The 72,089-nt window shown below is 32.8% G+C and overlaps 8 non-coding genes across 8 annotated transcripts; 6 read left to right on the plus strand and 2 right to left on the minus strand.

The window, feature by feature from the left end:
* Positions 1 to 9,429: 9,429 nt before the first annotated feature.
* Positions 9,430 to 9,501, plus strand: TRNAG-UCC (transfer RNA glycine (anticodon UCC)). Its single transcript has one exon. It is a non-coding gene; the product is annotated as a tRNA-Gly (tRNA).
* Positions 9,502 to 12,309: 2,808 nt separating this feature from the next.
* On the plus strand, positions 12,310 to 12,381 carry TRNAG-UCC (transfer RNA glycine (anticodon UCC)). Its single transcript has one exon. It is a non-coding gene; the product is annotated as a tRNA-Gly (tRNA).
* Positions 12,382 to 22,410: 10,029 nt separating this feature from the next.
* On the plus strand, positions 22,411 to 22,482 carry TRNAG-UCC (transfer RNA glycine (anticodon UCC)). The gene has a single exon. It is a non-coding gene; the product is annotated as a tRNA-Gly (tRNA).
* Positions 22,483 to 25,396: 2,914 nt separating this feature from the next.
* TRNAG-UCC (transfer RNA glycine (anticodon UCC)) lies at positions 25,397 to 25,468 on the plus strand. Its single transcript has one exon. It is a non-coding gene; the product is annotated as a tRNA-Gly (tRNA).
* A 2,735-nt stretch (positions 25,469 to 28,203) lies between these two features.
* Positions 28,204 to 28,275, plus strand: TRNAG-UCC (transfer RNA glycine (anticodon UCC)). Its single transcript has one exon. It is a non-coding gene; the product is annotated as a tRNA-Gly (tRNA).
* Positions 28,276 to 28,647: 372 nt separating this feature from the next.
* On the plus strand, positions 28,648 to 28,719 carry TRNAG-UCC (transfer RNA glycine (anticodon UCC)). The gene has a single exon. It is a non-coding gene; the product is annotated as a tRNA-Gly (tRNA).
* A 22,711-nt stretch (positions 28,720 to 51,430) lies between these two features.
* TRNAG-UCC (transfer RNA glycine (anticodon UCC)) lies at positions 51,431 to 51,502 on the minus strand. Its single transcript has one exon. It is a non-coding gene; the product is annotated as a tRNA-Gly (tRNA).
* Positions 51,503 to 59,206: 7,704 nt separating this feature from the next.
* Positions 59,207 to 59,278, minus strand: TRNAG-UCC (transfer RNA glycine (anticodon UCC)). Its single transcript has one exon. It is a non-coding gene; the product is annotated as a tRNA-Gly (tRNA).
* Between the last annotated feature and the right edge of the window lie 12,811 nt (positions 59,279 to 72,089).

Consider the following 72,089-nt stretch of genomic DNA (forward strand, 5'->3'; position numbering starts at 1 on the left):
TGCCGTTCTGTAGAGAATTAGGTTCTTTCAAATTTAATCTGGAAAGTAAATTTCAAATTTAATCTGAAAAACAAACTAAGCGATTTCAAATCAATAAGCACAGTTCCTCTTAAGAATATTTTTCCCCTCCATTCTAGTCAGAAAATATGAATATAATAAACTGAAAAAAAATTAAAAAATAAAAAATAAAAATATATGGCAATACTTAATGTTGCATTTCTAAACGTAAGCTTCTACGCAGCTTTTAAAAATTTTCCGTACAGTGTCTTCGCCAATGTTGTTTATTTCAAATATCATTCGTACACTTAGTCAACCGTCTGCTAGAACAATCTGGCCAATTTGTTTTCCTGTTTACGTCGGTTATTTAAATTGCTGCCTGCCTAGAGCGTTCATCGTCTTCCACTTACTCACGATTTTCAATAAACCTTTTGTGCCGCTCAAACTTTCACGTACGGGGCATTCAGCCTTTCTTATAAGCCTGAGTAAGTATTTATAAACACTTCATTGCTGCTTTGTTCAATTTCACCGATCATTGCACGTTCGCCCGACGTTTAATTTTAACACTCAACATTTTAACGAAAACGACGTGAAATACAAGCAACTTAAACACGGCTGGCGAAACTCTAGGGGTACAAATAGTGTCTAGGTTTGCTTTGCAGGCTCAATCACATCCAAGACCACAGCCGTCCCTGACATTTGAGTCTCGTTGAGCTTAGAGGGAGCTACAGCTAATTTTATACATTTTCAGAGTAATTTCGATGAAGAATTAAAATTATTAACGTATCAAAAAGATGCAAAGCTTTCGGATTAAAAATTTCCGGCGACAGCTTATTATTTAAAATAGATTTAAAAATTGCTTTTTCTAAATTTACTCTTGTTCCAAAATATCGCAAGTAAACAAGCTATGGCTTGAAGAACATGATTTTGCGCTTTCCAAAGAGAAATATTCCTATTCCATAATTAAAAAACGTCGTGAACTGCATGGTATTAAAATTTCCAAGTTCAAAATTACTACCATTGCATATCGGAGAGGAAAAATCCGTCGATGATTACATTTACATGAAAAGAAGAACCCAAACGACTCCCCGAAAAAAGGTATATACTGTTTCTAATGTTTTCAAAGTTAAATCGTTGGTAACAAGAGAAAATCCTTTGACGCAGAAGTCAGTTGCAAATTCCTTAATTGCATCTGTAATTACATACATAAACCAAAATTTAGAATCTAAAAAAGCTAAAAAAGCAGCGTTCATCTGCTTTCGCTGAGGGCTGTCGTTCAAGGCAGAATTATTTGTAGAATCCCGAATGATACTAGGAGATAAATGGAAATACACTGTGACCCTCGATGAAGTTAAATAATAACTGCAACAACAACAAGAAAAAAATCAACAACCACAACAAAAACAACTTGAGAATTTTAATTTTCCAGATTTTAAATTGGGCCAAAAGAGCGTTTTTTTTTAACATTTGGTGTGTTACCTTTATATATTAAGTATCATGTTCTTCGCACCTTTTAAACCATAAAATTCAGTTCAAGAGCAATATCGCAAAATAATATTAAAATCAACGTATCTTTAGAATTTCACGCAGTCTCACGCGCTGGAGATAACAATGATTTTATGTACGACGTTGCCATGGCTCGCTTTGAAATCCTTGAGTTTGTTATCCAAAAATTCGTTAAAGTTTTACAAAGTATGAAATCGATCATAAAGCAAATTCCAAATTTCAAATTTGTCTTCTAAATGCCCATATTCGCAGAAGGATTACGTCATTCAAAATTGGATGGCTCTATGGACCGTTGTTTTGTTACAATACGAGAAACATACACACATTTATGCATATTCTTCATTATTTAATTTCTTTAAATATAATACAAAGTCATAATATTTGGTGGCAACAGTTTGAAAAGTGAAACGGACATTCAGAGTGATTCGACGCAAAATCTCAAAACGAAAGCAATAGTCTCTCAGAGACAAATCCCCTATGGGAAAAAAAGAGGTCTGTTTATTATCAGAAATGAAGAGAAAAAAGTGTACAGACCTGGTTCCAACAATGCAAAGAAAGTTTCAGTAAGATGTTTATGACAGTCGTAGGATTCCCTAGCAATGGAAAATTCAAAATAAGAAAAGTGCAAAAAAGGATAAAATCAACTCACCGTAAAGTTTTAAAGTCTATTTACAAAAGAAATTCCATTTCTTTACCGCGATGACTTTCAAAAGTTGGACATCATTAAGAAAAGAAGCAAGTCATACTTTGGAAAGTACGACTCCAATTCATTGTAAAAATGAAAACTTAATACACATTTTATATTGAATCACACTCGAGTTGGTCTACGGTTTACAACTCTTCAAAAATTATTCAACATTCATTCAATATGTATTTTATATATGGCAATTGAATGAATCGCTTTCTTTCCATTGAAATTTCTTTCTTTTTTTTATTTTTTTTATTTTAAAGTAAGAAGTTTTTTTTTTCACTTATTTTAAAGTAAGAAGAAATAAATCTCTTCTTACTTTTAGAAATGTTTAATCTAGTATAAATAAGAAAATATATATATAAATTAAATGAAAATTAAATAATGAATGGAGTTACTGAAATGAAAATCGTATTTAGCGTTAATCTATACCCAAGCTTGGTTTTATTTCTATACATCAGTTGAAATGTTTCAAACGAAAACGGTTTATGTAGGGTCTATGTTATGTATTTTATTCTTTATGTAGGTAAAGATGAGTCCCGACTCTGAAGCGTCGGTGGTATAACGGTTAACATAGCTGCCTTCCAAGCAGTTGACCCGGGTGCGACTCTCGGCCGACGCACTGGTGCTTTTTTTACTCTGAAACTCCCTTTTTTTGTATGTGTTGTGTTCGTGATAAATAACTTTATTTACATAATGCATTTATGAATCAAAATTAATATTCGGAGAGCAAAACATACCTGGCTGTTTCCGTATGTGATTTTTAAGTTTAAGAACTCTTAATTCTAGTAAAATTAAAATAGTGAACGTCATTCTATTTTATAAGTTTTTAAATAATTGTTATATGATTTTTTTATCACAGCAGTAAATGTTATTCTGCTTGAAATGCAAAACAGTTAAAAATAATAAGATTTTAAAAATTTTATTTCGAGCTTTATATTCCAAATAAAATTTATGTATTGTTTTCGTAAAATATTGACCACTAAAATTCATTTGTGTAGTTCATATCGAAAAATACTCTCAAATTAGCTTTTGTCTTCATAACTCTCTTCATAAAACAACTGTTCTTGAAATCCTTTTAAAAATAAAGGACCTTACATGAGTATTATGCAGTATATTTGCATTATATGGAACACTTAATCATTTAGATTAAACATTGAATTATTTAATAGATTAAATTATTTAGATTAAAAACTGAACTACAGCAGACTTTTAAGGATTCAAAATTAATTTTTGTATCTTTTACAGAAAAAGCTGAAACATTGCTTAAAATATGTAAATGGTTCTTATTCCTTCTAAATTTAAGTGTCAACTAAGTACCTTCTAAATTTAAAACTTTCTTGCAGAAAGTCAGTACACATGCAGAAATTTGATAGAAATCCTTTTATGAAATAAATTTTCGGACAGATTTTGAGAATAGATTTGGGAGAGTTGCTAGGTTAGGAGGAACGCTTTGAGTTTACAGATATACTGATATCAATTTTTTCACCTATGTTTCGTATTTTATTTGATAGTAATGTGTCATTAGAAAAAAAAAGTCTAATGTCTTGTCTAATGTCAAGTCTTGTAACGTGTCATTAGGAAAAAAATTTGGACAGATTTTCATACCTACCTCATATGCTCCCCCCCCAAAAAAAAAAGACATTTTTTGAGAAAATTTCATGGACACTTTGTGTGCAACATCGAAGTAAAGCAATCCCAGAATAATATTTTTTGAAAAGTTTAAAATGATTAAATTGATTTTAAATAATTTAAATGATAATTTTAAATCATCTTATTTTCCTCATTATGGCCCATAATATTTTTTGAAAAGTTTAAAATGATTAAATTGATTTTAAATAATTTAAATGATAGTTTTAAATCATCTATTTTCCTCATTATGGCCCAGAATGTTTAAGTAAAATATAATAATATCAAAAGTTAAATATTAAATAAATTAAATATTAATACAAAAGGCTAAATAAATCAAATGTCAAATTTTTTAAAGCGCAGGACACGGGCTTGAAAAATTTATTTGGTTTTATACATTGGGGAAGAACAATCTGATTATTAAATTTCATTATTTAGGCGACCATGCTTTTATTATTCGTGATATAAAATTATAAACAGATTCTGTGATGAGAATTATTTTATTTTTTACTCCCATGAATCTATATCATAAATTTTATTTTTGCTTTCAGTTCATTAATTGTTTTGTGAGATTTAAATAAAGGCTTTTTTATAAATAAAGGCTAATTTATTTATTATTATATTTATATTTAAATAATAATAAATTTTAATATAATCATTATTTAAATAAAGACCTTTTTTTAATTTTCATATTTTTTGTTTTGATGACGTGTTATTGGCGTAGTTACTCAAATTAAAATTCATTTTTGAATAATGCATAAGCGCTCTTTTATTTTGAATAATTCTATTAATGTTAGAAACAATTTCAGCGATTTTGACAAAAAATTAGAAATTACGCTAAATTCTCATATAAAATTCGATTAAAAGATATATTCCTGTGTATCTGATGGTGCAAAGAGTATAATTCTGTGAGTTATAGGTTGATCATCGCACGAAGGTGTGTCAGAAATATCATTTTAACGTCAAAATTTTAAAAACAATAAAAAAAACTGAAAGCTTTCAGATTTTATATTACGCTCAAAAGTTCTTTTTTAACATTTGGTGTGCTACCTTCATTTATTAAATATCATGTTCTTCGCATTTAAACCATAAAACTGAATTCAACAGCAATATCACGAAATATTTAAAAGCAGTATATCTTTAGAATTGCCGATACATAGTCTCGTGCGCTGAAGATAATTTTGTTTTTCGTACAGTGTTGTCATTGCTCGCTTTGAAATCCTTGAGTTTGTTAATCAGAAATTCGTTAAAGTTTTACAAAATATGAAATCGATAATAAAACAAATTCTAAATTCCAAATTTGGGCTTTGAGATGCTCATATTCGAATGGAGGACTACGTTATTCAAAATTTGATATTTCTAGGTACCGTTGTTGTTTTTTCACAATGCGAAAAACATACATATATTCATTCAGATTCTTCATCATTTAATTTCTTTAAATATAATGTAGGACTCTAAAATTTGGTGCCAATAGTTTGAAAAGTGAAACCCCGTTTTACATTGGATGACGCAAAATGCCAAAAAAAAATTAATAGCCCTTTTGGGCAAATTGTCCATTTGGGCTAAAAATCAAATTTTGAAAAAATTTTTGAATCCATCCACAACAAGTGCATCTGCAAAATGTAAGCTTGATAGTTTTTCGGAGAATTGTTTTGAAATAGATTGCAAAGTTTTGACCTTAGTAACAGATAACATCAGTAAGTTAAATAAAAGCTTGTAAAAACGGAGATAATTAAAAAACTCGCAAAATTAATATTTTTTAAAATCATTCTTCTTTTTAAAAAAGTATGACGAATTTATTTCTCAACCTATAAAAACGTTAAATTTTTATAAAGAATGCGTTTCTACATGTTAGAATTTTATAGTTCCATAAAACAGTAGAATATTATGTGCCATTGTAAAATTAAGAAACATTATCTCCTAAAGTGAAATGCTGAGAAAAATATACATAAACGTATAAAATGGATGAAGTGAACAATGACAGGGTAAATGTCATTGCAAATAAACTTTAAACACTAATCAGATATCAAACTACAGTATATGAAAAGATGCAAATGTATAGAAACGATAAGAATCATATGACATAATGACATCAAAACCTTGAAAGTAAGATGTCTGCAAGCGATACGATGGCCGGATGAAACCGATTCCCCACATCTGCTTGTGATTGCAACATTTTTTAAAAATAAATATAGAAAGTCGCCGAACTGATATTTTTTTATAATTCCTTTTCCAAGCGTGTGCGAAATGCTTGTTTTTTAATTTGTTAAAATTTCATTAGAAGATTTTTTTCCGCTCTATTCGATAATGCAAACAGTAATAATCTGAGATTTTTCTATTTGTTCGTTAAAAGAAAAATCGTTAAACGTTCAATAAGAAAAAAATAAGTCGAGTTTTGAAAAACATTCTCTTCACCACATTGGATTGCTATCAGCAAACAGTGTGCGTATAAAATTTGAACTCGACAGCTTAAGGGAAATTGTTTAAAAACCGATGACAAGTTTTCGACTGTAATGAAAGACCTTGAATGAACTATAAACACGCATAATTTGCGTAATTTATAAAACCTTGCATGAGGACGCTATTATTAAACTTCTTTACACTTAAAATTCATCGCGTCTATAGTACATTAGACTATTCAAGGAAAATATATAATCAAAATACAGTTTCAAATGCTTACGATTAAATTGTATATAAGTAAATATACATTGCAGATTTTCTAAAATATTCAATATGTATCGCACCAGATACTTATAGTAAATTACAGAAGTTACTTTTCAGTTACACGTCATATAAAATCACTTGATTTAAAATAACTTCTGAACATTTAAAACTTGAACGAAAGGAATTATGAGAAGAATTAACTGGAATTATTTGAGGTTGCTTTTAATTTGCATGTGAACTTGTTTTCACTGTCCATTTCCAGATGAAGAAGACACAATGAAGAACCAGTTAAGAGAAGATATCTTCAGTTTTCGAATCGTCGGTGATGTAACGCGTTTAGCATAGCTGCCTTCCAAGAGTGACTACGATTTCATTCCCGTCGTGAGCACCTTTTTTATTCACATTTTCTTTACAATAGAAGCCGCTTAATGTTACTCCGGCTAATGCAATCATTCAGATATTGTTATCAAATTGTTTTGTGGGAAAAATGCCACTATTCCTTTTGAAGTGACTGTCAGGTTACCCTGTGCTGAGTGGGTGCATGTAGCGTATTTGACTTCTTATAATTATTGGATAAGTTTGTGAGGTTACGTACTCCTACTGCATTTTAAACTCAAACACATTTATTACAATTACGAGAAACTCTTTACACATACATATATAATTCATAGATGGCGTAGATAAATATTTAAATGAATTATAGTCCTCGTTGTGTGAGGAGTCTGCTAACGAAGGTCTCTCTATTTGAGAGGTCAAGTGCATGGTAGGTCTCTCTAGTCGAAAGTTCAGGAGCGTTCTGTAGGTCTTACTCCGATGGCAAAAATCTTCAGACTGAATTAGCCATTTTACATCCTCTGACTCGTTATATCTAAAACGATTTCAGAAGAAAAGTTAGATCATTGGTTCGTAACCCCTCCTTAAATCGAGGGGCTTTGGCGTCAGACAGGGTGCAGAACGTTAAAATCTCCTAGCACCAGGCATAAAGCTATGTCTCAACGATGTCCTAAACATGTGGTGTGACACCTTGTAAAGGGTGGAAGCAGTGAATTGCAGCGACCGCACACCCGATTTACTTATCTCTGTGTGGTACGCCGCATCTTAAACGACAACAGAGAGCGACCTTTTGCGGATTGCAAGAGACTCTGATGCATCTTTCGGGAATGGTTTTAGATCTGAAACGATAATTTTGCTTGTTAACATGTCGATTGAAGAAGAAATGAGCTTCATCTGAAAAGACATTTTTTGCCCATAATTATGACAGTTTCAAGTTGCTGAAAAACTCAAGCAGCAAAATCGATGGCCCATTCGTTACCTTTTTGGGGGTTATTACAAACTTACTTGAGTGTAAAACAAAGTATGGGTGACCCTCGACTTTCGCAGAGTTCGCTATTTAACACATTTTTAAAAATGAAATGTTTTCAAGATTTTTGTCGTTGTTGGGAAAATTATTCGCTTCCTTGCAGTTGCTCCCACTTAAGTTGATAAAAATTGTGCTCTTGGATTTGAGACCCAACTTTCATCAAGAAACAGTCTGTGCGAAAACGTCAGCAATAAATGTTAATAAACGTATTCATAATAAATGTACAAATGTACAAAATTTAAAACGTAGTGGTGCAAGCATTTCTTTAAGCCTCCACAAAGTAGAAAGACAAGTGTCGAGTTGGTTAATATCCAAGAAGTAGTTCACATTTCATTTTGTTCCGACAGTAAAGTAATATTCTAAAGATTAAAATTTAAAGCATTATTAATTTTACAGAATGATACAAAACGCCCAAGATGAAATAGTTAGCTTAAAAGAAGGAACTGAACTCTGAACTTGGACGTCAGCAACGAAGATATTAGTGAGGTGATTGAATTTCACTTAATACCTCTCTTAAATGAATACTGAATTGAGCAGCAAGAGTCATAAAATACACACTAGAAATGAGGAAGAAGAAACTGATGTGTGGTATTCAGCTAACCTTGACAAAAGAAAACACATAAAAGCGATTAAACACGCCTCATTACGTTAATTATGTATACTGATAAATAAATAGTATTTTAAAATACAATAGTTAATGGCGTTTTTTACATCCCTCTGCTTTTGAACATTCGACACTAATACAGATTTTCAGGAATACATTATGTGCGAAAGTCGGATGACTGCCTATATTTTTATAAGGATAGTATTCACGCAAGAATGTTTATTATCATAAATTTTTGAATAGTAACCAAACATTCTTGAAACATATATTTTGCCACGAAGAACTGTCAGAGCGCACTAAACACAAATAAAAAATTGTAAAAGTGATAATATTTTAAACATGTTCGCCATTTCGTTTGAAATTCATATCATTCTTATTGGAATATTCTTTATATTAATATTCTTAATTTTATTTATGACCTTTCATGAAATGAGTCTGTTTCTATTGAAACATTTCGTAAGTCGGAATAACATGGAAGGGCAGAATTTCTTTGAAAATTGTTTAATATATATTAAACAAAAAATGACAGAATATTATGGGTTCAATTAATGTGATTATTTTAAGTATAATACACTAGTTTTCGAAAAGAGTTTTCTGTTTTTAAATGTATATCCTAGGCAATAAGACAAGCAATATTTCGAATGGACTTGATCTAAGAAATGCATACCAAACGAGCTCTAAAATTATATGTTAAATGAATCAATTTGTTTCTACTTAATTTTAACACGGAAACCATTTTACTTAAAATTACTTTCGGTTGAATTTAAGTTTCTTATATATATTCATATATATTTGAACATATATTTGAATATATATTAAGTATTTTGAACTGATATGTTAACTGGAAATTATATATTGTTGGTTTCACTTTGCCTGCGAATTTGGTTTCACCGTCAAGCTCCAGATGAGAATGAACTGTTATGACCGGTCAGTGACACAATTTTCATCTTTAAAAAGGTAAAAACGTTGCCAGTTTCCGAAGCGTCGGTGGTATAACGGTTAGCATAGCTGCCTTCCAAGCAGTTGACCCGGGTTCGACTCCTGGCCGACGCAGCCATGTTTTTTTCTCAATTTGTTTAATGAAAATTGTATATGAAAAATAATACAATAATCTTAAAATTTTACTTTTAAATTACTATATTTTTATCTGTTTTCTTATTTCTGTTATATATAATATTTAGTATTTATTATTTATAGTTACGAATTAGAACATAATAATTACGAGCACTAATTAGGATATTTAAAATTACAATAAATAAGCGTTGCTAATTTCTTACGCTAGTGTTACGCTTTCAGATCTTAATAGCTGCGCTCAGTTTAATGTGAGAAATCCAGCTTGCCTACTAATTAATTAAAAAAGCTTTATAGATTTCCACTAATTTTTCTTGTGCTCATATTTCCTAAAATTCTTTATGAGGTATTTTCTCTTTCCTTACTGCGTGTCTTCGTCGTGTAACTGGATTATACGTCCACCTGGCCGTTGGGAGTTCGGGTGTTCGTTTTCTGCGAGGGCACTGCATTTTTTTAAAGTCTCCTGCATCCATAAACCTATTTCTACAAAGCTATTGAATTAGAGTTCCTTTAAGTATTTCACATTTATAAAGATTTGAGAACTTGAATAAATGGTTTTAATTGCTGTTCTGCTTAACAGATGGTGTTTGTGTTGCGTTTTAGATTTTTTGTTCATATAATGGTTTCCTTCTGTCAACCTATATGCATAGTAAATAAAAGTAATGTTTTCGGTTCGAAAATTCGATACTGCGTTTTCAGTGAGTAAGCACGGATTAAGTTCCCCACAACGCATTTTGATTTGAGACGTTTTTACTATGAATGCCTGCCTGTATCTCTCTTTGTGTGTGACAATTTTTTCTCGATAACTCTTACATGAAACGTCCAAATATTTGCATTCTCTGTATTTCAGCTTTCTACGTTCATATAAAATGTTAAACAGATTTTGGGTAAAATTGGACAATCGAAAGTGCAACTTTACATGAAGTCCGTAACAGTTTTGAGGAAAAGGTATATTAAAATATTATCCACAACATTCCGATTTTTAGTACTTTTATACGGATGAGAACAACATATTAGATCTGATATTGGCTTAAACTGACAAAATGGAAGTATTACCTCACTTAAGCTCTGAATGGATTTTCATGAAAAATATGTAACGAGAAAATGTTAACTTTTTTTATTTTTGGTATTTAAAACATGTATACGATTGGGAACAAAATATTACATTTATATAACAACATATTACATATTTTTAAATCTATGCCAAATACAGGGAGATTAAGGTGTTTACGAAAACGAGCTCTCGTTATGAACCAATAAAATATATTAGCCTCAGTCTTTAATTTTGTGTTCATTTCACTCTTGCATCAACAATCAATTTTCAAATAAAAGGATGACATAACCATTAACTATTGTGTCTTTGGTCTCTTGAAAGGAGCCCTTTCTAGGTGCAAACCCACCATGATTGATGGAGTCTAGAAAGTAGTGGAAGAGAAATGGAAATCAATATCCCTGAAAATTTTACGAAAAGCCCTTCTGTCATGAAATCACGATGCAGACTTATAGTCTAGGGAAAAAATCTGTATCAGATCGGAGATTTAAAAAAGTACTCTTTACATTTTTAACATTTTTAATAAAAATTAATTAAAAGTTCTCATTTTTAATTAAAAGTTTTCGAAATCACGATGGAGGTAAATACCCTCTGTAGTTAAATTTCGTTGTTGCTTTGAAGGCTATTTTTTTTCCATCGTTTAATGTTATCATTCGGTTTATGTTATCATAATAACACCTGAACAAATGTGATCATATTAAATGTCGCCTATGGTACATTGTTTTAAGTAATTTTTTTTGACACAATTCCTCGTCGAAAACTGTTCAGATTTTGCGAAACATTATGCAGAAAAACAACCATTAAGGTTCAACGAATCAGATCTTTCCTTTTGATTTTCATATAAAATTTATATGTAAGTTTTATTTAAAATTATTTCTGATCAGTTTCAGTCTTATTGAGAATTTTGAAATATAGTATTACCAGCAGCTACGCGGCCAGCCTTCGTCAGCTTTTTAAAGTACCGGAAAAATGCCAAACATTAAATTTAAAAACGGCGCGGAATTTTACTCTGCAGAACAACTTCATTAAATAAATAAATAAAATAAAAGGAAAAAAATGTATTACATATAACAAAATTACAATGAAATAAACAATATCCCTTAATACAAATATTAATTATCCTAATAAATAAATTAACCAACTTCCCGTTGCAAAATCTTAAGAATTCAAATGATATAAAGGAAGTTAAGAACTTTGTTTCCTAAAAAAATCATGCAAACTTTTATATAATTAAAATTATACATATAATTAAAATTATACATATAATTAAAACATAATATAAAAAATTACAATGAACTAAGCAATAAAGCTCATATTTTCAAGAGAAAACAGTCAGCAATATTCAAAGCAATGAATGAAAAACTGTTGTCAAAACCACATTTCTAAAAGAATGAAATGATTCAAAATGATGCCATAAAATCGAAAAGATGAAATAAAAAAATCTGATTCGAATTTTGAAAAATTCGCTTCAAGGTGCACTGGATCTTGTCTAGATGCACCTATATACCAAATTTCGTAGTCTATTAGCTTACGCGCAGTAGGAACGAAAAACACACACCACACACACACAGACAGACTCTTTCTTTTATTATATCTAGAGATGAACTTACATGCTGTTGGCTTAAAATTACCTGCGAAGTTGTTTTCACCGTAAAGCGGATGATGGAGACGAACCGTTATGACCGGTCAGTGACACAGTTTTGATCTTGAAAAAGGTAAAGATGCGTTTATTTCTTGAAGCGTCGGTGGTATAACGGTTAGCATAGCTGCCTTCCAAGCAGTTGACCCGGGTTCGACTCCCGGCCGACGCAGCTGAACATTTTTGCTCAATTTTTATAATTATGAAATGTCTCATTTGTAGCAAGCTTTTATAGAACTCTATTTTTGATAAATAATTTTATTTGTTTGTAACAACAAAAATACCCTGCATATTTGGTCTTTAAATTTCAGTTATTCTGAATTCTAATAAAATTAGTAAAAGAGTAAATGAGGTTCTATTTTATAATTTTTTTTTCTAAATAATCGTTGCATTAGTTTGCGTTATTGCAGCAGTAAATAAGATGCTATTTAATATGAAACGTAGTTTAAAATAAACAAAACAGTTTAAAATTTTTTCAAAAATTTTATTTGTACCTATATATTCCAAATAAATTGCAAATTGTTTTTGTAAAATATTTTACAAAATTGTTTTTGTAAAATATTACGCAATTCGGCTAAGCTTCACTTGTGCAACTCATATAAAAAGTCCTCTCGGAATACTCGTTGTCTTAATTGTTCTTTTACAAAAACAATTAGTATAAAGATCTTGCGAGAGTATTATACTTGTAATAGCATCGATTATATTAGTAATCGATGCTTATGAGGCGCGTATTATACTTGTAATTGCTTATGAGGAAAATTTGGGATCCAAGTTGAACATACCTTAAGAATTTTAAGTTATTTCTTGTGTGTGCGTGTGCGATTATGGCAAAACCTCGAGGGCTATCTGCCTAAGGGAGGAATGCCTTCATGGAGGACTTTCTAAGAAAAACTGGCTCGTATACACATTACACACGGAGAAAACAATGAAAACGCCCATGCACGCAGCCCGTTCGCGGGATTCGAACCTCGGACCAAATTACCAGTGTTCAGCGAATTTACCGTTCGGCCGCTGGTGGGCCAGTTATTTCTTGTATACTTTTATTTAAATGACGCATTAGAAAATATAACTATCTCGTTAAATTAGCATTTAAATTTAAATCAGCCTATTAAATAATTAAATTTAACAAATTTTGGCAGACAGTTAATACATATATAAGATTTTATCTTTCCATGTAAAAGATTTTACGACGAATCGAGTCTTCAATGCATCGAAATTTTGATTTCTAGCAAAATTCATAGATTGCTTGTGTGAAATAAATGGAATATTGAAAGATCAAAACGATGTTTTTGAAAACTCTAAAACAATGACATACGCCTGAACAGCTTTTAAAATGTAGTCTCTGTTTTATAATAAGCTTAATTGTTTAAGGAAAGTATTACATTTGATATTAAATATTAAAGCATGCGATATAAATTAAATTTTCATTTAAAATGCTTACATCTGAAAACTCTTATTAATTTTCTTTAGATTTAAAAATGTCTTTTATTTGCATCATGCACCAGACTTTTCAAGTAAAATATTATCAATATGCATAAATAAATATATGCTGCATTTCTTCGAAAGTTATTCGTTATCTATTACTCAAATAAGCCAAAGAATAATAGATAAGATTCATTTGTGAAGTTAAAAGATTTAGATTTAAATATAAAAATTTATTTAAAAAATTAAAATTTTAAATAAAAATATGGAGACTTTTTTGTTAAATATGAACTTGCGACAAACAATTTTCTGTACCAAGATATAGGCGCTAACTTAATACTTTTACGAGATCATCAATTCATTGCGACTGCGATAAAATTTTTATAAACATAAAAATTATATCTCTTACGTTAATTATTTCAACAAATAGAAAATAGAATGACGCACATTCGAAATTTTCTATTGACAATACTCATTTTAAAAACAAAAATACTATTCTAAGAACAAATTGATTTTAATGGTGATTTCACAGTTCTGTGAATTATAAATTAAATGAAAGATTTACAAAATATGAAATGTAAAATTCGAAATTCAAAATTTAGGTTGCCTCGTGCACATGTTCTAATGGAGGATTATGTTATTCAGAATTTGATGTCTCTAAGTAACGTAGTTTTTTACAATGCGAATAAAATGCATACATACATGCCGATTCTTCGCTATTTAATTTTATTAAAATAATCTGGGGTAATAATATTTGCTGGCAACAATTTGAAAAATGATTCGTTCATAGAGGACGATGGGAAACCTCATTTTGAGACTAATAGCTCTTTTGGGCTGAAAGATTAATTTTCTATTGTTAAATTGATGAAAATGATCGTATGAAATGGTTTCGTCAATGCGTAGAAAAGTTCCCAGCGGGACACATGATAGTTGCAGGGTTTTGTTACGATGGTCAATTAACCCTAAATAAAAAGTAATAACAGAAAGGTTTAAAATTTTAAATTATGTCCAAAGGAGCGTTTTTTTAACATTTTATCTGTTACCTTTATTTATTAAATATCGCGTTCTTCGCACTTAAAGCATAAAATTCAGTTTAAGAGCAATATCGCAAAATAGTTTTAAATTGAACATATATTTAGAATTTCCGATACAGAGTTTGGCGCGCTGGAAGTAAAAATTTTTTTCTGTACAACGTTGCCATTGCTCGCTTTGAAATCCTTGAGTTTGTTAGTCAAAAATTCGTTAAAGTTTTACAAAATAGGAAATGGATAATAAAACAAATTCCAAATTTCAAATTTGGTCTTACACATGCCCATATTCGCAGTAGGATTACGTCATTCAAAATTCGATAGCTCTATGTAACGTTGTTTTATCACAATGCGAGAAATAGACATACATTTATGCAGATTTTTCATTATTTAATTTCTTCAAATATAATGCAGGACTCTAACATTTGGTGGCAACAGTTTGAAAAGTGAAACGGACATTTATAGTGAACGAACGCAAAATCGCAAAACGAAAGCCATAGTCCTTCAGGGACAAAGCCCCTTTGGACTAAAAATAATATGACGGTACTAAGAAAAATTTTATTGTCGTGGAAAATTCGAGCTAGAGCTGTAGATAAGCTAGAGCTTTGCCAAACAGTAATACATTGCTTTAGAACCGCTGAGTGGCCAATTTAAATTTAAAATTCTGTTAATCAAAATTTCATTAAATTCACAGAGAACATGAAATAATTAAAAAGGCAAATTTGAAAATCCAAAAACCTAGCTTTGAGGCGAACATGCTCGGATGAAAGAATACGTGTTTTCAAAATTAGGCGGTCCTGGATGAGGTCGTGCCGATGTACGCATTTTGTCGATTTTCTTAAAATCAACTTTTCCACCAGCATATTCAAATTTTTAAGCGTTATCAAAACAAAAGAGTCTGTTTGTTCTTTTGTTATGATTTATCTCACTTGTCTGACAATAACATCAGAACAAGCTCGCTAAATTCATCCTGGCAAGAGTGAGTGATTATAGCAAAAAAAACAGAGATGATTATGACGCGCCAAACACAAGATGGGATGATTATAATTGATGACATTAAAATTCAATAAATGAAAACAAGTAAATCCAGAGGATGAAGTCAGATAAACACAAGTTAAAAGCACACATTAAAATTCAAGACACAGTCTTCAAAACAAATTACATTAGGTAATAAAAGCCGGTCTCTTTTAAATAATAAAATAAATTACAATTGACCTCTTTTCCGATTAAACGGTCGAGAGGTAAGTCACAGCTATTAAAATATTTCTGGCGAAGACTATTAAAACATGGACACTCAATTAAAATATGACGAACAGATAAACAAACATTACAATTAAAACAAACAGGCTCATTTTCAGCTTTGAGAAAATAGTTATGCGTGACTCTAGTGTGACTAATTCTGAGGCGAGTCAAAAGAACGTCCTCTTTATGATTTCCAACAAATCCCAATGCTCAATTCTAGGCTTGACGTTTCTCAACTTGTTGTGATGCTGAACATCCCAAATTTGCTGCCATTTTTTTCGGACCTTTCCCTTGATGACACAGCAGATGTCTCTAAAAGGGATAAGGCGACTGAACGGTGAAATAGCAGATTAGGCTGCGATGTCTGCAAGCTCATTTCCCTTTATTCCAGCATGTCCAGGAACCCAGCAGTACAGGACTTCATATCCTCGAATCGTTAAATTTATATGAATTTTGAGAACATCCACTACCACAGGATTCTGAGTGTTGGGAAAAGCTTCCAAGGATTTAAGAGCACTATACGAGTCTGTATAAACTATGAACTTTTTGTGGCAGAGCTTTGAGATGTACAAAAGACCATAATATATTGCATTTAATTCAGATGTTATGACTGAGCAAGCATGGAGCAGGCATCTGCCCTCAATGTAATCTTCAAATACAAAAGCCATCCCGACATGATCATTTGACTTTGATCCATCTGTGTATATCGGATAATAACTGCTATACCTGTGCCTGTGCTCAGGGAAGAGTTGTCTGTAAACGATCTCGTTAGTGCTCGCCTTCACGTGATGTTTGAAAACATCAAGGAGCTGAATACGTGAATTTTCCCAAGGTGGAATTTCAAAATTCTGTACTGCTTGTGGGTGCATATCAGAGAGGGAAAGTTCCTCAATGACCGGGCGAACTCTTAAAGGAAAAGTAGGAACACAGGATGGACGTGTTTCAAATAATGTGTTACACTCATTATCAAGTAAGCACAGTTTATTGGGATGTTCAGGTTGGGATAAAATATTAAAATATTGCAAAAGGGACAATTGCTCACGCCGCAGATAAAGTGATGGTTCGTTGGAGTCAACATATAAGCTCTGGACAGGAGAAGTCCTGAAAGCTCCTGAACAAATCCTCAAACCTTGATGGTGAACAGGATCCAGCTTTAACAAAACAGATGACCGAGCAAATCCATAAATAACTGAGCCATAGTCCAGTTTAGAGCGTATAAGCGCTCTGTAAATGCGAAGCATGGAGCAACGCTCTGCACCCCAGGAGGTGTTCGCCAACACTTTTTAAAATATTTAGTGTTTTTAGACACTTCTTTCTCAGGTTTAAAACATGAGAAAGGAAAGTCAATTTTCGGTCGAACGTCACTCCTAAAAATTTTACTTCAGGCGTAACTGGAATAATTGTACCATTCAGATATAACTCAGGTTCAGGATGGAGACCACGCTTCCTACAAAAGTGCACGCACACAGTTTTCTGTTTCGAAAATGTAAATCCCTGTTTGTTTGACCATTCTTCGATCTTATTCAGAGCCATCTGCAGTTGCCTCTCTACGTATCTCATGTCTGCCCCTCGACAGCTAATCTGCAGATCATCAACATATAGAGATCCCAAGATGGTGGGAGACAGTTCTTTTAATATAGAGTTTATTTTTAAACTAAACAGGGTTACACTAAGCACACAGCCTTGAGGCACACCCTCTTCCTGTTCAAAAACATCTTACAAAACAGAGCCAATTCTTACTTGAAAAGTTCTAGCGTTCAAGAACTTCTGAATGAAAATTGGTAGGTTGCCGCGCAAGCCACTCTCGTGAAGATCGCGAAGTATACCGTATCTCCATGCCTTATCATAAGCTTTCTCAATGTCAAAGAATATTGACAAGGTGACTTCTTTTGACAAAAGCTTTTCGAATAGATGTCTCTAAAAGAAGCATATTACCTACGGTCGTTCTTCCCTTTCGAAAACCGCTTTGATAAGGCGATATAATATTATTCTTTTCCAAGAAGTAGACTAGGCGGCTGTTTATCATCTTTTCAAACTGTTTGCATAGGCAACTGGTAAGGGCAATTGGCCGATAGTTGGAGGGATTCCTTGGATCTTTCCCTGGCTTAGCAATAGGAATGACAACAGCTCTCCTCCATGCACTTGGAAAGGTACGCTCCTTCCACACTCTATTGTAAAGAGTGAGAAGGGCAGTCAGTAACTTATAGGACAGATGCTTTAGCATTTCGTAATTCACGCAATCAAGACCCGGAGAAGACCTATGTGTCTGCAATAAAGCACTCCTTAATTCAAGCATAGTAAAGTCTTTATTGTAAGGCTCAGATTTGGAAGAGTTGAATGCGATGGGATTTATTTCAGAGTGCTGCTTCATAGAGAGAAATGCAGGTGAATAGTTTCTGCTGGAAGAAACGGCAGCAAATGCCTCACCAATAGTATTCGCAATTTCTTCTATAGAGTTAATCACTCGGCCATCTTTTTCCAAAAAGGAAAGTGGTCTTTACATATGCCGCATGCTTTTCGAACTCTTTCCCAAACCCACTTACTAGGCGTGGAGGATGTTATTGACGACACATAGGAAATCCAAGAATTCCTTTGGCTCTGCCTCCTTACTTTTCGTGCATTTGCTTTGGCTCTTTTAAATGCTATGAGGTTTTGCAGAGTAGGATATCTACGAAAAATACCCCATGCTTTTTTCTGTTTTTTCAGTGCTTCATGACAGTCGCGATTCCACCAAGGTTTCGAATATTTTAGTAGTCTTCCTGATGTTCTAGGAATGGAAAGCATAGCTGCCTGAGTAATGGTATTAGTAACAGCTTCAACAGCGTCATCGATATGCCCATCTTCTACCATTTCATCTGTGAGCTCTGCAATGGAAGAGAAGATTTCCCAGTCTGCCGTATCGAGTGTGAATCGAGGGGATCTCGACATGGGGTTTGCTCCTCTTCGTGCAAAAGATATAAAAATGGGATAGTGATCACTGTTGTAAAGAACATTTCCCACACTAAAAGTGCAAAATGGCAACAGAGATGGTGAACAGATGGCAAGGTCGAGAGCATGGAATGTCTTTGAAGGCTCATGGAAGTAAGTATCCTGCCCATTATTCAGGAGACAAAGGCTATGATCTTCAATCAATCGCTCAATTTGTCTTCCTCGGCAATTTGTATCTTTACTACCCCAGAGCGGACTATGGCCGTTAAAATCACCTATTATGATGAAAGGCTCAGGTAGCTGCTCTATAAGGCCATTTAAATCTTGCTCATCAATATGCTCATTTGGAGGCAAATACAGAGAAAGGACTGTAACAACAATATCAAAATTTGTTTGAGTAGCGACAACTTGGAGGGATGTCGTTAAAGAAAGCACATTTGAGGGATAATCCAGTGAGGTGAGGAGACCTACACCTCCATTGGCACGCTCACATGCAAGGTTATCTTTCCTGACGAAAGAAAACCTCCGAAGTTTTGCCTGTTGTTCTGGTTTTAGATTTGTTTCCTGTATTGCGAAGCATACAGAATGATAAGCATTAATTATGTCTTTGATGTCGAGCAAATTTCGGTGGAAACCGCGACAGTTCCATGAGACGAGGGGGGCCATTATGCTTGGTTTTTGTTCTTTCTGTGCTCTTGTTTGGTTTTTCGTGGAAGTAGATTCCTGGGAACTTCTAGACCCTCCTCTACTTCCATAGTGTCTCAATCCGCAGATTCAGAAATCATTTTGGGTTTACTTTGAATGACTGTTTCTTTTGTATTAAATGAGTTGAATTTTCCGTTTTCTTGTTGGATGTGGTCGGTTGGGTTTTATTTGGTACACTCTGCGTGCCTATTGATGTTTGTGTGGCAATGCTACGTGATGTTTTAACGGCACTGGCATATGATTTGTTTTGTTGGAGCTGTGTGCTTTGAACTAGTTTTCTGGCTTCAGCATACGAAATGTTCCTGGTTACTTTTGCAGTCTGCACTTCTTTTTCGGATTTCCATTTTGGGCACAGGCGTGAAAATGCTGGGTGCTGACCCTTGCAGTTTATACACGAAGGCGCAGCGGTACAATTTTCAGAATCGTGGCCAATCTGTGAGCATCGGGCGCATGTGAGGCTGCCACGACAAGACATCTTAGAATGGCCGAAACGCTGGCATTGGAAACATCGCATAGGGTTAGGAATATAAGGTCTTACAGGACAATTTAAGTATCCGGCCTTAATATTCTTAGGCAGAACAGGCGTGTTGAAGGTAAGGATCACGTGTTTCGTGTCAATCAACTTACCTTCCTTTCGCATCTTGATCCGCCTAGCACCACAGACATTTTGGTCAGCTAACTCGGAGACGAACTCTTCTTCTGAAACACACAGAAGGTCGATCTCCGAGATCACACCTCTACAAGAATTGAGTGTTTTGTGCGCTGACACAGTTATAGATATTTCTCCAAATTTGGTTTGTCGGGAAAGAGAAGCAGACTGGGTGGTCGACATGGTATCAATAAGCAGGTCTCCTGATCGGAGACGCTTTATGTTCCTTGGCTCACCTATGCATGAATGTATATATTTGCTTACGAGAAAAGGAGACATCTTTTGCAGTTCACCAGAAGGACTAGAGAAAACAAGTAAGAGCGGACAATCAGTAGATTCTTTGGCATTTGCATCGGTTCGGATCTTCTTCGTACTGGATTTGTCAATAATTTCAGTATCTTTGTCATTTTCATCGGTACGGATCTTCTTGTTAATTGATTTGTCAACAATTTCAATATCTTGGTTGGTGTCTTTTGAGTCAGGTTTTTTTTAGAATAAAAAGAGAAGCCATAATTGAAAGAGAAAAAATTCGGGTCTGACGGCCCCGCCCACAACGGAGCCCAACAAGAGAACACAGTTTGTGTTAGGGTTAGCCGGACCTATACGCAAACTGAAGCCCCACAGTCGGCTTTCCCGAAAGCAGGTACTCCCGAGAGCTTGACCCCAAGCCACTGACACAAGGACTAGTGACCAGCCGATTGACTAAGGTGCCTCCCGTTTATCTGAAGCAGAGGCCAAAATAGTGTGTTGGGGACAGTACCTCGCCCTTCAACTACCAGGACCCTCCTTTCCAGCGACACGGGTCTCCACACACGGCAAACACGTGGGCAGTTTTCTCGCCACTCGAAAACTAGAGACAAGGTCTGTTCCAGTCTCTCGTGGCGAGCCCCAAACTCCGTAGAGAGAAACCACAAGGGAGAAAGGAAGGGAAAAACTACCAGCCAAGGGGAGAGGAGACGGAAAAGAGGATAGATCACTGGGGCTCCAGGATCGTGACACCCGTCTCATCAAGAAGATGATCCCCTGAAGGGCTAGGGTACCTCGGGATTGCCACACCCGTACTCACAAAAGTGAGCCCCCTGAGGGGTCATCCTGGCAAGGACAGCAAGATCGCGTGTTGTTGGCAAGAGCCTTGAGCACCATACAGGTGAAGTCCGACTTCGCTTAGTTCCGCTCCCAGTTTTGACGGAGGGCACTCCGGGGGAACGGATCCGAGGGTCTCCCACCTCTTTCCTCCTACCGTCAACCTCTCGAAACGACTTTCGGCTAGCCATATATTTTGGGCGCTCCATCTGAGAAGATAATTTTTTGACTCAAATTAATGTTTCTGAAGCGTGTCAAATGTCATGAGGAATCATCAGAGCATACTAAACACAAATAAAAATTAGAATCGGTGATAGCGCTTTAAACATGTAGCCATTTCGTTTTAAAATTATATCTTTCTTATTAGAATATATTTTACTAGGATTTTATGGCCGAACAAGCACTGAGACCATTTGACTCAAATTGTTTTACCATTCTTAAATTTCATATGAAAACTACTTTCCTTGAAATTACGTCTGAATAATTTTAGTCCTGAAAATGTACCAAAGGAATGAATTTGTTTTCACTGTGAAATTGACATTTCAGTGTTAAACCACTACAGAGGCATTCAGCTGATCGATGTTTACGTTTGCATGTAATATTTTCGAAAATGAGAGTAATCGAAAACATTCAAAGAGAGATCATCGGACAGTCAAAAAATGTTAGCTTTTTGTGTGTACTCGACAAAACATCAACTCTGAGCAGTTAACAAAGCTTATTTCTCCCTTGCGCTCAATGAGAAGTAACATCAGTATTAAGAAAGCAAAAAAAAAATAAATAAATAAATAAATAAATAAATAAATAAATAAATAAAAAATAATAAAAAAAATATTGAGATAGATCATTTCGTACTGAAAACTAAGGTTGAACGTTTTACGGAAGAAAGACACATTGGTTGATTATTTTAATTTAAAGAGTTATTTGATTCGTTAAAGAATTCAGCCTTACTGGTAAAAAATGTTTCATTTAAAATTACCCCGAAGTAAGTTAAGTCTTACCAAGCAGTCCGAAATATAATATAATAATTTTTAAGTCGCATGTGAATTTGCTTTTATAGCCATGCTCGGGTGAGGATGAACTGTTGCGTGCGGTCAGTGACACAGTTTTGATCTTAGAAAAGGTAAAGATGTGCTGTGCCCTCGAAGCGTCGGTGGTATAACGGTTAGCATAGCTGCCTTCCAAGCAGTTGACCCGGGTTCGACTCCCGGCCGACGCAGTAGTATTTTTTTGCCTTAAAGAAATAAAATTTCTTTGTTATAGCAAACTTTTTTTAAACTCTTTTCGATAAATAATTTTATTTGTCTCTAGCATTTATGAGTGGAAACTAAAGTATTCCCAATTTTTGATCCTTAAATTTCAGTCACTTAAGTCACTTTTTTAATTCTAATAAAATTAAAAAGGTAAATGTCATTCTTTTCATAATTTTTTGAAAAATCGTTATGTCATTTTCTCTTATTACAGCGCTACATATGATCTGATTTAATATACGAGGTAGTTCAACATAATGAAGAGATTTCAAAAATTTTAGGAAAAGTACTTTTTTAAAAATCAGTTTTATATGAAAAAAAAGAAATTAATGTTGTTTTAAAATTGTAATTTTCTTTTGGGATTTTATTTGCCTCTCATTTACATACATGACCCAATAAATATTTATAATTACGATACAAAAGTAGTCTCACTTTTTCTTACCCATCTTTGTATTCCATATATTAACACTACTACAAATCTATATTACTTAAATCTGAGCGCTTTTATCTGTCTGTCTGTTTATTCGTAACATCATCTCCTCTGGAACGGTGGAAAGTTGCGTTTGGAGAAAGGTACTCCCGGATTTCAAAAATTCGTAAGAAGCTATTTCGACCATTCTGATCTTCGTGCGACTTTAATCAGCCCAGATATTAATTAAAAACTCTGAAAACGATAAATTTTGCCCTCATTTTTCCGAGTGGCAACAGTCGCGAGTGCCGGAGATAAAAATGCTTTATTTCGAAAAGTGTTGCCACTTCTCGCTTTCAAATCGTAGAGTTTGTTAATCAAAAAGTAGTAAGTTTTACAAAATATGAAATATAATTAGCATTGTTAAATATTAAACATATTATTATTATATGAGGCCATATTGAGGTCGAAGGAAGGACGCGATTGCATGTGACGTCACTATACGTCGAAAATATTTCGAATAAACAGCTGCTGTTGACAACTTTTTTGTTTCAGGTTGGGATAAATAAAGGTTATATTATTACCAAGTTAATTCTTTTCTTGATATTGAAAACAAAATGCTGTTATATTTCATTAAATTTAAATCATGACGTCACACGTCTAACCTGCAGTGTCCAAATATTTTGCCTCCTGGTTTGACAACAAAAAATTATTTGAGACTTGGTTGTTGCTTGGAAAGAATGAACTGATTTATTCATACTGAAATGTTTTTATACATTTTCTTTTCAGTCGTACACAGAAATTATAAATTTTGTTCTGGCCGCAGCCCGCTAGTATTACTTATCACGTGCCCTACTGGTCTTTCTTTAGGGGAGAAATAAGCCATATTCCATCTTTCGTTTCACGCATCTCACAATTTAAAATTTAATAAACTTTCAGTTTTTATTTTGAAGAGAAGATATAGTATCATGGCTAAAATATACGAAACTTTAATCAGTGCTACTGAAAGATATGTACATTTAAACACAAATCAACAATCAACAACTGTTTTATTTATTTTAAACAATCTAATTCAGCATTTTATCTCTTTAGTAAAAAGAAGTAATTCTTTCTGATTTCTCAAATTTCTCATCGGACTCTGATTCTACTTTTTTATGACAAATACGAAAAATACTATGTTGCACAAGAAATAAGAAATTAAATATAATTAAATTAAGTAATTTTATATAATTAACTTTTATTTAAAAGGCATATGATAATTAGTGCATTAAAAAGACGCACTAAATAATTCTTTTACAGAATTCCTGTACAATTTTATATCGCAAATAATGATAGCGTGGGGAATGATAAATTAAAAAAGATAATGCCTACTACATGTAACGATGCAATTAAATTAACAGAAAATTTTAAAAGATAATGAGTTATAGATTTGGGAATGCAATTAAATTTGTAGATTTCTTAGGGCAGTGATTTCAAAAGCAGTTTTAAAATGGAATTATAAATTTTACTATTTTTATTTTGGAAAAACGTTAACATGCTATTTTTATATATTTAAACCTGTGAATTTTAACATTCTAATAATGCGATCCATAGGGTGTTGTAAGCGTTATGATTACGATCTGCGTTCTGATAATTGTTTTGATGTTAGTTTTAAGATATTATCAGATGTGCTAGTTTTAGAGAAAGAATTGCTTACTCTAGTTATTATTCTAGTGTTAGCAGTGACATCAGCACCGAGAAAGGTGAAGAGAAGAAAATGGCGGTATAAAAAGATAGGCGAAGTGGCGAAATTAAAAATATTTATGTGGTATGGACACATAGCTGCTGCTGGCGGTGTTTCAAAAATAATAGTTAGGATCTTCTTTACTTACTGAAAATAAATACTTGAAAAAACAACTTCAATAATACATTTTATTTCATATTTTCTTATTTGTCTTTCTGTTATTATTATTTCCATTCTAAACTGCTAAAGAATTAATGTAACTTTGACAGTAGTTTAAATTACAAGAAATATTATAGACATAAAAGAGATTCTATTTAAAAATATGCATGTCTACTTAAAAAAATTAAAATAAATTGAAGCTTTATTTTAAACTATTACATACCACTCAGCTGATCAATGTTTACTTTTACATGTAATATTTTCGAAAATGTCAGTAATCAAAAACATTCAGAGAGAGATCATTTAGCAGTCAAAACATTTTAGCTCTTGTGTGCTCAACAAAACGTTAACTTTGAACAGTCAAAAAAGATTAGTTCTCTCTGTATGTTCGACGAGAATTAACATCAGTATTGACACCATTAATTTATTTAAAATTACCTCAGAGAAAGTTCAGTCTTACCAAGAATACTGAAATATACATTCGCATGAGAAGTTGCTTTTTCTGTCGAGCTCGGAGGAGGATGAACTCCTGCGAGCGGTCAGTGACATAGTTTTGATCTTGAAAAAGGTAAAGATGAGACTGTCTCTCGAAGCGTCGGTGGTATAACGGTTAGCATAGCTGCCTTCCAAGCAGTTGACCCGGGTTCGACTCCCGGCCGACGCAGTTGTATATTTTTGCTCAATTTTGATAAATACTATGAATAAAATGTTCTTAGCTAAGCTTGATTTTTAATATATAATTTTATTTTCCAATAGCACTTATGAGTAGAAATTTATATTCGAAGACAACAAATATCCTCCACTTTTCAATTTTATAATTCAATGACTTGAGAATTCTGAATTCCTGTAAAATTAAAATGATAAATGTGTATTTTTACAATTTTAAAAAAATCGTTATATCCTTTTCTTTTATGACAGCAGTAAATATGACTCTATTTAATATACAAAGTACTAACGTTTAATTGCATGTATTTACGTAATTACACATTTAACGCCGTGTGTGTTAATATTTGAGTAATTCAAAATAATCAAAAGCTATCAAAATATTTTTTTAAATGAGTTTTAAATAAAAAAATTAAAAATTGTACATTGACGAAATGTAAGTTATACAAGCATAAAAATCATGCCAGTAATGAGAAAAATTAAAATAAGGAATCTGATCCGCCCCAAACCGTTGTTTAAAGTTTTTTTCACTCCCTCGCTGAGCTAGCACTCTACCAGTCAGTGGCTAAACTCCTTCCTACTAATCCATTTCTTTTTGCCATTTTAACTTTATTATTAAGCATTGCTTTCTTCGCATTTACGCCATGAACAATTCAACAGAAAAATTACAAAAATTTCAAAAGCAGCATAACAGCATCTGTTAAGAATTCCCGATACAGCGTCCGATGTTGACATGAAAAAATATTTTTCTATATTTTTCATTCTTTTGCCAGTTCATCATATTAGTGTTCAATTTTCTTACTAAGATGGATTACATTTTTTTTTTCTCTTTTTATTATGAAAGTTTTGCAGGCTCATTTTATTTATTAAATAAAGTCATAATTCGTAAAGTATTAATTTTCATGTGCCCTGCTGGTCTTTAGGGGAAATTATATTCACATTACTTTGAGAACTTCTAACCGTCTCAGAATGCAATACACAAGATTTATAGAGTGCTATTAATTTTTTTCGCGAAAATTATCCTCAATCCAGGAATTAGAATACAGAGGTTTCCCGATTATCCCGCCTAGCAGGGAAAGATGGTCAGGGATAACTGAAAATACATATAAAACAAAGTATGAGTTTTCATACATATTATGGGCGTTTATTTCTTTGAAAAGAATCATTAATTTTACTCCGCGTTTTGAGAGCATTTATATAGTTGTCGATTTTTTTTGCGGATTTTTCGTTCACCATTGTATTCGAATCACCTTTGATCGAAGAAGTCCAATAGAGTTTCCGAAGTCCTTGCTGTCTGAGGCTGATGTGATTATCAGTATCTTCTTCGCTTGTATTTTCAGTATCATTCTCTTCCTCTTCTGTTTTTGTGATGTTTGAAACGATATTCGCATCTCTCAAACATTGAAAGCCCGGCTCTGTAGAATCGCCATTGAACCATTCCTAATATTTTCTCGATTCACATTTTCGAAGTGTTTTACATTTTCAACTTTTTGTCCTCACCTTCTTCACAAATAGATAAATATTCGATTTCTATATTAGGAATAATCTTTTTCCAAAATAGAACTAGCTTGGTCGAAAATAAAGTTTGCCACTCCGTATATGGCATCCAAAACAATCAACTTTCTCTGGAACTCATTAAATCATTATCTTCCTCAACAAAAGTTATGAGAACATATCTGATAAACATTCAGGATAAAGAAGAAAATTTTTATTTCCATATTCTATCAAATAGTTTTTCTTTCAATCGACAGGATTCTAGAATTGGGATTTAGGAAATGCAACGGAAACAATTCTTGGGAATCGCGATTTGCCATTTTTTTAAAATCGATCTCAAAAATTCTCCTGTTGGGATTTTATATATATAAACTGTTCAAAATGTTAAGATAAATGTTCAAAATGTTAGATAAATCTTCGATTTCTACATTAGGAATTATATTTCTTCACGATTGAACCAGTGTTATTGGTTTTAATTTCGACGAATCGCTTACTACTTCGTATTATGGCATTCAAACAGTGAACGTTTTCCAGAACTCCATTAAATCATCATCTTCCTCAGCAAGAATTATGAAAACATATTTGATAAACACTCAGGTTTAAGAACGAAATTTTATGCCAGTTTAAATTACAAAAATCTTTACAAACTTAGAAATATTATATTTAAAAATATGCATGTCTGCTTAAAAAATAAGACTAAAATGACACTTCTATTTTAATCCACTACAGACACTTTCAATTTCGCTGATCATTGTTTACGTTTCATGCTAAACTATCGAAATAGAGAGTAATCGAAAACAATTAGAGCAGTAAAAAAATTTTAGCTCCTTGTATGTGCCCGACAAAACATAAACTTTGAGCAGTTAAAAAAGGTTAGTTGTCAATGTGCCCTCGACAACGCTCGGCGGAAAAAAAAAAAAAAAAAAATCCCAAACAGATCATTGGGTATTAAAAACTACGGTTGAACGTTGTATAGACCACAGACACGTTGGTTGATCATTTTAATTTTAAGCATTATTTGATTCATTTAAGAATCGAGCTTTACTAGTAAAAATTGTTTCATTTAAAATTGCCTCGGAGTGAGTTCAATCTTAGCAATAATTTTGAAATATGCATTGCCACGCGCTGTATCGCATGTGAACTTCCTTTCACTGTCGAGCTCTGGATGAGGATGAACTGTTGCGAGCGGTCAATGACACAATTTTGATCTTGAAAAAGGTATAGATGTTCTCTGCTTGCGAAGCGTCGGTGGTATAACGGTTAGCATAGCTGCCTTCCAAGCAGTTGACCCGGGTTCGACTCCCGGCCGACGCAAGGCTACGTTTTTGCTTGGTTTATATAAATAAAATGTTCTTACCTGCAGTTAAGCTTGGTTTTTGATAAATAATTTTATCTTACTAATTTTAATTATAATATTTCAAATAATGTAATTATAATATTTTAAAAATATGTTTGCTGATGTTTTATATTCTGCTACACGCTGGAAAGAAAAAAAAAGAGACAGAGAGAGAGAAAACTAAACTTTAGTATAAATTTAACTTTAATTATACTAAAAATTAAAACCGTATATATTTGCTTGCAGAGCCGTGTCTAAACCTTTTTTCACCGGTGTACCCGGCGTAGAGTAGACCGATCAGTGACACAGTTTTGATCTTGAAAAAGGTAAAGATGCATTTATCTCTCGAAGCGTCGGTGGTATAACGGTTAGCATAGCTGCCTTCCAAGCAGTTGACCCGGGTTCGACTCCCGGCCGACGCAATGGTGCATTTTTGTTCAATTTAAATAAATAAAATGTTCTTACCTGCAGCTAAGTTTGGTTTTTGATAGATAATTTAATTTTGCTACAGCATTATGAGTCCAAATTTATATTCGGAGACAATTAATATCCTCAGCTTTTGAATTTTATAATTCAGTGATTTAAGAATTCTGAATTCTAGTAAAATTAAAATGATAAAAATAATTGTGTTACATAATTTTTTTTTTAAATCTCTCTATCATTTTTCTTATTATAGCAGTAAATATGATTCTATTTAATATACAACGTAATTCAAAATAATGAAGAGACTAAAATATTTTTTAAAAAATGAGTTTTAAATGGAAAAAAAATTAAAGGAAATCTTTAAAAAATTTCAGATTTTATATTACACACAAATGGGCATTTTTTAACGTTTTGTGTGTTACCTTTATTTATTAAATGGCATGTTCTTTGGACTTAAACCATATAAAATTCAATTAAACTGCAAAATCACAAAATATTTAAAAGCAGCATATTTTCAGAATTTCCGATAGATAGTCTTGCAAGCTGAAGCTAAAAACGTTTTTTTGGGTTGTACAATGTTGCCAATGCTCGCTTAGAAATCACTGAGTTTTTTAATGGAAAATTTATTAAAGTTTTACCGAATGTGCAAAGGATAATAAAAGAATTCGAAATTCAAAAATTAAAATTAGGGCTTTTAGGTGCCCATGTTCAAGTGGAGGATTACGTTATTCAGAATTTGATGGCTCTAGCTACCGTCATTTTTTTACAATGCGAGAAACAAACATACATTCATGCACATTCTTCTTTATTTAATTTCTTTAAAAATACTACAGAGCAATAATATTTGGAGGCAACATTTTGAAAAATGATTTAGCATTTTACAGTCATTCAACGTAAAATCCCGTTTCCAGACTAAAAGCCCTTCTGAGCCAACGCTCTTTTGGGCTAAAAAAAGACTTCAGTCTATGAGATACTTAATTTTGAAACTAAACCAGAAAATTTCTTTCCATTTAAATTGAACGTCATTAAAATTTGATCTGAAGTGTATTATATGCAGTTCATAACCATTTCAGTCCTAAATATAAGATGAATGTACTATACATCATAAAATGCATTTAAATGAAACTTGCATATTGTTCGTTTAGTTACGCCTGAATATGTTTTCACCTTGGATCCCGCAATGTGGATGAACAGTTACGTACGGTTAGTGGTGCGGTTTTTATCTTCATAGTTATAAAGATTTCCTTGGAAGAAGCATCGGTGGTATAACGGTTAGAGTAGCTGGATTCCAATTAGTTGACCCAGATCCGGCTCCTTTTTTTTTCTTTCCTTTGTGAATGCATTTGTGGATAAAATTAACTAGTTATTGCAATGAAAAAGAGTTAAAGGGTATTTTATATTCCAGCTATATGTGACTCGGTATTCGTAGTTTTCAAAGAAAAGATAATATAGGTAACAGAGAATAGTATTTGAATCACTATCTCTATTATCAGATTTTTGAAAATTTGAACCAAATAGTAGGTCCTGATTATAGGATTCATTTGCCATAGAATAATAAATGTTAAAATTTGGTTTAAAATTTAATCTACTATTTCAGATTAAATATCGAAAGCCTATAAGATATTTTTGGAGTTTCATAAAAGAATCGATAGTAATTAGAAAATAGATGTTTGATTAGTATTGCAAGACTTCATGTACTTTTTATACTATCTTGTATTTTTCATTGATTACTTTCGAAGTATATATATATATATATATATATATATATAGTTAAGAAGATCGCTTTTAATATGCTTTGTTAATTTTAATGGACATGAATGTTTATGTAGAATTTTCAGGTAAATCTACTCAATCAAGTTATAAGGAAATACACAAAACAATTACATCTGAAATCTTTAATTCAGTGAAAAATGCATGAAACATTTTACCGTCCTTTCATCTTTCGTTTCATGCATCTCACAATTTAAAATTTAATAAAATCTCAGTTTCTATTTTGAAATGAATATGTAGCATCAAAGACTCAAATGTGTAAAGCTATAATCAGTTCTACTGAAATACCCGTCCATTAATAACACAATTCAACAATTTATTGTATTTATTATTTTAAATAATCTAACTCTGTATCAAGTCAGTACAGTAATACGTTTGATTGCTGTAATTTCTGACTAGACCCTGATTCAAGTGTTTTACGTCTAATAAGTAAAATACTATGTTGCACGAGATATTAAAAAAAGATTAAATATAATTAAGAATTTTTTTATTTTAAGCTTTTATTTAAAAAGCATACTAATTAATGCAATAAAAAGAGCAAAATAATTTATCATATAGTTTAATGGGAATAACAGATTAAATAATTCTTTTACAATTTTATAACGCGAATAATAAAAGCATGGAGCTCCCATGATAAATTAAAAAATATAATGGCTTATATATTTGGCAAAGTTATTAAATTTATAGATATCTCTAGTTAAGTGTCTGGCGTTATTATTAGCGATATAAAATTATAAATGAATTCTGTAAATATAATTATTAAATCTATTATTCATACTAAACTATATGATAAATTACATTTCTCTTTTAGAGCATTATTATCATATACATAGTAAATAAAAACTTTATTTAACAAATATATTTTTAATTGCATTTTACTTTCTTTTTTTAAATTCTCAGTTACACTTTATCAGTAAGGAAATTCTTTTATTATTAAAAAGCAAGCAACAAATTAAAAGAGAATTATGAAATTTCGGAAATTAGGATACAATAACGATGTTATAATAAGCATTGTGCTTGAAGCTAAAATGGAAAAACGAGAATCTTTCATTCGTCGTTAAGTGCGACAAGATGGCAAACGCAAAAGCTATTTTTCCGAACCTAAACTTTTTTTTCGTCTGCTTCAGATTTTTTAAAAAATGCAGAAATTGCTCAATTTTTTAAATTGCACATATTTTTATTAAATGCAGAAAATTGCTCAATTAATATTTTTTTATATATCTTAATTAAAAAGAGAGCCAAAATGTTTATCTTATAATTTGTGAAACTGTCAAAACATTTATCCGATAAATTTTCGGATATTGAATTTTAATATCATAAACCTCAAATAATCTAAAAATCTAGCAGTTTCCAACAATTCGCAGAACATTAAGAAATTAAGTTACAATTTTCACACGAATTTTATTAAAAAGATTTTTTCTGCTCTATTGGATGATGCAAACGGCAAATTTCTGATGTGTTTAGTTTGTTCGAACGAAGATAACGAAGATATGTAAAAACCGTTTAAACATTAAATTAAAAAACGAAATTGAATTTTGAAAAAAAAATCTCATTGCATTGTCATCGAGAAACAATAAGTGTATAAAATCTGAATTCGATAGCTCATCAGGAGATATGCTAAAAGTTGAAGACAAAATTCCACCTACAATGAAACACCCTAAGTAAACTAAATAAAAGCTTTTAATTGTAAAACTTTTGAGTAAAATAAAAGAATTATCTCTGGGATAGGAACTGTTCAATAATTTCAAAGAATTATACTGAAAATCAAGAACTAAAGTTCAATGAGTCCGTTCATCTCGCTTAATTTCATACGCTACAGTAGAAAAGGTGGAATGTGTGTGCCCTGGACGTTTTCAGCTAGTTAGGGTTCCCGTTTACAAATGTTTCCACGCTTTACTTTTATATTCCCTGTACTGTTTATATCTGGGAAGTAAATTAATGAAAGCAAATAAAGGATTTCCTCTGGATAGCATCATATGAAGAAACTGTTATTGCTTGGAATTGTAAAAGGTGTTACAAATTTTTGTTTAACATTTTTCTGTTCTGACATTTTCATTCACAACGTGTACACTAACTGTTAACAGGCAAAAATTGTCATTCTGAAGTACCGAAATATAAATATAACTTCGACAGCAGTTTAAATTACAAAAATATTACAAACATAAAATGGTTGTATTTAAAAATTTAAAAATTATATATAAAATAATAAATAATAAAAAATTCTGATGTACTTAAGAAAGTGAAATAAATCGACATTTCAATTTCAAACTAATACAAGTGCATTCAGCTGATCAAAGTTTACGTTTACAAGTAATATTTTCGAAAATAGGAATAATCAAAAACAATCGGAGAGAGATCATTGAGTAATGAAAAACAAAAATTAGCTCATTGTGTTTGCCCTACAAAATGTCAACTTTGAACAGTCAAAAAAATTGAGTTCTCTCTATGTGGTCAACACGAATTATCATTTAATATTACCACATAAAAAAAAATTATTCGAGACACATTATTGGGTATTAAAAACTAGGATTGAACATTTTACGGATCACAGTCACCTTGGTTGGGCATTTTAATTTTAAGCATTATTTGATTCGCTAGAGAATCGAGCATTACTAGTAAAAACTGTTTCATTTAAAATGACCACGGAGTAAGTTCAATCTTAGCAATAATTTTGAAATGTACATAGATACGTTCTGTGATTTTAAATCTCATGTGAACTTGGTTTCACTGTCGAGCTCTGGTGAGGATGAATTGTTGCGAGCGGTCAGTGACATAGATTTGATCTTGAAAAAGGTAAAGATGTGCTTATCTGTTGAAGCGTCGGTGGTATAACGGTTAGCATAGCTGCATTCCAAGCAGTTGACTCGGGTTCGACTCCCGGCCGACGCAGTTGTTTTTTTTTTTTTTTTTCTGCTCAATTTTAAATAAATAAAATGTTCTTATCTGTAGTTAAGCTTGGTTTTTGATAAATAATTTTATTTTCCTATAAAATTCATGAGTCCAAATTTGTATTAGGAGACAAGAAATTCCGCAGCTTTTGAACTTTATAATTCAGTGACTTGAGAATTTTAAATTCTAGTAAAATTTAAAAGATAAATGTAACTGTGTTTTGCATTTTTTTTTAAATCGCTAGGTTATTTTTCTCTTAAAACAGCAGTAAATATGATTCTGTTTTATACAGAAAGTAGTTCAAAATAACCAAATGAATCTCAAAATAATGAGTTTTAAATGGAGAAGAAATTACATAATGCTGTCCTAGAATTTCACTTATGATTTTATTTGCCTGTCATTCATATAGGTGATTAAATAAATGTTTATAATTACGCAGAAAAAAAGGATTTCTAATTTTTTCTTACACTTCTTTGTATTCCATATATTAAGAATAATAAAAATATAAATTATCACATTCTGGCCTTTAGAGGAAATTATTTTCAATTAAATTGAGAAAACTTCCAATTGCCTGTGAATGAACGCTACATTAAAGGCTCATAGACTTCCATTAAATCTCGTGTTTAAACTATCCACGACGAGGGTTTTAAAATAGTTTCCCATTTATTAAAATTTATGAAATTTAAATTGCGTCCGCATCGTTTCGGAATTATTTATTAACATCATCTCATATTTTTGGTATATTGTTCATTTCCTCCAACACAGTCTGCTTTGTATATGACGTAAAATTGTTGAGCTTTCAATCTTTTTTTATATCCTAGCCGCTTGCTCGGACAGCCGCCCAAACTAGTTATTCTAAAAGAGAAAATATAAATATTGATTATAATAAATTTTTATCTAATGTCATTTCACAGGTCCAGTAAACATTAATTAATAATATCAGGGATGAACAACTGCGCTTAGGGCAATAAAATGGATACTGATAATTTTATATTGCTTAGTTTGTTAATCAGTAACAGATTGATAAAATTCAAAAGAAAAATTAAAGGTCTTATGCTTCTCTGAATGGCAATACATGAATGCATGGAAAATAAAAGTGTTTTATTTCGAGCAATGGCTCATAAACTGTTGAATTCTTCTATTTTGTTTTCTTTGAGAACATACAGACTTCCCGTGCACCACATATGTACAACACGGGGCTTACAGAAGTAAGTTAACTAAAACATTAAAAATTACATGCATAAATAAAGCGAACAAAAGCAGAGAACAGCAGTCTGGACTTCACGAAAAGAGATAAGTTCACTGGCCAAGTCCCTCCGAACATTTTCAAATCGTTCTGTAAGCGTAATCTAGGGCCATCAAATGTAGGACATGAGAAAATCAAATGTTCCACATCCTGAGGAACTCTTATTGAACATTCACATAAATTGTTTGATCGCAGATTAAAACGAAACAGGTAACTTCCAAATTTACCGTGACCAGATAAAAACTGAGACACTTAAAAATTTAACGAGAGGAAAGACTCGGAATTCAGTCTATGGTAAATAGAAGGAAGAAACTTTTTGGTGACTTCAGCATTACAAGATGAAATGTATTCCTCATTCCACATAGCTAAAAGCTTTTTATAATGAAAGAACTTCCAATAACTCTTTGGAATGCTAATGTTGATATCAATGGATAAATTTAAGGCATCTTTAGCTAAGAAATCAGCTCTTTCATTTCCGTAGAAACCATGATGAGCACGCACATAAGCAAAGCAGATATCAATACCTCTAATTCTAAGTGAACTAACAGTTACTAGGGTTTCGATAACTAATTTGTCGCAGCTGGTAATACTGTTCAAAAATTGAAGAGAAGAAATAGAATCAGAACAAATAAGATACTTTGAGGATGCTGTCCCATTATCCTGGATCCATTTGACGGCAATAAATGCACAGAAGTTCTGCTTGAAAAACAGTGCATTCATTCCGTATACGGTGTCTAAAAAAACAAACCTCGGAATGGCCTTCAAAAAGAACAAATTCAAGGCCAACCTTGTTGTTCATCTTGCTGCCATCTGTAAAGAAAACCATATGAAAACTTATTTCAGCAGTCTCTTTATAATCTCAAAAATTTATGGGTTCTAAAGTAGCGGGATGAGGAAGATCAGTGAAGGAGACAATTCCATTAATATAGTCTTCCAAAGCATCAGTTGCCAATGACTCGAAAATAATATTCTTATATGCAATTTCAAAATCAATAGGCGGAACTCCTGCAAGAACAAAAGTAGCCTCATAGCTTAAGGTCCTATAACCCTCCGTTGAATCTTTCTTAAATTTCTTTTGTTAACCTTCTTGTCAAGAACATGTCCCCAATAACGACAGCCGTACGAAATGAAAGGTACAATGCACTGCTTATACATGAGTTTCTTAATTTTTCGTCAAGAATGACACCAAGATACTTAACATTTTATACAAATTCCAACGGAGAATTATATCAAAGGAGCAATATTTTGTTCATCAAACGTACTGGGAACAAGCATAGCCTTACGTTTTGAAGGATTGAAAGTGAGTTTTTGAGAAATCGCCCAACTGAAGACAAAATATAGAACTTCTTGTGCTCTCAAAAAATATTATTCCAAATCCTTCCTTGGAAAATTAATAGTAAGTCGTCTGCAAAAGCAATTTTTAAACAACCGTCGAGATGGCATTGATGATTATGTTCCAAAGAGTAGGTCCGGATACAGAGCCTTGAGGACAGCCTTTTTCTAGAGAATAAACCTTAGCTTCGTTCCCAAGCTGAAGCTCAGCGGTCCTCTCGTTCAAGAAGCTTTTAAGAAGGTTATAGATATTATGTGGTATACCGGCATCTTTTAAAATTTTTAAGATAGATGGCCACCAAGCATTATCAAAAGCTCCTTTGAAATCCAGGAAAATAAGAAGTGTAGTATACTTCATTTTCTTTGCACACTGCAAGATATTACAAAGGCGAATAATGGTATCTTCAGCGGACTTCCGAGGAGTAAATCCGAACTGAGAATCATTATAAAAGCATTTCTGTCTCATATACCATTTATTCGGTTAATGAAGAGAGTTTCAAGACATTTTCCCAAAGTAGGCAAAAGACTAATGCATCTAATATTATCAAGATAAGGGGTTCTTGTATCTAAAGTTTTAGGAATTAAAACAACCCGAGCCCTCTTCCTGCTGGAAAAGCTGCTAATTGTAAACAAAGGTTGAAACGTCTGTGTAGAAATGTGCTATCCACCGCATGAAAGTGCTGTACAATTTCATTAGAAAGAGAGTCAAGCCCAGGTGATTTGTTCTTCTTGAGATTTTTAATAACACTCTTAACTTCTGAAGTAGAGAACGGACAGTCCATAAATAAATATGAAAAAAATCTTACAATTCGCTGAATGGCAATGCATGGTTTTGAATCTTTTAATAAAAAATTCATTAAATTCACATAAATACGAAATAAAGGAAACGCATAGTAAATAAAATAAGAAAATGCGTAAAACGTAACATTATTGGGCATTACCTGATATGTTTTATAAATTTAATAATATATACACAGCGTGTCAACATCTATAATTATGTGAAATAAATAAAAAAGAAATTCGAAATTGAAAATTCCAACTTTGATATGCACTTGTTCAGGTGAATTACTATGTGTCTTTAAAATTAAGCTGTTCTCGGTGCCGCCATTTTTCCTCAATGTACAGAACGTACATACTTCCATATATACATACACACATACGTACATATCGGTAGCTTCGAAACTGCGAAATTACAAAAAATGACTACCTTGAAATGTTGTACATACTGAAAACGTTTTTTCTTCTTTCTTGCATTGTCATTCATCCTTTACAATGATCTCCTTTGTAAATGTTTTACGACTGCAGTTTTTGTTGCACGCGTATCGTTCCAACGCAATTTATTGTATTTTTTCCTTCTCAATACGCTGATCAATTTGTCCGAGTAAAATGTGATCACTGGACTATTTCGAATATTTTTTTACTGTAATAATAACCGTGAGAGTAGCTGTATTGCTTTAACTCAACACAACCTCAAGGGCATACTTTCAAATAACAATATCTGAAATTTCATTTCGATTGTTTGAACGAATATGCAGCTAGGGGGTTCATATTACCCGAGAAGGTTTTCTATGACCACTCTATATTATTCAAAGACATAAAGACAAATTTGATTAATTTTTATTCGTATTTGTCAAAAGATAAATCCGCTCAGTTAGGAAATTTTGCACTCAGAATAATCGCTTTGTATGTGATGCATTTGTATGGAAACAACTTTTTTCACAACTGAAAATTAATAAGAAAACAACCCGATTAATTAATGAGCATCTACAGCTCGTGATTCCTCTCCACAGATGCAAACTTTATCACTTTCTAAGAGAAGCGGACTCGTATTCACGTTACAATCAAACCCAGGTCGGACTATCAGTGTTCAGCGACTTTACCGGTCGGCTCCTGGCGAGCCCTCGGAATATGCAAATAAAATACAAGAAACGTTTAGTGTTAAATACACTAAGCACTAAATATCAATTAATTTCTAAAGCAGGTTCTTCAAGTAATTCCTCAGAATTAATTCAACATATTCTGATTGAAAGGTAATCATAACTTTATGAGAAATTTACTTTATAGTTAAACGATTCAGTGTATTTCAATATAATTTTATTTGAAATACTTTATATACATTTTCTATTTTTCTACCTAGTTCACTTCATAACGTAAATGTACGATGCATTATGAAGTGCACTGAAATGGAACTTTCATGTTAATTCTTTTTCTTTAAAGTTACACTTAAATATGGTGTATTGGTGTATTTAATTATGACAAAGCACACTAGAGCTATCTGCCTAAAGGGAGAGATGCCTTCGTGGAGGACTTTCTAAGGGAAACTGGCTCGTATACACGTTACACATGGAAAAAACCACGAAAACACCCATGCAGCCAGCCCATTCGCGGGATTCGAGCCTTGGAACGAACTACCAGTGTTCAGCGACTTTACGCTCGGCCGCTGGTGGGCCACTTAAATATGTTTTCACCGTCAATGTCCAAATGAAGATGAACTGTTACGAACAATCAGTGACAAAATTTTCATCTCCATAACTAAGGAAACGTGCTATCGGTTCGTCGCGTCGGTGGTATAACGGTTAGCGCAGTTGCCTACACAGGAGTTGACGTGGGTTCGACTCCAGGCCGACACAGCCGTCTTTTTCATTGTTTGGTTTTTGAAGAAATTTGTTAAGTTATATCAGTGAAAAACATCGCATCTTAACTTGAAGGTTTAGTAAATGATTTCGATGCTTCAGCCATACATGACTTGAGATTTATAATACTGAAAGTAAAAATACAAGTCCATAAATCAATTATCTGTATTGACGGATAGTTGGGAATGTGAATGAAATGGTTAAATTGTTTGTCTTTACTTCATGCAAAAAATGCTACATAAATACCCTGAATTCAGCATTTTGGATCAAAGTTGTAAAGTTTTTATTAATCCAATATTTAATCAATATAATTTATTCACACGATAGTTAATGAATATAATTTATTAACGTTTAAAGTTTTTTTTAATAATGTTAAACTTTTATCTCTTCTTTTCCTCGTTTCATTCACACGCTCCTGAAATACGTCAATGTCTGATTGAAATAAAATTAGAAGATTGAAGTTAATGTTTCATCTTTTGTTTGCACGTGTCGCATAAACGTCAGTTGTTGCTATAATCATAATAACTATTCTCTTTTTTTATCTTCAACTGAGAAGCAAAATGTGCATAAAACTTCTTGGTGTTGTTGCAAGTAGCCAGAATCTCCAGAAACAACAAAAAAATTTAACTTTTGGCTCAGTTTATCAACAGATTCCATTCTTTTAAGTGCACGTGACAGTGAGTGCGCAGAAATGTGAAGATGTGCTTTTGTGATGTGATCATAGCATAAAGTACATTTAAATTCATTTGGCCTTCCTCTGAACATTTTCTAATAATGTTTAGCTTTAAACCTAGATTTTAGTATTAAAGAACTGACTGGAATTTCAAAATAATTAATTTATAATGCTACATTTTAAAACGAGACCTTAAAAATTAACAGTATGGAATCCTTAGGTTTATTTCGGAGTAGAAAACACGAAAATCAACGAAGCCTTCGCCTGGATTCGAACTTTCTGATTGCCAGCCAGATGAACATCCAGTTATACCACGAAGGGACGCAGAAAGGAAGGAGGAAATTCCTTGCAACAAGAAACTGAACCCCTTTTAGGCACTAACGTTACGTATCCAGTATTATACCGTTCGCAGTTATTCTCTTAGAAATGACTAATATTTTGAAATTTTTCGCAACAATTGTCTTTTTAATGTCTCCGCTAAAGATATACAATGAGGTTTAAGATATAGGCTTCTTGGGAAGGGAGAGCTAAGAAATGGATCTATTTCATTCAATCTATTATGCGAGAAAAGGAATGATTAACGTATTCTACAAAATTACATTCTCGCCAAGGATTTTGCGATCGAATTTTTCTATATCTTAGATTCCGAATAGTAAAAATGCTCCATGTTTTAACTCGTGTTGCTATTAAATGAAGCAAAAAACTTCACCATTCTTAATTTCATAATTGCGACATTACTGAGTGAATTATTGATAGTAGATTGGGTAATAACACAAGATCAACCTGTCCATCTCTTCAGTTCATGATTTATTCAATACTTCGTTTCATTTTAGTCTTTTGAAAAAACTACTCCGGCCATTCACTTATAGTGGTTGAAGACGCTAACTGCCGTACAGTAAGGCCCGCGTTCGAATCCCGGAGAAGGCATGATTGCTTGTAAATGTATAGAGTCTGTGTGGCATAGAGACATTCAAAATATACGGCCAGCTGAAAATCCTCTCGAGTAGTTTGGTAAAGGGGAAGAGGGATGGAAGATCCTCGGATCCGTCTTCTGTGATGCAGTTGTTGAAAACTGGGGTGGAAATGAGCTAAGTCCTACTGTCGCCTAGATGATGCTCAAGGCACATGCCAACGACAGACGCAATCTTGCAAGTTTTGCCACAATAAAATTCGTGTTCTTGCTGTGATTAGATCATATAAATGAGATTAGCCATAACAGCAAAGAAACTGTAGCTGACAAACATTAGAACATTTCGATCCATTATGAGAATATAGATGTCTCATTCGATGACAAATTATGTTATGAAATATAATAATGTCAAAATGGCGTAAACAAATTTTAATTCATAAAAGCATAAATATGTCGCCAGAAATGAGTTAAATGTTCTAGAAGTGTATTTTTTATTCACTGAAAATCTTCGAATTCAGACTGGTTAGATTGTTTCTCTGTTTCGTAAGAAGACGGGATTGTCTTGTTGCCCGTTTATGTCCTATCATTATCTTAATTCTGCTTGCAATTCTGATCGGCTATGAACATCTTCGTTCATGTTCCTTATTTAATGGTTTTAATGGTATTACTAAAAAATATCGACAACTTGGAAAAATGTGGTTTTAATGCCGATAGTCTAGAAGATATTTAGTGTTAATTGCCAGCATTTGTAAATAAATGACGATGCCAGCATTTGAAAATAAATAAAGAATTCCATTTCATCCATCAGCATTAAACATTTTCTGCCATTTCAACAACAGATGCAGAAATTTAAAAAGGAATTCTACTGAATGCCTCTTTGTGTTCATTGAAACATTCATACATTTTGCTAGTTAGTAAGCTTGATTAATACGTAAACCTAATACGAATGAGGAACGAGACAGAAAGCTTTTCCCTAGTACCGCGCTATCATTGAGTCTCTTTAATGATGGAGCGGGGCAAATGGGCTAAGTTTTGATAATGGATTCTAGCACGCTTCCTGGCGTGACCGCTCTTGGAAGGATTTCCGAAAGGATAGAGACGGGTTGGCAGCTGCTGTTATCGAACGCTAAGCACGTGAAGGGATCCCGGAGCTTACTTTTGGGAGTTAAAACCTGGAAGTGAAACTCGATGTGGAATATGTTTTGTTGGTATTACACGAGGCTTAAAATTCGTGTAATACGGTGCTTGAGGAACTGACGAGAGTTTCTTTGCGTGTTGAAATTCAAAAGGAAAGATACCAGCTGAGATACTGGCACAGGTAATTTGTCATCACAGCCTGTTCAAGGTTAGGAAACTTCAGTTTTGAATATGTTAATTTATTCCATTCATCAAATGTTATTGTTACGTGCGTACGTGTTCGAAATGGATAGAATGTTCACAGAACCGATGATAACTTGACGAAATTTATTTTTCTATAAACACTTTACAGTTCTGGAACTTTCCACACAAAAGTACTCAGTGAGCTTGTAACAGCTTTAAATAATATTAAAATCTTGTAGTTTAAATAATTTAAATAGATGAACATTAAGGTATTTGTGAATGGTAATATTTAAAACCAGACTCGAGTGCCTCGTTCGACTCTCGCACGAAGAATGTAATTTATTTTTAAATGTTAGAATATGTTTTTTCTTTTTGTTTGTATGTCGCCATTTTTTTAGTGTTAAATAAAAGTTATTGCTGTGTTCCATCATTGGAGTTTACTTCCAATTGCCAAAGAAGCATCACAAGCTTATCAAGAATACTATTTTTTCTTATCTGTTTAGCAAGCATGTAGGTGTCTTAAGCAGAACAGTGAGTTTTACTTAAACTGTGTCCTACGCTACTGTAGAAGAGATGACAAAGATAAGAAGGGTTTAATTACCCTTTATTCTGCACAATTTACAAGTGCTCCCGCACTTCGGGATGCATAGACCAGCACTTGTGGTCTGAACGTAAGAAAATAAGAACTGCAAATTAACTAAATTTAAGTAAGAGCTAAACTCAAATACTTTACACAGACTAGTAACACTAAGATTGGCCTTTTAGATTTTTACGTATGTAGTACGCAGAATGCGGGAAAACTACAATACGTCTTCAATAACAACAGGACTAAATTTCTGGCTTGAAAGTCGGACAGCAATTGACTGAAGCGCGCGTGAAGTAAAGTGGCGAGAAGTCTCATTCTCTCTCTCTTCTTGACTAAAAGCCGCAACTTAAGAGTTTGCAAGCACAATTTGCATAATAAAACTAACGTGTTTATTCTGGCCGGAAGTGAAAAATAAGAGAGGACAGTAAAGTTTTAAAATAAAATAAACGTTAGTAAAACTTAAGATCCTTATAAGCTCTTCTCAGTATGACAAAGCAAAATCAGCGAACTACTAACAATGTTGAATCCAAGGGAATGCAAAGAGCATCAAATGCTTAAGCTCACTCGGCGATTTCTCAATATTCTCAATATTTAAAGCTAAACTGAAAACTTATGCTTTCTCCGGTTTCATAGGGTTTTCTCCCGTCTATCGAGAAATTTACAGTACCTTCGATTTCTCACCAAACTTGGCGACTAATTTTTGTCACCAAAACCATAGCCAGTTTGGAGCTCTTTCACCACATTGGTGAAATAGCCATTTACCTCAATGTTTAATGGACTTACCCCTTTCGTTATGTTTTTCCAACTATGTTTGGCGCTGCGAGGCCTTTCATGTTTCATTATTTAAGAGATACTGTAATTTACATATAATTTTATTAAAATATTTACATAGATACAAAATTCGTACCAGTATCAAAGATTCAAAATCACGAAAAGTAATTGGCTTCAGTTTGTTAAGCGTAAATCTTTTTAATTTTCAGCAGGGATGAAAAGATGGCAGAATATGCCAGGACCTGAACCGTCAGAGCATTCTACTTACCTAGAACAAATTTAGATTGCTAGGTTACGTTACGGATACAACAAAGCAACTATGTGCAAGCAACATGTATGTGCTTATTAATTTAGAATTGTATGCAAATTCAGGCAAAATAAGTGCTTTATTAAATTCAGTTTTTTCATTCATTTAATTGATTTATTCATTTAATTGTTTCAGAGAAGATATAGATTATAAATCTTTCACGACGTAAGTGAGAAAATTTTCTTACAAGCGTTGTTTTGTTGTTGTGTGTTGGTTCAAAATTGAAATTAGATATTACATGGAAATGAACTATAATCCTTTCATTGTAGCCAGTATGCTCCAGATCGTACTGGTGCCCTCAATTTCACAGTTTTTATCATTGCAGTTTACCTCTTTCAGAGCGGCAGACTACTCCAATACTCCTAATCGGCGTGACTCTTGGCGGCCTCTCTTAACTCTCAGTTCTTCACTGCGAGCTCTGCCGTTCACTTTCTCACTGCTTCTTCACTATCATATATGAAAAATATCTCATGACGTCATTGCTTGAGACGCAGCAATAAGTAACTGCTATAGAAAGCTTCATATTCTCAAGTTCTAACTTTTTTTCAGTCGAGTTCGTCTAAACCGAATGGAACAATTTCTCTTCGTATTATTATATCTTTGTATTTATTCGGTTGAATTTTAGACTACGTAACAGCAGTAACTTTTCTAAATCTTAAGTTATAAAAATATTTAAAATAAATAGCAGCTGTATTTCTATATGAGATCACTACGCCGAGTTTTTATAGTATATTGTTTTCGAGATATGCAGATACTCCTTGGTTTATGAACATTCCCTGCAGATCACCTCGTTTTTCGTTTTTATGATAGACCGACTTTGTTCAACATTTTTGGAGCTAATGAAAAAAAGTTCAATAAAAAGAAAAAAAAAAAAAAAAAAAAAAAGAAAATCTCGTGAAAAAACACCCAGACCACATACCTTTCTTGCGCACAGCTTCTTAAATTATACATACTTTTTTGATGCCCTTCATTTAAACTTATTTCCTCGAATTATTCAAAATTAATTAATCGATTCCTCGAGGCAAGTTTAAAATGACATCAAAAACTGCATATTTTGAGATTAAACAACCACGTCCGTTTTTGTCGTACGGGAGTTAAACTTTTTATAATTTTATTTTTACATGACGTGCATAAAACTCTTCTAAATATAAGTATAGAAACCGGGAGACCTTATTAAAAGTTAGTTTTCGTTATTTGCCCAAAATGAAGTATTTTTAAAATTTTGACATTCGCCAAGACATGAATATTTTAGCGCATTGTATATATATATAATGTAAGAAAGGCATACTAATTAAACTTAAAAGGACCTGTGAGGTCATCTTTTGCTATTTTTCTTAATTAGTATTTCATACATATCATGTTTTTACATTTTGCATCACAATTGGATCTTTACTTTGTGTTTCTACTTTTTTTGCAAAGGAACGAAGTATCACTTTAGCTCATAGGCTATAACTTGAAGAATTTGCTTTTTAATTATGCATATAAATATATATATATATATATATATATATATAATCATAAGAATGAATATATATCATGTACTTTTGGTACTGCCGATTGCAGTAAAAAGGGGAGGTGCACAACTAGATGATATTAACAATCCCATATGCAAAATTTAAACTTTCTTCGGCTAATCGTTTATGCGAATACGTACGCACGTACGCCATGAAAAAATCAATTTTAAGTCCATTTTACAATTCGCTTTGGAAAAAAGAGTCCATTATTCTGTCGTCATGCAAAAAAATAATCAAAATGGTATCGGAAGTGCTCAAAATGGATATTTCATTTGAAATATTATGCTAGAGAGTTTTCACAATTACAGTAATTCCTTTATTTTGCGCAAGGAATTAAAAATAAGCCGCCTGCGAATATATTTATTAATTGATTTTTTAAATAAATGCCTAATTAAATCATAATATACATTTTTGATAACACGTATGCGTGTAATAAATTCCTTCTTTCAATTATAAGTCATCATTACTTTTTCTTCTAAAAAATTCGCCAAAATGCCCGATGGTGTTGCGCTAATACGTAAGTACCAGATGTGTTATTCTAAGTATAGTGCTATACTTCAAAATTTACACATTAGCTTTTAACAGTAGATCAAGTAGGCACAGAATCTGTAAACGCAATGACTTGATCTATACGAAGGCCGGTAAGATATTATCAGATAACTCCCCGCTCGGGAATTTCCACACAAAGTCAGCGATATGTGGGACTGGCGGAAAAGGTAAAAAAAACTTACGAACACAATTCGGTATCACTCTGTTGCAAGTATCCTAAAAATAGGAGTTTAGCAAAATTCCTTCCTTCCTGATTACGCGCTTTTGCTAATTATAAATTTTGTCTATGCTCTGCTTATTTCGAAAGCAAAACGGTATCGATTCTAAGTTAAGTCGTTGCTATGTGTATGTTCTACGCCGTGCCAATGTTATGCTGGTGTCGACTCTGCGCAGTGCCGATCTGTACCTGTGACGATTCTATGCAGATGACAAATGTGCATCAATCCTTTTGTTTATTATTACAACAATATCATATTCGATTCAGTTGTATACCCGTATTAATTCTACGCCGCATGGACGTTTGATTCTATGAATGTAAGCACGCAGGTTGTTTCCTACTTTCGTGTATCTGTCGGCTCATATTAAGGCCATTGTCTCTGTGACTTCGTCTTTAAGTCTTCCATCCGTCTTTCCAAGTTTGAAACTGCATTACTCATGTGTTATTTTCTGTCTGTACGGAATGCTCATTGACCACATCCTATTTGTTTTAGCGTTAGTTTAGATTTTATGAATTGTTTGGCATGATCTTGTTTATTTATTTACTCTTAAGACTGCTTCTTCAGTGGTAACCGCTTCTTGAATTTGCGCCATTTTGACTTACGAAAGGTTTCATAAGAATGTTCTGTCTACTTTTATTGTTAAAATGAAATTCAAGCTATTTGAAAATTATCTTGTGAATCAGTGTGACTGTCTTACATTTCCCAAACTATAGTCTGTTACTTTAAGATAGATAGTTCAAGATCTTTTCGAACCTCCCTTATTCACGTCATGCATGATTGTTTTATCTTTCTGTGGCAACGACAATTTTTTTTTCAAGGTTTTGAATCCTGTCGATGACGATTTCTTCCAGCAGCGATGTCTTGAACCCTTGTTTGGGTGACATCAATTTTAATTAATCTTCCTTCAGTGTTTTTAATTATTTAATATGTCGTTACTTAATCTCTCACTATTTTTAATTATTTAATCTATTCTTATTTTTAATTGAGTATCTCATAATTTAATCTGCCATTATTTTAAATTGATTCTCTTATTTATAGGCAAAACCGAATGTGATTCCTCACTTTTAAAAAACAAAAATACACGCTTTTATGAAAATGGGAAAGAATATCTTAAAAAAAACCAATTCCATTATTGTGGACTGTAGAAAAGAATGGTTTAAAAGCATTTTTGCTGTTTGAAGTATAGCGAGGTGTGTTAGATTCATTCTTTAAATATTACATAATTTTTCCTACAGAATTATCGTCAATCCTAGCTTGAATTACAAATCTATTTTAATAGCTGTAGCTTTATGTTGCATTCTTTGTACTAAAACAACTACGTAAATTTCGTACATACGCTTTCATGTTAATTCTATTTAATATACAATAACAGCAGCATTTGGTGTACCAAATACCAAATGCCAGATAGATATTCCATACTTCGAGATTTAAAAAAGTTACTGCGTAGAAAAGAATTCTCGTGCGAAAGGAATAATTTATAACCCGCAGAGTAGCGCACGAGGAAAAATGGAGGTTTTTCAATCTCACCTGTTGTTACCATGGTTACGGACCACCACCAGTTACGGGTTTGTAGATGCGTTTAGTTGCCACGTGATATCGACATGCAAATCATTTTACTGCCACGTGGCTTACTTCGAGTTGAGGAAGGGTTGGGATATTTTTTTTTTTTATTATTATTGCTCTTTATAGCCGCAAATATGTTTGTTCAAGGGTGGCAGTAAAAAGCGTGGAGTTTCGGATAAATCATTTCGCATTGTCACAGAGAGTGGTTTTACCACATGCAACAACAATAAAGTGCCTTTTTATATTATTTTTTTTTATTATTATTATTGTGTAAAAAACGTGCAACTGCTGCGAAAAACATGACAGACGGAAAACAACTTTCAAGAGTAAAAGCTTTTTTGATAATTCCTAGTGATATATTTTTGGGAATTATCTCCAAAAGTATATATACAAGCGTAGTAGCATAAAGGAAATAACCCAGATTTTAACGTTTATTCTTTTTCGGATCTGTTATTCTGTAACATTCGAAAGTGGAGCCTAGAAAACAATTTACAAATCTTAGAAATATCAAAGGGATTACAAATCAAGAAATCTCTTTGCACTCGAGAAGTGACTTTCGGTCATCACTTGATTTGATGCGGTGACTCTCGATTACCACTCGATTTGAAGCGATGTTTCTAGCGATAACAATGTTTATTTAGGTTTGGTTTGGGCAATATCACTTCATGTGTGTCTTCAATAATACATGTGTGTAAAGTAACTGTCAATCTTTAATCTTAAATACTTTTTTGATTTATTGTTATACATGCATGGGCACGTATTGTTATATGCCTATATTTCAACGCAAGTTCGAACTCGACAGTATTGGCAATAGTAATATTATTTTTAAAGTTACCTCGGACAGTAAGCTTGGAATACCATGAAGGAATCTGTTTAAGTGAAGATGAGTTCGAAGTTTCGTTGAGTAAGAACTAAATTACGTCTGTGCAAAGACTACTTGACGATCGAGAGGAAGATAGCAGTGATGAAGATAGCAATGAAAAAAGAGGTGTAAGAAGGCAAAACATTATGGTAATACATGGTGAATGTAAAAGCGACAGTGATTCCGCAGGAGACAGAAAAAATTTAAAATGGACAGAGTACACAGAATCCGAAGAAATGCCGCAAAAAATACAGTTTACATCCTGCGAAAGAGCCACAGGACCGCAAGTATCTTCAGACATGTTGCTGTTGTTGTCTTGTCCGTGTTACAAAAGAACAATGGCTGCCAGAGCCTACTCCAAAGAGAGGTTGGACTACTATCACCTTTAGACATAAAATAATCATTAAGTTCTGTGAAATCGTTTTAAGTAAGAAATTCACCAAATTTGCAGAAAGTTGCCTCAAGTTGCTGGTTCGCCCACGCAGGTCTCGAGTATAAAGGGTTAATGTAGATCAGAGGTAGGCCACTTGCTTAATTCGGTCCGTTATGATATCCTTTAAAAAGGCATTTTCATCTCTTCTCTACCTAAGTCGGTTTAATCGTGATTGGGGGTCAGCCTAGACGTCATCGCGGTATTGTCCGGGTTAAAATGGAATTTGCTGCGAATTAAATAATAAATGAATATTTTTTAAGAAATGTAAAGAAACAGATAATAATTAATAAATTAAATTAATGATAAAGAGCTAAATAATAAATCAAAATACATGAGCCCATCTTATTTGAAACACCGTCTGGAATTAAGCTGAGGCTAAATCCAGACGCTCTCGGCAGCTGAGCGGCAGAATACGTGTTCGAGAGGTGAAGAGGTCTGGCATTCTAGTACCATTGAAAGCCAAGGTTTTAAAGAGGTGCTCCACTAAATAAGGACCTTTATCAGGTAGGGGGGCTGATTGTATATTGATTTTACATCTAGGGGACGCGTTCTGCGCCAACTAGAAGAGGTGATATAAAAGGCATATATTGGCCTAGATTACATTCTCTTTTCTATAACGCTCTAAGGAGAAATATTACGATACCATGCCTAGGTTAAAGTTATCTAAAGCTAGACTTCTCGTTGCGACCCTGTCTTGTAGATGACGTCTTCGAAAATCTTCACTATTTTTTAGAACATTTCTAAGTTAACTTCCACAGAAGACCAAAATCATCAGAAGCCATAAGTGGTCATTTTAGACAGAGGTTTATAGCTTAAGATGGAACGTATTTACATTCTGGATTCGAGTAATAGCCAAACCTTTTCACAAGCATTCAGAGAATACAGCGTGGCAACAAAAGGCTGAATAGCGCTTATGGGAAATAACAATTAATGTCCAGATACCATATTTCAGTATTTTAAGGCTTTTTTTTTTTTTACTTCCTTCTACGAAGTAAAGGCAGTATTGTAATCGAGAAAAATTTCAGGAATAACATTTAAAAAAATATCTATTTTTACCGCTCCTCGAATCTATTCGGAAGACTTTTTTGTGTGACGTCTATATTTTACGGAAAGAATAGCGAACTGTTTCTTCGAAATCTTATTGCAAAATGGATTTAAAATAGTTCCAAAGGGGATTTCTTCATAACGTTTGCACGTACATACGCACGTATAGTATAAGTATACCATGCAGTTCGAAAACTATTAGCCATAGAAGGTTGAAATTTGTATATGGGACTGCTATAACATCTAGTTATGCATCTCCCTTTCTTATAGCAATCGGCAACAACAAAAGAATATATATATAATCACTCCCTTTACCCAGCTTATAAGTTCTGACCCGGCTTTTATTTTTGCAATCCATTGTTGTACTCATACACTTCCACTTACAGATGTGTTTAAAAACGAAAATATTCATGTTTTAGCAATGTCAAATTAAAAAAAAAATGTAATTTAAAAATTTTGAATAAACAAAGAAATCTAACTTTAAATGTAGTATTCCATTGCCTATATTTAGAATTAGAAAAGTTTTATACAGGTTATGAAAAATGAAATCTACGACGTTTAACTCCTGCACACCAAAAATTGACCTGGGTACTTAATTTCAAAATTTGCAGTTTTTAATATCTTTTTCAACTTGCCGCTAGGCATCATTTAATTAAGTTAGATGGAATAAATTTAAATGAAATGCAGAAAAACATGTATATAATTTAATAGGCCGTTAGAGGAAGTCACGTGGTGCCCACATCAGATTATTTTTCTACATATTAAATAAATTACTAAATAATTATTAAAATTACAGTTAATAAAATATTAGTAATAGCAACTGCGTTTTGGGGGCTTTTACTACATAACCATTCCAACGGATAAGACTGCTGAATACATGTATTTAAAGCCAGATTCGAAACCAATTTTCCACAGAAATTCCTTCGCGAAGGCATCTGAAATGAATGCAATTTATGCAAATAGCTTTCGTATGCTTTTTCATATTCAACCAAACGAACAACAGAACCGCTACAAGTGAAGCATTGCTTCAAATGAGTCACACGTGAATTCGAAAAATACGTTAGTAATGAAGACAGATGAGAAGCAAGCCAAAGTAAAACGCAAAATTAGTACAGAAATACCATTGTGTTTGGTTTGGATTTTAAGCAAGACTCTATCAATTTCGAAGGCAAAACAGGTCCCTCTTTATCAGATATCTTTGCTCCTGTACCTGTTTCCCCTCGAAATCATAGAGACTTGATTAAACTCTACGCCGGGTACACAAGGGTATTTCCTTGCTAATTTTGCGTTAATAATGATTTTAAAGTGGTCAGTTATTATTACTACTGGAAATAAGCTTCAGAAAACTTAAGATAAAAAACAATATTTTTTTTTTTTTAAATCAAGCAAATCTAACCTTGCCTTGATTTAAAAAAACTTTCAAATACGGTTGTTTTTTCTACAGAACATGAACTGAGTAGAAGCATTTTTTGTCGATTTAGTTCGCTAAAGAGAAAATATTAAATTTCAAGAAAACTTGAAAATGAATACAAAGAGTTTAATACCATTTCAGTGTTATTGCCTACTTATGAAAAACGAACATTTTAACATTTTCATTTTAAGATTGTAAATAACTGGATGTGTTAGGTTTCTGAGTTTATAAAGCAGCGATTAAAAAGTATTTTAAGAATTATTGTATAATTATGCAGCAATAATTATGATAGTTGAATTAAATACAGTTGCTTTTTGTTTAATACATATATAGCTAGTTTAATTCTATATAGGGACGCAAATTTACCTTTTTGCCTCCGATGAAAAAAACTTTAGACACGGCTCTGCAAGCAAATAGATACGGTATTAATTTTTAGTATAATTAAAGTTAAATTTATACTAAAGTTTCGCTTTCTCTCTCTCTCTGTCTCTCTTTTTTTTTTTTTCTTCCCAGCGTGTAGCAGAATATAAAACATCAGCAAAAATATTTTTAAAATATTATAATTACATTATTTGAAATATTATAATTAAAATTAGTAAGATAAAATTATTTATCAAAAACCAAGCTTAACTGCAGGTAAGAACATTTTATTTATATAAACCAAGCAAAAATGTAGCCTTGCGTCGGCCGGGAGTCGAACCCGGGTCAACTGCTTGGAAGGCAGCTATGCTAACCGTTATACCACCGACGCTTCGCGAGAACAGCACATCTTTAACTTTTTCAAGATCAAAACTATGTCACTGACCGCTCGGAACAGTTCATCTTCATCGGAGCTCGGCAGTGAAAGCAAGTTCACATGCGATTTAAAATCACGGCAAGTTGGCTATGTATATTTCAGTATTCTTGGTAAGACTGAACTTACTTCGAGGTAATTTTAAATGAAATGGTTTTTAATAGTAAAGCTTGGTTCTTAAATGAATCAAACAATGCTTAAAGTTAAAATGGCCAATCAAACGTAACCAGTGTTCCATAAAATGTTCAACCGTAGTTTTTATACCCAATAATCTGTCTCTAATAATTTTAACTTCCGCATTTTTTCCTATCTGCCTTTCTAAATCATATTAACCAAGATGCTGATGCCACTGCTAACGTTAAAATTAATAACTAAAGTAAAAATTAAAGATAACTAATGTAAGCAGCACGTGCCCATAAAACTCAATGATCTAATACTTTCTTAAATCTAAGCTCGCAGAATGCAGATAACGATAAGGCATATAGCAGCCTAAATATTTTATTGCTGGAATCTTAAAATTCAAAAATTTAAATATATAAATATATCATGTTACCTTTTTCCAAAATAAAAGTATTTAATTAAGGGTTTCGTCTTAAAATTGCTTCATAAATCACTGCCATTCACAGCTTCGAAACAAAGAATTATTCATTTAAACTTTTTGATATTTTCCAGTGCTTTGAGATATGCAATAGGGATTTTTGTGGGTTAACGTGTGCACGTTGTGAATGAAAATGCCAGAATAGAAAAATGTTAAATAAAAATTTGTAACCCTTTTTACGACTCCAAGCAATAATAATTTTTACGTGTGATGATATTTGGGGGAAATTATTTGTGTGCTTTCATCAAATTACTTCCAGATAAACAGTTCAGCGAATATAAAAAGAAAAAAATGGAAACATTTAGCAGTCTGTAATCCCGAGCCCTGATCAGCTGAATGCGTCCAGGGCACACACATTCGCCTTCTCTACTGTAAGACACAAAAAGTAATCGAGATGAACTGGCTCACTGAACTTTAGTGCTTAACTTTCTGAATAATTCTTTACGATTGCTGAAGTTTTTGGAAAAAATAACAGTGTTTTAAATAATTACTTAAATATAAGAGTCATCATTCGGAGTTGCTTAACATAAAAATTAACACACTGTAGGCAAAATTCGTATTCCAATTCGATTAGTGATTTTCCAGTGAATCACTAGTTTACTTAATACCATGTAGAGAATCTAAATTCTTTTATTTTATTCAAATGTTTTACAATTATAAGATTTTATTTAGATTATTTATGGTGTTCTATTGCAGGTGGAATTTTGTCTTCAATTTTTAACCTACTTCCTGATGAGCTATCGAATTCACATTTTGCACACGTATTGTTTCTCGATGACAATGAAATGGGGTAAAACAATTTTTTTCCAAAATTCGATTAGTTTTTCTTTTTAATGTAATGTTTAAATGATTTTTAGTACATATTTTTGTTTAGCGTAACGGAAATGTAGTGTCTGCACCATCCAATAGAGCTGAAAAAAATATTTTCAATGAAATTTGTATAAAAATTGTAACTGCACCATCCAATAGAGCTGAAAACAATCTATTCAATGAAATTTGTATGAAAATTGTAACTTAATTTCTAAAGATTTCTCGAATTTTTCAAAACTGCTAGATTTTTAGATTATTTGAGGTTTATGATATTAAAATTCAACATCCGAAAATTTATCGGATAAAAGTTTTCAAAGTTTCACAAATTATAAAACAAACGTTTCCGGTCTTTTTTCAAATAAGATAAATAAAAAATATTAATTGAGCAATTTTCTGCCTTTTTACTTCCTTGTACGAAGTAAAAAGGAATTATTGTAATCGCGAAAAGCTTCAGGCAGTATATCTAAACGAAAATATCCACTTTGACCGCTTTCGAATGCAATTTAACGATGTTTTTGCGTGATATCTGTACGTAAGGGCAGAATAAAAAACTCTTTTCCTCCAAAAAAAATTTAAAAAAAGATTTAAAATGAATTCTAAAGAGAATTTTTCGTGGCGTCTGTACGAACGTACATACGTACGTACGTATCTCGCATAACTCAAAAACGAGTAGCTTCAGAACGTTGAAATTTTGTATATAAGACTACTATAACATGTAGATGTGCCAAATGTATATAAATATATTTATAAATATATCCACTCTGTTACCCGGCTCAGTGATCTCAGTTTCTTTACTGTTATATGTTTTTAAATTGTACATTTTTTGCTTTAAAAATGATTGAATTATGTTGTTTTTATCTTCCGGTTAAGGGTTTTATGCCTTTAGTAAATCTGTATGCAATATTTTTAGAATTATCAACAATTTTAAAATTGTTTAAGAGCCGCTAAGCCTAATTTCATGGCGGCCATTGCTCTTGTTAACATTTGAAACAGCTGAGTAGCGGATTTGTTCCCAATCTAGAAAACTTAGCTTCGCAACAAAAAAATAACGCCTTCATTTATTATTTAAATCCTTTCTGGAATTTTTTCGAGGAAATAAGCGTTTGAGATTTACTTCGTACTTTGCAATATAGATATTTTGATTTTTTATGTATTTTTGCCTTCTCGCAAAGTGAGAACTGAATTAATTAAATGAGAAATACTCAATCGTCTGTGAAAAGCTGTTTCTTTTTTGTTTTGTTTGCTTAATTTCTTTTATACATAGTTCTAGCTTTATTATAGTATTTGAATAGAACATGTTTCAACGATTAGATAATTCTTTAAATGATATACATTTTGTGCATTCTGAGTTATAATATAAAGGAAATATAATACTGTTAAGTAATCCTAGCGCCAGAGTGTCACTATGGTAAACAAAGTGAATTTTAAAGAATGCATGTATTCTATTGTGGTTTATGCACTGTCGGCGAAGTAGGTTAGAAAAAATGCGTATAATTTACTATTCTGTACAAGGAAGTCATGTGGTGTACACATCAGATGTTTTAAAAAATGTGTTTCAGTCTGAAGCAGACTAAAAAAAAAGTTTCAGTTTGGAAAAATAGCTTTTGTGTTTGTCATCTTGTCGCACTTAATATTGAATTAGAGATTTCAGTTTTTTTTTTTTTTTTTTTTTTTTTTTTTTTCAAGTACAATGCTTGTCGTAGCATTCATTGTTATTGCATCCTATTTCCGAAATTTCATAATTCTCTTTTAATTTGTTGCTTGCCTTTCAATAATGACAAAATCTCTTTATTGATAAAGCGTAACTGAGAATAAAAAAAAAGTAAAGTACAATTAAAAAATATATTTATTAAATAAAGTTTTTATTTAAAATGGATATGATAACAATGCTTTAAAAGGAGAAATGTAATTTGTTATGTAGTTTGGTAGGAATAATAGATTAAATAATTATATTTACAATTTTATATCGCGAATCATAACGCGGAATACTTAAATAGAGAAATTTGTAAATTTAATAATTTACCAAATATATAAGTCATTATCTTTTCTAATTTATCATGGGGCTCCGCGCTTTTATTATTCACGATAAAGAATTATTTAATTTGTTATTCCCATTAAACTATATGATAAATTATTTTGCTCTTTTTAGTGTATTTCTCACATGTTTTTACTTCCTTGTACGAAGTAAAAAGGAAGTATTGTAATCGCGAAAAGTTTCAGGCAACATATTTCAACGAAAATATCCATTTTGACCGGTAAAGCAATTTAACGATGTTTTTGCGTGATATCTGTACGTAAGGACAGAATAAAAGACTCTTTTAATCCAAAAAATTATAAAACTGCTTTAAAATTAATTCTGAAGAGAATTTAGCGTGGCGTCTGTACGTACATATGTATCTCTCATAACTCAAAAACGAGTAGCCTCAGAAAGTTGAAATTTTGTATATAGGACTGCTATAACATGTAGATATGCACCTCGTATTTTGGTTGCAATCGGCCGCACTAAACGTATATAAATATATTTATATATATATATATATATCCAGTCTGTTACCCGGCTCAGTAATCACAGTTTCTTTACTCTTATATGTTTGTAAATAGTATATTTTTTGCTTTCAAAATGATTGAATTATGCTGTTCTTATTTTTCGGTTAAGGTTTTTAATGCCTTTAGTAAATCTGTATGCAATATTTTTAGAATTATCAGCAATTTAAAAGCTGTTTAAGTGCGGTTAAGTTTTAAATAACATGGCGGGCATATTTGTTTACATTTGAAACAACAGAATAGTAGATTTGTTGCCAATCTAGAGAGACTAAGCTTCGCAACAATAAAGATAACGCCTTCATTTATTATTGCGAATTAAATCATGCTTAATCCTTTCTGGAATTTTTTCGAGGAAATAAGTGTTTAAGATTTACTTCGTAATTTTTAATGCAGATATTTTGAGTTTTTATGTATTTTTGCCTTGTCGCGAAGTGAGAACTGAAGTAATTGAATGAGAAATACTAAATCGTCTGTGAAAAACTGTTTCTTTTCTGTTTTGTTTGCTTAATTTCTTTCATACATCGTTTTAGCTTTATTATAGTATTTGAATAGAACATGTGGCAACGCTAATTCTTCAAATGATATAAATTTTGTGCATTCAGAGTGTCGTTATAGTAAACAAATATAGTGAATTTTAAAGAGTGCATTTATTCTATTGTGGTTTATGCGCTGTGGACGAAGTAGATTTAATTTAATCCAATCAATTTAAATGAAATTCAAGAAAAAAATGCGTATAATTTAATATTCCGTACAAGGAAGTCATGTGGTGTACACATCAGATTTTTTTAAATAAAAGCTTTATGTAAACAATTTTTTTAATTATATTTAATTTTTTTATATCTTGCAACATAATATTTTACTTATTAGTCGTAAAACACTTGAATAAGGGTCTATTAATAAATTACAGCAATCAAAAGTATTACTGCATTGACTTGATACAGAGTTAGATTATTTAAAATAAGTAAAGAAATAGAATAAATTGTTGATTTGTTTTATTAATGGACAGGTATTTCAGTAGCACTGATTATAGCATTTCGCATTTGAGAGGCTGATGCTATATCTTCGTTTCAAAATAAAAACTTCAAGTTTATTAAATTTTAAATCATGAGATGCATGAAATGAAAGATGAAAGACGGTAAAATGTTTCATGAATTTCGCACTCAATTAAAAAACTTCAGATGTAAATATTTTGTGTATTTCCTCATAATTCATTGAGTTGATTTACCTAAAAATCCTACATAAACATTCATGTCCATTAAAATTAACAAAGCATATTAACAGCAAACCTCTTAAAAATATGTATATTCCGAAAGTAATCAATGAAAAATACAAGATAGTATAAAAAGTACATGAAGTCTTGCAATGCTAAATTAAACATATACTATTTTCTAATTACTATCGATTGTTTTATGAAACTCCAAAAATATCCTTTAGGCTTTCGATATTTAATCTGAAATAGTAAAGTTTAGAGCAAATTTTCATTTTTATTATTCTATGGCAAATGAATCCTATAATTAGGATCTACTATTTGGTTCACACTTTCAAAACTCTGACAACAGAGACACTTGATTCAAACGCTTATATCTTTTCTTTGAGAATTATGAATCCCGAATCACATGTAGTTGTAACATAAAATATCCTTTAACTCTTTTTCATTGCAATAACTACACTGCAGGCCGTTAAACTTGCAACTCCAGGAAGGAATGGTCTGATGAACGTCAAAATCACATGAAAGAAAGAAGAAGTTGAGACATACCAAATGGGACCAGTATTTCAGCGCATTTTAGACGAAGCAGGCGGGAGAAACGACTTTTCTTTTATGAAACACTACATAAAAGAAAAGTTGTATAGTGGATGTCTCATTCGAAAAGGGATTTGTAAGATGGGAGTATGCACAGAATATCGTGTTATGCCTCGAATAAGAAAATGGAATGCTTACCAGCAAATTTCAAAATTCAATCGAGACAGGATGGTTACTTATCGAAAGTGTAGGCTATCATATCATACGTGTCTGGAGTGTCCGAGGAGACAACACGTCGCCTGCTTGCATTCGATATCAGCATAGGGGCCCTGTACCTGGTGTGATGGTTGGGAAGCTATTGGGTATACGACACGCACATCTCTAGTTCGGATCGATGGTAATTTGAAAGCAAATGGGTACATTTCTGACATCTTACGTCCAGTGATTGTGCCCTATCTTCGAGATCTCCAAATGCCATATTTCAACAAGATAATGCAAGGCCACATGTTTCACTTCGTGTTTTGACCTTTCCCGATACACAGGATATTCGATTGCTGCCCTGGCCTGCACGGTCTCCAGATCTGTCACCACTGAAAACATTTAGTCATGGATTGCTGAGAAACTGGCCCACTACCCCTCCGCAGCTAATATGGTTGATCAAGTGTGGCATAGGCTTGAAGCAGCGTGAGATAAGTTGTCCATTTCTGTCATGCAAACCCAGTTTGACTCCATGCCGAATGGGGTAAGGGCCGTATTAGCTGCTAGGGTTGGCAGCTGTTTCTACCAATTTCGCTACCCTGTAAACCTCCAAAAAGCTTACAAATTTAAACATTTTGTCTTCATGTCATACTGTTTACGTACAATAAATATCTTTTTTTATATTTGCTTTCTTTCATGGTATTACAATTTTAATGGCCAATAGTGTAGTTAATTTTATTATACGATATTATATGATGTATTCACCTTATATTTAGGGCTGAATTTGTTAAGTACGTGAACTGCATATTTGCACTTCAGATCAAATTTTAATAGTGTGCAATTTGAGAGGAAAGAAACTTGCTGGTTTAATTTCAAAATTAAAGAAATTAAATAAAGGAGAATGTGCATGAATGTAGGTTTGTTTCTCGCATTGCAAAAAATGATGGTGCCTAGAGCGATCAAATTTTCAGTAACGTAGTCCTCCACCCGAACATGGGCACCTGGAAGCCCCAACCATGATTTTCGAATTTATTTTATTATCTATGTTACATTCGGTAAAACTTTAACGAATTTTTGATTAACAAACTCAATGATTTCTAAACGAGCAATGGCAACATTGTACCGAAAAAAACGTTCTTATCCCCAGCTTGCGAGACCATCTGTTCGAAATTCTAAAGATATCCTGTTTTAAAATATTTTATGATTTTGCTGTTGAATTTAATTTTATGTGTTTAGCTACAAAGAACATGTTATTTAACAAATGAAGGTAACACACAAAACGTTAAAAAACCGCCCATTTTTATGTAATATAAATTCTGTAATTCTTTAAAGATTTAATTCCAGCACTTTTATTTATTTATTTATTTATTTATTTTTATTTATTTATTTATTTATTTATTTATTTATTTTTTCCATTTAAAACTCATTTTCTAAAAAGTATTTTGAATATTTTGAAATCTTTTGATTATTTTGAATTATGTTGTATATTAAATAGAATCATATTTACTCCTGTAATAAGAAAAAAATGATGCTGCGATTCGATATTTTAAAAACATTATGTAACAGAATTGCATTTATTATTTTAATTTTACTAGAATTTAGAATTCTCAAGTCATCGAATTATTAAATTCAATTGTTGAGGATATTTATTGTCTCCGAATATAAAGTTGGACTCAGAAATGCTAGTAGAAAATTAAATTATTTATCAAAAAGAAGTTAAGCTGCAGGTAAGAGCATTTTATTTATTTAAAATTGAGCAAAAACGTACACCTGCGTCGGCCGGGAGTCGAACCCGGGTCAACTGCTTGGAAGGCAGCTATGCTAACCGTTATACCACCGACGCTTCGAGAGAAAAGCGCATCTTTACCTTTTTCAAGATCGAAACTGTGTCACTGACCGCTCGCAGCAGTTCATCCTTATCCGAGCTCGACAGTGAAAGCAAGGTCACATGAGATTAAATATCACAGAATGCGTCTATGTGCATTTCAAAATAAAACTGAATTTACTCCGAAGTAATTTTAAATGAAATAGTTTTTACTAGCAAGGCTCGGTTTTTAAACGAATCAAATAAGGCTCAAAATTAAAATGACCAATTGGCGTGTCTGTGATCTGTACAACGTTCAACATTAGTTTTTAATACCCATTGATCTATCTCGAATAATTTTTTTGCCGTGTTAATACTGATGCTGATTGTTGTCGACCGCACAGAGAGATCTAAACTTTTTTAACTGTTCAGAGTTGACTTTTGTCGAGCACACAATTTTTTGACTGCTGAATGATCTCTCTCCGATTGTTTTTGATTACTCTCATTTTCAAAAATATTGCATGTAAACGTGAACATGGATCAGATGAGTTCCTGTGCATTTGATTTTCTGACGTGCATATTATTAAATATAATCTTTTTTTATGGTTTTTTTTAATTTAGTTCTTTTGCGGTTTAGAATGGCAATAATTATAACCGAGAGACAAATAAGAAAATTTAAAATAATGTGTATTATTGAAGTATTTTGTTCCAGTTTTATTTATTTATTTATTTATTTTTTCAGTAAATAAGAAAGTTCGGAATTATTTACGAATTCGTACGTTTATGGTTTGAAATACTATACTAATAAGTTATTTTTACTTTAAGACGCTTGCTCCAATCATTTAAATTAGCAGTCAAATCTACCAAAAATTATTACTATTTAAACCGTTTGGCAGCGTCAAATTATGGCGCAGATTTTGCTATCGACATCCAAAACATTTAATTTCATTAAGTAGGTTATAAAATTTTTTCAACATTTGCCCTCGACTGAGCCACCTTACCTCTGTATAGTATACAATATCTCCATATTCGGCATCCACCCATTTGAGAAATTCATGTAATTGGTAATATTTCAGCCCTTGGTCCTTTATAAAATTCACAGTCTTGACGGCAATTTACTTAACATGATCCATTTTTAAAACTTCTTTGCAAGTGTTTTAAATCTTCTTTGGATGGGGGCAGTCTAAATATACGGGAAGCTGAAAATCCTCTTGAGAGGTTGATGGTAGGAGACTTTCAGACCCGCCCCCTCCCGAGGTGCTGTTTATCAAATCTGTTAGCGGAAGTGAGCAACTTCGTACTGCCACCTGTATGGTGCTCAAGGTTGTTGCCAACGACAGACGAAATTTTGCAATCCTTGCCACGATGAATTTCATGGGCTTGTTCTGATATTACTGTCAGACAAGTGAGACAAGTCATAACAAACACGAAGCAACATATAAGTGTAATACGATATGTTTTTATATACATAAATGTTACATGAGTAAATTCTGATAAATAGGGTCTCATCCATGGGTCACTAGTCACAAGTCACGTGAAAGCTTCGACCATTGAGTAGATGCATAAAGATATGTTTTCCTTTCATATGCTTTATGTAAATTTAATGCTTGACAAATATTAATAATCTTATCTGTAACGTTCTACTACATAAAACTCTTCAAGTATGCTTACTTTTGTTAGGTTTATATTTTAATCGAGATCTTATTTCTTATGTGGAATCTTTCCGACATTTCTACTGTTTCGATTACTTCGGAAAATGCACTTAAAAGAGTTTAAATACTATGCGAGAGTCTAAGATTCAAGAAAGAAAGTTGGCAGTCTCAACCTGCGTGTTCAGTTTCCTTTGTTGTTGCTTGCTTTCATCGCTGCGCTCAAAGCTTAAATTGCGCTGGAGCCGTAAAAAAGAAGTCTCCGGCACTTCTTTTATGCAATTACGGAACAACAATTTCAGTAGAAATTTGATCTCAAAAATTTTATTTTTAGCAACAATAAAATTATATTACAAATCTCTTATTAAATTTTAAGTTAACTCTTTACATTGTTTTCATTTTCATTTTAATTATTTATTTAATTAATTATTTTAATAAATAATAATCAATTAATTATTAATAAATTGATTGTAATTAATAATAATAATTAGATAATAATTAATAAATGTTAATTAAATAATTATTTATTAATTTGATAACAATGACTATTTAATTTTTAAATTATTAATGATTTTAATAGTCATTTTATTTATTTGTTTACTCTTGTTCCTCTTTCCTGAAGGTCTTCTAAGGCTCCGTCCGGCAATTCTAATTTTAGAAACTAAGCCCTGGCTGCTCTACAAGCTGGTGAGTTTGCTTCGTTGAAATTAATGTTGAAAATAGCAGCAAAGAGGAGCCAAGCGCCTGGGCTTTAAATTTAATCTTTAAATTGCAGATAATTTGGTTTCTAGTCCGAATGTGGTGGAGCTAAGTGGAGAAGAAGTGGAGCTAATTTTGCTATCATTTTAGTTTCCTGCGACAATACTTATTTCCGAGCATTTTAGTACCTAAATCAAGGAATGAAGTTTTTTTCAATACTGTGACAAAGTATTTTCAAATCGTAAAATCCAATTTTATAAAAACAATTTTATACTTGTATCATATGCTTTTGGTATGACCCCGATACGGGAAGCTATGTCAATACTTAGTACCAACAGATCCTTTACAAACAAAGATGAAATTTATACTTGGTATTTCACCTCTACGCATTTCATTCTATGAAATACCAGAATGTGCAAATACAGCTGCTTCTAATACAAACAGTATTGTGCAAATGATTTACACTTCTTGCTTCGTAAATCTTTCAGACGTACATCTGAATATTTCCACGCATCCCGTTTTATTGCGTATTTCTCATATTTGATATTATATATTTATCTGTTTCTTCAAAATACTTCAAAATAATTTGAAACGATAATCTGAATAAAGTAGTTATCAGAATATACTGTTACGTTATTTTCTTCCTTCCCGTTCTCACGGGGTTCGTAGATTTGGAGTGAATAACGACGACATTTGACGAAGTATCGAAACACAGTTTATTTACCAATATTAATCAGATAGCTCCAAAATCACTTTTACAGTCGTCGAACTGTTATAAACACGCTGACACGTTCAACGACGCAGCCTTTACACTAACAATAACAGTGGAGACAGCTTCACTGCAAAGCACCAGAGTACAGCTCCCAACTCTGCTTGGTCGTTCTCGAAACTCCGCGTACTCTCGAGACTCTCCACCCGTTGCACTCGGCGATGTAGCTCTCGACTCAGCACAGTCTAAGACAAAACTCGACGATGCACTAAAAGACTCTCTCGATGTACTCGACGACCATCTCGGCGCTAGACTTCGAGACACTCACTCAATGACTGACTATCAGCTCGCTAGACGAGACACACACACTGGCTCGCCCTCTCGACGAGGCACTCACTCGATACTAACTAACTCTCCGCGTACTAGCAGGGTCTATATAGCTTTTGACTGGTGTTCGAGAACATTCTGGGCTAAGCCGGTAAGAATTCGTTCCAGGGGGTTCTCTATCCGTCCGTAGTATATCGCCGATTTTGTCGCCAAAAAGGCGATTTCTCGCCAAATGTGGCAACCCTGTCTTCCCTTGCCATTTTATGGCAACCCTAAAAATGATTTGCGGGGAAGCGATCTTACCGCAGCTGTACATTTTGTAACAATACTTTCATGACATTAACAATGTTTTTAATGTTATCGGGCATTAAAGCTTTAAATCTGCATAAGAATTAGCAGAAATGCAGCTGCGAAAATGCAAAAATGTCATTTCAGAAATAATAACAAACGTGAACTTGTTAGAGATTTATATAGAGTATGAATAAAAAACACGTAAATTAAATTATACAATATCGGTTTTATTAAAGTCTATTAAAGGAACCAGCAGACTATTTAAGCAATTTTCAAACAGTAAATTGTTTAATCCTCATGCTGAAAAATGTATTAAAAATCTATAAATAAAACTTATCTAAAAACTTATCTACGTACATTGTATACTTATTGACGTTAGGTTATTAAATTAGTAAACTACATGGGATTTGAATTGTGAATGATAAAACTTTTCTCTCTAATTTGTTTTTTATTCAGATGAATTTAAATTTTCCTTATAAAGGAAAAGAAGGGAAATCAGATTCCTTAAGAATGCATAATTAATGAATTCGAATAAACTTGTTTAAGTCTCTTCAAAGTAACTGCGAAGAAATTTTGGCCCATAATGGGAAAAAAAACTTTTGTATGGTATGTGGATTAGCAGAATTGGCTGCCAGAACCAGCTGTATCAATAATTATCCCATTCAAGGCCCGGGTTCGAAACCGTGAGTTTGCAACTGCCCATCCACATTACTTGCGGGTGCAGTACCGGTCGTCCTCTATGCCTCATAGTCACCAGAATCTTTGCACCGCAATGGATGCCTCTCAACGATCATAAAGCTAAATGATCAGTGGGTTCGGCCATTTTTGAAGAATGCTAAACTAACAAATGTCCGATTGCTGGTTTTTAAAAAAGGAGGACTTTTAAGATTAAAATAGGCAATTAAAATCAGAACTTCTTACTGTCAAGTCGAATCCTATGCAGGACTATCTGCTGAAAAGATGCACACTTTGATTAGGATTCTACTCTGGAAATTTTCTGTGGGACTGGATCCCGGGGCTTTTTTCTAATATAATGATTCAGATGTTATCAACGGTATCGAGACCTGAATTTTCACTAAGATTTTTCATCGGGACACTGGGACCTTTTTCTGAGCTTCTGATTTTACCCTAGAATACCCATTATGTACGTAAAGACCTGGATTTTGACTAGGATTCTATTCTAGGACTTTTCATTAGTAATGAGTGTAAATGGCGAAAGAGAAGCCTGTGGTCAGGCGATAACAATGAGATATAAAATTTCGCTCTAAGAAATATGATAAAGTTTTTTCTTAACATTTCATATGTTAAGAAAAAAGGAACATCTAAATCCCCTATTGTCGAACACTGCTGGTCAGAAAATCACATTTTTCATTTTTCTGCTGCTAAATTTATTCGAAAAATATCTTCGAATGGCAAATTAGATCTTCTAGAGGCGTTGCACATTAATAAAAATCCTTCTGTTTTAGTTAATAATCGCAATTCTAATCCGCCTTTTCTTTCACCCCTTTAAGGAGAAATTATTTTATAATTGTTTTCATTTTTTATCAATAGATGGCGCCAATAGTTTTACTTTCTTTTCTGTTTTCCTTGAGGATTTCAGTCAAATACAACAAAATGAATTTGAATTCTCTTGTTCCGAAGAGGAATGCATTTTGTTTGGCGATTCTCCCCATCAGAATTACGGAATAATACACTGAGGAAAGAACACCAAAGAAAGACAGTATCTAATCTTTTCCATCAGCGTGAGCCACTCTCAGCAATGACCAAATTAAATTTCGACAAGCATGCAAATTAGGTGACAACTTTAAGAGAACAATCTCATTTTCGGACATGCCATAAAAACGCCGTAAAAGCAGATAGAGGGGGAAAGGGTTGCTTGGTAACCCTTCTGTCACCGCGTAAACGACTTTACCCCTTCGACCCCCAGTTCATAAACAACGCGAGCTGGACATTTACGATTCTGCGGTTCGCACCCATCTTCGAAGAGAGATCTCCAAGATAGGGAAAATAAGAGGGATTTTTATCCTTCTTATTTTCAAGTTTTCTTTTAATTTTGGAATTAGCTGCCAGTGTGGAAATGGCGCAAAAGAAAGAGAAGAATTTCATTTTTACGTTAGTAAGGGATTGACTTTAATTAAGGGTTTTCTTTACGATCCGGTTTATCGGCGCCTTACAAGACATTAATTCGAATTATCGGGCAGTTAAAATGTTATCAGGAAAGGGAAAGTTTTCCGGAGCATGTAAAACGTAGTTTGTGAAAAAATTTTTCTAATTTTCTGAAAGAGGAATTTATTTAAGAGTTTTATAGCTTGTAAGTGGTTCATTTGTTTTGTTTCGTAGAACCTTTCTGACACAAAGTATTATTTTACGGCGAAAGAAGTAAGTTTCGAGTTTTATAATGAAATTTTTTATTGTAAATTACACTTTACAACAAGTTCCACTCTTAAATTCGGAAAACAAAATTTTAATTCGCTTTTTAAATGCTTCTCGTGTTGAACGTTCATCACTTATGCACTGTCATAAAGCCTTATTTTCAGTGTGAGAAATTTTTCTGACATATAAGCATTCCACAAACGATTATCTATTATTAATCATTTTTACACGTGCACGAGTATTTTTAATGGCCTTATTTGGATTTTGGTTTTCGAAAACTTCACTAAGAAGTATGTATTTTGACAGCACATTAATAAAACGCATGCCCGAGAAAACTATTACAAAAATAAAACAACTTGATGAAAAATAATTATAAAAATGATAATTTTTGAAAAAAAATCTGAAAGCTTTCAGATTTTATATTATGCCCAAGAGGGCGTTTATAACCTTTTGTGTGTTAACTTTATTTATTAAATATCAAGTTCTCCGCACTTAGAACCATAAAATCCATAAAACCATAAATCACAAAATATTTAAAAAGTGCATATCTTTAGAATTTCCAATACACAGTCTCGCGCCTTTGGAGATAAAAAAATAAATTCCAGCACGGTGTTGCCAATGCTCGCTTTGAAGTCATTAAATTTGTTAATAGAAAATTCGTTAAAGTTTTACAAAGTATGAAAAAGATAATAAAACAAATTCCAAATTTGCGCTTCCAGATGCCCAGATTCGAGTGGAGTACTAGGTTATTCAAAATTTTATGTCTCTAGGTACCGCTGTTTTTTCACATTGCGAGAAAAATACATACATTCATGCAGATTCTTCATTATTTAATTTCTTTAAATATAATTCAGGGCTCTAATATTTAGTGGCAACAATTTGAAAAGTGAAACGCCGTTTTATAGAGGAAAATGCAAAATGCCAAAACGAAATTAATAGCCCTTCTGGGAAAATTACCTATTTGGGCTAAAGTAAATAATAATTTTAAAAAATCTGAGAGGCACAGCTTTTAACGATGGCACAAATAGGTTATTTCAAAGTTTAATATGTTTTATCAGTAGAGATTACCGATAGAGATGGTTTAAGTGATAAAACGACATATTTTATAATATATTAGATGGATATGCATTTAGACTAACACGGGAACGTTATTTATCTTCTGTGCATTTAAAAATTAGAATATATGTGATATACGAGTAATTCTATAAAATTATTGAATGTTTTTACTTAGCTATATCAGGAATTAAATGAATTTTTATTAAAAGCAATCAGATTCGAAAGTAAAAAAAGAGTAATCTTAAGAAATTAATGTATTGATTTTAAATAGATTAGTTTTTTTATAAATAACAGACAGATTAAATATGAAAGAATAACATCTTATCTTTTTCTGAATGGCAACAGCTTCGAATTAAAACGCATTAAAATGAAACAACGCAAAATCATGTTTCGAAGAGACTCGCTGCTCTTTTGGGCTAATAAAATAGTAGGAACAGTAATTTCTAGCTCTGGGAAAGGCATTTTTATAAGGTAAACAACGATAAAATCAAGAAAGAAATGGAAAACATTGATGAAGTAAAAGCCTCCGAGTGTAAACAAACATGCATACAGCAGGTTAAAGCTAAGACAAAAGTTTGCAAACAGTAAAATTTCAGAAATTAAAATGTCGTAAAATAATATTTCTGAAATTATGACCCCTTAAATATCACCAGGAATGAAAAATAGAATTTCAAATACTTAGAATTTTTTAAAAAGAATTTTAGACATAAGTAAATTTTTTTCCCTCTTTCTTTTTGGTCCAAAAGGGCTTTGTCCCTGAAGGACTATTGTTTTCGTTTTGCGATTTTGCATTGGTTTACTATAAATGTCCGTTTCGCTTTTCAAACTGTTGCCATTAAATGTTAGAGGCCTGCATGATATTTCAAGAAATTAAATAATGAAAAATCTGCATAAGTGTACGTATGTTTCTCGCACTGTGATAAAACAACGGTACACTGAGCCATCGAATTTTGAATGACGTAATCCTCCTACGAATATGGGCATGTGGAAGCCCAAATTTGAAATTTTGAATTTGTTTTATTATCGATTTCATATCTTGTAAAACATTTACGAATTTTTGATTAACAAAATCAAGGATTTCAAAGCGAGCAATGGGAACGTTGTATGGGTTTCGAAACTGCATTCCGTAAAATGTTCAGCAGCAGTTTTTAATGCCCAATGATCTGTCTCGAATATTATTTTTATCTCCAGCTCACGAGATTCTGTATCGGAAATTCTAAAGAGATGCTCAATTTAAAACTATTTTGCGATATTACTCTTGAACTGAATTTTATGGTTTAAGTATGAAGAATGTGATATTTAATAAATAAAGGTGACAGAAAAAAATGTTTAAAAAATCCCGTTTGGACGTAATTTAAAATCTGAAACCTATCAGATTTTTACTTTTAGTCCAAAGGGGCTTTGTCCGTGAAGGACTATTTTTCTTTTTTTTTCCTTGCAGACTATAGAATTTAAACCCTCGAATGTTAAATTAAGTCACTGAATTATACTATTTAAAAGCTGAGGATATTTATCGTCTCCAAATTATAGATCTGAACTCATAAATGCTATAGGAAAATAAAATTATTTATGAAAAACCAAGCTTAACTACAGATAAGAATATTTTATTTATTTAAAATTGAGCAAAAAAAAAACTGCGTCAGCCTGGAGTCGAACCCGGGTCAACTGCTTGGAAGGTATGCCAACCGTTATACCACCGACGTTTCGCAAGAACAGAACATCTTTCTCTACCGCAAAGTCATCAGCAATAATAATACCCAAAGCAGGCACGAATCCAACGCGCCGCCCCTGCATGAAACTACAAGGAGCCAACATAAAGATTGTCCAAACGCTAAAATACCTAGGTGTAATCTGGGATAAAAAACTAACCTGGATCCCTCACATCCAAGAACTAAAGAACAAAACATCAGCTATAGCCAGAAAGGCGCGCGCCTTCCAAGGTAGAAACTGGGGTCAGAATCATCATATTCAGAAGATCCTCTACCATGCGGTAGCTGAAAAAATAGTCTTGTATGCTGCTGCCGTATGGGCCCAACCGATGGGAGGACGAAAGATCAAACATCTTACTTCTCTTCAACGACCATTCGCCCTGAATCTCTGTAAAGCGTACCGCACCACAGCCACCAGCTCAGCGACAGTCCTTGCAGGGCTCATTCCACTCCACATACGGGCAGAACAAGAGGCAGTCTACACCACCCTCATATACCTCCGCAAAGATGCAACATTTGACAACATAACATACAGTCCTCTGCAATTTCAAAGCTCAGGTAACACTCTTCACACTCATCCCGCACGTAAAGGCACAGGAATAAGAATTAACATCTCACGGATACAGCCACTGTCAATGACGCGAGTTTCAAGGGATACGCAAATATACACCGACGGCTCTAAGCAGGAAGACGGAGTAGGCAGCGCCTTTGCACACTATGACAAAGGAAGAATCATCCATGCATGGAAAAGACGCCTTGACTTAAACAACAGTGTGTTCCAGGCGGAGGTGCAAGCAATTATAACCGCGGTAGATTACATTTTCAATAATAATATAGAACGGGCGAAAATTTTCACTGACAGTATGTCAACACTTCTAGCACTAGATAATCACAACCACACCTCGCCCTTGATCATCAAATTACAACAACTTTTACAGCGCAACCCGCAGAAACATCTCTCCTTAACATGGATCAAGGCACATGCAGAAAATGAGGGGAATGAAGCAGCTGATAGCCTGGCCAAGCAAGCAGCCACTGATCCAGAAGCTGAAAAAATCACAATCCCAGCCCCTCCTTCCTACCTCAAAGGGCTATTACGGAGTCAAGGCCTAAATCTTTGGCAGGAAGACTGGACGCACTGCACAACTGGGAGACGTACATACAGCTACCTCCCGAAAGTCAGCACTGAACGCAACATTGCAATAGCTCCTCTTACGGCTTATATTACGGGACACGGCCCATTCCCGACCTACTTCAATAGACATGGTATAACAACCACGGACATATGCGCCTGCGGAGCGGAAGACTCCCCAGACCGCTATGTTTTTGAATGCCATCTGACAGCAGGAAATCACCTCCCTCTTCCCATCAACAATAGTGAAGCTTATCACCGCTTCCTTATAAAGCACAAACCGACAGTAAATACAATTTGCAAAGTTGTTAACAAGCTCAAGAGAATGGGCCAAGATTTGTGCTCTCCTCATTAACCAAAACTCTCAAGGCATGATACACTAACTAAGTCAGCATGCAGTTCTACATTCTCAGACACATAAGTCTATTCCTTAAACTTACATAAGTCCCTATTACAGACACTTATCAAATAATGTACAATCAAATGTATTTAACATTTCCTCTTCTGTATTTTAATCCTATTATTTTGTAACTGTATTTTTGTATCTGTACATTTAATTTGTATTTTTATTTGAATTTTATTGTGAATATGCAAAATTACCATAGCAAATTGCAACAACAAATGTCAAAACGGTAAAACGAATGCAATCTGCCCTTGTATGGCCATGTAAATGCTCTTGTTAACATCCTAAAATGGTCCCGAGGCGGCCTCTTGAGGCCTCAAGGAGTTGTTCCTGGTTAGTGGAGGGCGCGGGACACATGCCTGTTTACCTCTGTTAGACATCAGGCGTCCCCGTCCTCCGTTACCAACCAACCAACCAACCAACCTTTTTCTAGATCAAAAATATGTCACTGACCGCTCGCAACAGTTCATCCTCATCCGAGCTCGACAGTGAAAGCAAGTTCACATGAGATTACAGCACGTAGCTATGCACTACATTTCAAAATTCTTGGTAAGACTGAGCTTACTCCGAGGTAATTTTAAATGGAACAATTTTTACTAGTATGGCTCGGTTTTTAAACGAATCAAATAATGTTTAAAATTAAAATGGCCAACCAACGTAACTTGCATTCCGTAGTATGTTCAACAGTAGTTTTTAATGCCCAATGATCTGTCTCGAATATTTTTTTTATTCTAACTTAATCCATCGATTCCCCAAAACAAGTTGAAAATGACATCAAAAGTTACAAATTTTAAAATTAAATATCTTGTTTATTTCTGTCATACGGGGATCAAACTTCTTACAATTTTATTTTTCATAAATCATTTCCAAATGTAAGTATAGGGACCGGAAGACGGCATTAAAATTTTTTCGTCATTTAAAACATTTTTTATAATTGTATTGAAGGATATGACTATGACGAACAATTGCGAAAATAAAGTCCAGGTAAGGACTTTTAAGCTGGATAAAAGTGTTGAGTATTTATATGTACTTTTAATGCCGATTGCAGGCAGTTCCATATTCAAAATTCAGTATTCTAATCGTTTTTCAGTTATGCGAGACACATACGTGCGTACGTACCTGCAGACGTCAAGAAAAAGTCCATTTTAAACCCACTTTACAGTCTGTTTTGCAAAAGAAATTAAAAAGTCCTTTATTCTGTCTACAGACGTCATGAAAAGATCCATTTATGTTAATTTTACAATCAGTTTTGGAAAAAAAGTTCTTTGTTGTTAGTACTTACAAATGCGATATAGAAAAATAGTCAAAATGGATTCGGAAACTGTCTAAGTGGATATTTACGTTGAAATATTACACCGGAAATTTTTCGTGGTTCCAGTACTCCTTTGCTCCTTACAAGAAAGTACAAAATTACTTTTATAAAAGTTGTGAAATATAACTTTTAATGCACTCTGATGATTTCTACATTCATATTGTTACGAATTTTGTATTTAGTTAGATATTTTTAGAAGAATTATAATTAAAATTGTTTTATTTCCCTGTGCAATGCAGCGCGTGATTAATTTTAAGAGAAAGCTACGCCGAGAAAGTAAAAATATAAGAGCACCTGCATTTAACATTGAATAAATAAATATCTCTTTTATTTGTATTTAAATTGAATGAATGTAATGGACTACTGTGTTAGCTGTAACCGTAATTCTACTGTTTTGCTTTCCAGAAATGTCGAGAAGCAAAGAAATTACCAGAGCGACCGATTTAAAGGTATAAAAGTCAGAGAGAGAACATCTCAGAAGTTGCTTAGTTACTGTTATTGCGATTTGTTTTAGTTCCGCGCGAGTTGAATTAGCTTTCTGTTTCTCTTAGAATTTCGTTATATTTTAATGTTTTTAGTAGTTTAAGTTGTTAGTTGTATTGCGTTCTGTTTAACGTATTTGCGTTCACCTGATTATTAGTGTCTGATATTGCGAACATTTGCAAGACTATCTCTGAGGAAAATTCCAACATTTTGTTATATTTCTTAATGATAGGAATAAATTTTATTAACTTTTTATCGGACTTGTGCATTGAATCTATCACGAACCCGTACGCAAGCAAAAATATTTTGGAAAAAATTACGTTTATTATTAAAAGTAAAAAACACAAAATATTTTGAGTAAAACAAGCATAAATGTTTTACGTAAAAATCCCAAAGTCGTACTTAAAAACGCAAGATTTTTACGTACTATAAATATTGATCGAGATATTTAATCTTATTATTTCAGCTATTTGATGCCATTTTCAATTTGCCTTGACGGGTTCGGTTAAAATAATTAATTAGAATAATTGTAGAGTGATTTTTGTCCTTAAATGCCATTCGATGATATTCTTTGTGACTTATTACTGTGTAATATTCTTTCATTTATAATTTCGGTAAAATCTGTATGCTGAAAGCATTTTCACACAAAGAATTTATAACTTTTCAAATTCTAAAAATACATCGTTTATATTTTCATAAAGTTCAAT

Source organism: Stegodyphus dumicola, chromosome 1 (assembly GCF_044657685.1).
Source record: "Stegodyphus dumicola isolate Sdum_Otavi_A_Nest chromosome 1, ASM4465768v1".
NCBI classification, from domain to species: Eukaryota; Metazoa; Arthropoda; class Arachnida; order Araneae; family Eresidae; genus Stegodyphus; species Stegodyphus dumicola.